Source organism: Leucoraja erinacea, unplaced genomic scaffold (assembly GCF_028641065.1).
Source record: "Leucoraja erinacea ecotype New England unplaced genomic scaffold, Leri_hhj_1 Leri_137S, whole genome shotgun sequence".
Lineage (NCBI taxonomy): Eukaryota > Metazoa > Chordata > Chondrichthyes > Rajiformes > Rajidae > Leucoraja > Leucoraja erinaceus.
This window is the reverse complement of record NW_026575649.1, coordinates 180,816-252,904: the sequence shown is the minus strand read 5'-3', so window position 1 is coordinate 252,904 and position 72,089 is coordinate 180,816. Positions and strand designations below refer to the sequence as shown.

The following is a 72,089-nucleotide window of genomic DNA, read 5'->3' as shown; positions in this document are numbered from 1 at the left end:
TACTAGAATGTTGCCTGGGTTTCAACAACTAAGTTACAGAGATAGGTTGAATAAGTTAGGTCTTTATTCTCTGGAGCGCAGAAGGTTAAGGGGGGACCTGATAGAGGTCTTTAAAATGACGAGAGGGATAGACAGAGTTGATGTGGACAAGCTTTTCCCTTTGAGAATAGGGAAGATTCAAACAAGAGGACATGACTTCAGAATTAAGGGACAGAAGTTTAGGGGTAATATGAGGGGGAACTTCTTTACGCAGAGAGTGGTGGCGGTGTGGAATGAGCTCCCAGTGGAAGTGGTGGAGGCAGGTTCATTGGTATCATTTAAAAATAAATTGGATAGGCATATGGATGAGAAGGGAATGGAGGGTTATGGTACGAGTGCAGGCAGGTGGGACTAAGGGGAAAAAAAATTTGTTCGGCATGGACTTGTAGGGCCGAGATGGCCTGTTTCCGTGCTGTAATTGTTATATGGTTATATGGTTATTTTCTGTAATAACTCGAGAAAAAAGCATGACATTTTCAGAGAAGGCGTTTTTGAATCTACGGAAAAATGTCTACCGGAATATGAACATTTTTTACCGTTACCGCGTCGTTTTATCGCGAAGATGAGTCTACACACACGCACGCACGCACACACACACACATACACACGCACACACGCACACACGCACACACACACACACACACACACACACACACAGACCAAGTGCGGACCCGTTGGATCTGCTCCCCTAACGCACCCATCCCCTGCCCTTAAATCCCGCGGGAGGCGTGTTCCTCCAACTCAACCCGTTGCCGAAGGTTTGATTCGAGCACTCCGCAGAAAAGATCATAGCACGTGAGCCTCCCCCAGCACCGGAGTTGAAATAAAACCCCAATCCCCAATTGCAATACCAATTGACTGCCCTGCCAGGAGCTATGATGGGAAGGAACATTGTAGTACATCTCGGGTGCACTGGCGGTGAGACGCCATTGAGCTGAAAAGTTCAGTGCTGCCTTTCTTTCAACGTTGTATCAAAGTGTGTTGGAAGCCATGAGGGATGATTTTTAATTCAAAGTATTTTTAAACATTTTCAGTAATAAGTCAAAAATTAAAACCTAAAATTTTCAGATATGTAGATTTTGAATGCCACGGGAAATATCTCTACCGGAATATGTAAAACTTTTACCGTTACCGCATCGGTTTTTTTGCAAAGATGTGATTACACACAAACACACAAATCAATACATTTCCAAGCTCGAAGAGCCGAATGGCCTCCTCCAGCACCTATTTTATATGCTTCGCTAGGCACGGATTATTGATTTGTATTCAGCTATGATTACAATGAATGGTTGTGCTGGCTCGAAGGGCCGAATGTCCTCCTCCTGCATCTATTTCCTATCAGACTTTTAATAGGTACTAGACCAAGTGGGATCCGTTGATTCCCGTCCCCTGAACGCGTGGTTGCGGGTAGCTGGGCGTCTTGCGACGTTGTTGTGTTCCACACACACTAACCACACCTTAAATATTATATTAATAGTATTAATTCGCCCATTTTACTCCATCCCCGCCCTATCCACTCTTGCATAGCCCCCAACTCACAGGCGCGTCTAGAGAGGGAGAGGGAGGTGATGTAGAGAGAGAGGGCAGAAAACGAGGGGGCAGAGAGAGAGATGCAGAGACAGAGAGAGAGAGCGGCAGAGACAGAGTGTGAGAGAGAGGGGGGTTGAGAGGTGGGAGGGGGAGAGGAGGGTTAGAGAGGGTGGGAGGGGGAGAGAGGAGGGGGGGGGGGCAGAGGGGGAGAAAGGGGGAGGGGGGTAGACAGGGGGGGAGAGGAGGGGAGAGTGTTGGGGAGACCAGTGGGAGAGAGGGAGAGAGATGTGGGGGAGAGAATGGTGAGAGGCGAGAGTGGCGGGGGGGAGGGAGAGGAGGGGAATAAGGAGGGGAGGGGAGGGGAGAAGAGGGGGGAGAGTGGGAGGGCGAAGAGTAGCAGGGGTAAAGGAGGAGGGGCTGCGGAGAGAGAGGAGGAGGGGGGAGAAGCGGGAGAGCGGGTAGCAGCGAGGAGCAACGGGGGAAGAGCGGCAAGGGGCGGAACGCGGCAGCGAGCGGCGGGGTGCGGGGGAACGTAGAGGAGCGGAGAGGATCTGGGAGGAGCCCGGAGCGAGGGGGAGGAGGGAGGGGGGGGGGGGGGGGGGGGGGGGGGGGGGGGGGGTGGGTTGACGTCATCATCGAAAGGCAGTCGTTTTCATTTCAAAGCTTTGTCCGATATTAGTACATTTTCATTAATAACTCGAGAAATAAAGCATGACATTTTCAGATAAGGCGCTTTTTCGGACTTGATTGGAAAAATCTCTAACGGAATATGTAAAAAAATTACCGTTGGCGCGTCGTTTTTTAATTTATACTAAACCAAAGCTTTAATCTCTAACTGAACCTAAATCAAACTCTGAACTCCAAATATAAACTATAACTCTGAACTTTACCCTCCAAGCTCCAGTTTGAAACAAAAGCAGGAAAGGGGTACTGGTTTTGGAAGATCAGCCGTGATCACATTGAAGGGCCGAATGGCCTCATCCTGCACCTATTTTTCTATGTTTCCAATTTTGGATGTTTCAAGCTATAAACTCAAACTCTAAACTCTCAACTCTAAACTAACTATCAAACTCAAACTATAAACTCAAATTCCAAATTCCAAACTGGTTTACATTTACCAGTGATCTCCGGCAGTTTGGAGCCCGGGAGGAGAGGAACCGGAATGGACAGAGGAGGGTAGGGGGTCGCAGACACGGGGAGAGGAGGCCGGAGTGAAGGGGAGACTCTAACTAACATGAAATTATACTCTGTTTTAGAAATAACTGCAGATGCTGGAAAAATCGAAGAGACCAAAATGGTGGAGAGACCATGTAGCCGAGAACACAGCCAACATTGGCCTGTTTCCCATATCATCGCCACTTTTTTTGCATATATGTTACTATTTGTTCTGTGTCCCTCCACATCACCGTCTATATCTCTCGTTTCATTTTCCCACGACTCTCAGTCTGAAATGTCACCCATTCCTTCTCTCCAGAGATGCTGCCTGATCCACTGGGTTACTCCAGCATTTTGTACCGTGTCGGGGTAACCCAGCACGTCATGCAGCATAACCCTAATCCTTCTTCAGACTGATAGTCGTGGGAAAATGAAACGAGACATGTAGACGGTGATGTGGAGAGATAAAGAACAAATTAATAAAATATATGCAAAAAAGTGTCGATGATACGGGAAACAGGCCAACGGTGGCTGTGGTCGAGGTGAGAAGTCTGTGACAACCCGTAGATCAGGTGGGTCCAGGTGGGACTGAGCGAAGGTGTTCTGATAGTTTTAGCTCAAGTGTTGTGTTTAGAGTTTGAGTTTAGTTTAAATTACTTTTACTTTTGTTTGTGTTTCAGTTAAGTTTTTTCTCTGTAAACCCCTCTGCCTCTCCACTCTTCCCCTTCCCTTTACTCTCCACCTACCCTCCCTCTTCCCAACCCCCCTCGCTACCCCCTCCCTCCTTTACTTCTCCATTTCCCCGTACCTCAGCCTCGTGGTGCCCCGACCCCACACCACATGAAGACCCTTCTGCTTCTCGTCTTTCTCGGACTCGCAGGTAAGAGTAGCCACCCCCACCCCCCGGGCACTCTTCCCCGTTGTCTCTCTCCCCCTCCTCCTTCATACCTCCTCTCTCTCCCCCTCCTGTCTACCGCCCTTCCTCTCTCCCACCCTCCTTTGTTTCCCCCTCCTGTCTCCCCACCCTCCTCTCTACCTCCCCCCTCCCCCCCCTTCTCCTATCCCCTTCTTCTATCTCTCTCGCTCCTCTCTCTCCCCTTCTCCGTCTGCCTTCCTGTCTTCCACCCCTCCTCTTCCTCTCCCCTCTCCCTTCCCCCCCCCCCTCTCTTCCGATTCTCGCCCACCCCCCTCCGCTGCCCCCCCCCTCTCTCTCTCTCCCATTCTGTCCTTCCACTTTCTCTCTCCCCCTTCTTTCTCTCCTCTTTCTTACCCCACTATCTTTCCCCCCCTCTCGCTCGCTCCCCCACTATCTCCCCCCCCCCCCCCCCCCCCCCGCTCTCTCCCTTCTCCCTTCACATCATCTCTCTGCCCGTCATTCTCCCTCTCCCCTTCATTCTCTCCCCCATCTCTCTCTCGCCTTCCTCTCTCCCCTCCTTCTTTCCCCGCTCGCTCTCCTCCTCCCCGCTGGCAGTGACCGTGTTCTCTCTCTCCCACATCCGCGGTGCCCGCTGTCGATGACAAGATCGTGGACGGTTAAGAGTACAGTAAAGACGCCGCACCCTGGATCGTGGCCCTCGACGCCGGCCAGTTCGTGTGCAGCGGCGCCCTGATCAACCCCGCGCTGGGTGTTGGCCGCAGCCCTATGCTACCAGTCGTAAGTACAGGAGTCTACACCCCCTCTCCCCGTCTCTGTATCTACTTTACTATCTTTCTCCCCTCCCCTCTCTCCCTCTCCTCGACAGCTCGGAAACAGGTCCTTCGGCCCACCGAACATGTTGCTAGGACTAGAGGGTGTACGCTCGGAGACTTTGAGCAGGCTGGGGCTCTATTCCTTGGAGCGCAGGAAGATGAGCGGTGATCTGGCATTTATGTCAGTTCGTAGGAGACTGCTGGTTCGACTGGGCGAGCATGAGAGCACGGCTACGGAGGGGTTCGAACAATTCATCCAATCACAGGTGGTGATCAGACATCCCAAATACGATTACTATATCATGGACAACGACATCATGTTGATCAAACTGTCCCGGCCCGCCGCAATGAACCGCAATGTGGTCGCCGTTGCCCTGCCCACGCAGTGCGCCCAGACCGGCGACATGTGTCTCATCTCCGGCTGGCTCCGCATCAAGGACCGGGGTGAGACTCCGGGACAGAGAGACAGAGACAGAGAGAGGGAGTCGGTTGAGGGGTGGGAGAATGAGGTAGGTATAGAAACATAGGAAATAGGTGCAGGACTAGGCCATTCGGCCCTTCGAGTCTGCACCGCCATTCAATATGATCATGGCGGATCATCCAACTCAGTATCCCATCCCAGCCTTCTCTCCATACCCCCTGATCTTCTAAATTCTAGCGTGTACAAGCCGAGTCTATCCAGTCTTTCTTCATATGAAAGTCCTGCAATCCCAGGAATCAGTCTGGTGAACCTTCTCTGTATCCCCATCTATGGCAACAATGTATTTCTTCAGATTAGGAGACCAAAACTGTACGCAATATTCCAGGTGTGGTCTCACCAAGACCCTGTACAACTGCAGTAGAACCTCCCTGCTCCTATACTCAAATCCTTTTGCTATGAATGCTAACATACCATGTGCTTTCTTCACTGCCTGCTGCACCTGCATGCCTACTTTGAGTGACTGGTGTACCATGACACCCAGGTCTCGTTGCATCTCCACTTTTCCAAATCGGCCACCATTCAGATAATAGTCTACTTTCCTGTTTTCGCCACCAAAGTGAATAACCTCACATTTATCCACATTATGCTGCATCTGCCATGCATTTGCCCACTCACCCAACCCATCCAAGTCACCTTGCAACTTCCTAGCATTCTCCTCACAGCTAACACCAAAGATCTTAACCCCCCGACCCACCATTGCACCCAAAGATGATAGAGCAGAGTTATATAATATTTGATTGCACCCTTCTTCACGGCGGGCTTGTGATCTTTGCTTGTGATGTCTTGACAATTCGAGGAATATAATGGGTAACAGCCGCCCATTCTCGGACTTGAATCTGAGCTCGAAAAATCTCCTGGTCACTGGACCTGATGTGTCCGCGGGCCATATTGTGGAGACCAATCCCTTACAAGAACAAAACCAAAAACGTACAGAAGTGTTAAAATTGTCTTTATTATTATGGTAAGTAAAGATATATTAAAAATAAGTCTAATAACTTTCTAATGTACCGACAAACCTAATTTCCCAATGGCCGTTGATGGGAGAACAGAAAATAACATTTTCACGACAGAATATCGACTGAAAATAATAAAAATATTTTCTCACCTTTCTTTTTTATTGGGAAACCTAAAGAATGACAGGTCGGGTCGTTTAGATTTACGATTAGAATACTTGATAGCAGAGCGGTGAGATGAAATTTAGATAAGGACGCCATGACAGTGTGGGGGAAGCCCAATAAATGCCTCGAAAAATGGCGTCGACGATCACACACGTCATACTACGTGTTTTTCGAGGAGTGGTCTATCTTGCTCCTCTATAATCTTCGGCTAACACTGCCCCCCTGTTTCGTGTCATCCGCAAACTCGGAGATGTTGCATTCAATTCCCTCATCCAGATCATTAATATATATTGTAAATGGCTGGGGTCCCAGACTGAGCCTTGCGGGGCCCCACTAGTCACTGCCTGCCATTCTGAAAAGGACCCATTTACTCCTACTCTTTGCTTCCTGTCTGCCAGCCAGTTCTTCATCCACATCAATACTGAACCCTCAATACCGTGTTCTTTAAGGAACCGGAGAATACTAATGTGGGACCTTGTCGAAATAGTATGGAAATGGTATGGAATGAGGAGGCGGGGAGAGAGAGGGAGGGGAGGGGGTGACAGAGACGGGGAGGGCGTTTAATCTCTCACCTTTACCCCACTATTGGCTCGCGGCTACCAGCGTCGGAGCTTGGACGCCCCGGTTCTGACTGACGCGCTTTGTCCCGGTTCCTACCCTGGAATTATTAATGCCAACAGGATGTGTTTCGGCGACATGGAGAGTGGCCGCCACCGCTGCGGGGTACAGACCCCTGCCCGTTCCCTTCCCCTCCCCTCCCCTTCCATCTCCTCCGCTCACTTCCCGCCCCTACAACCCGTCACCGTCTCGCCGCTCCGCTCAGGCCTCCGGCCCCCACACCCCATCCCCCCGTCTCTGTGACCACCTCCCCATCTACTCCCCTTCCCTTCTCCCCTCTCGCTCAGCACTTGTGAGCGGAAACAGGCCATTCGGCCCACCGTGTTGCTGCCGTCGAGCGATCACTGTGTTCACACTAACACTATCACACACACACGCACACACACACACGCACACACACATGTATTGTGACTCCCCCGGCATGTACACTCGCGTCTGCAACTACTCTCCTGGATCCAAGACACCATCGCGGCAAACTGAGCCCGTGAACCCCGGCGGCGGCGCCAGGTCTCCGCCTCTCACTCTCTGCACAACTGGGAAACTATCAATAAAATGGTTGCAATGAAGAATGGTTCTGTTTGTGTCCGCTCCAGTTCCTCTTCCCCCTGGCTCCAACCTGCCAGAGATCACTGCGCGCCTAGTTACATTTAGTTCATGCTTTGAGTTTGGAGTTTATAACTTGAGTTTATAGTTTGTGTTTAGTAGTTTGATTTAGTTTTAGACTAGATTAAGTGGGACCCGTTGCACCCCAGAATCGCACGGGATGGCTGGTCTCCCAACGCAATATTCTACCTGTCCACCAATTCCAATATTGTTGGCCAGTGGGAGGGAGGGGGGGGGGGCATTTAGTTGCGCTAGTATGGGTGTTGTGGGCCGAAGGGACTGTTTTACAGAGGGCTAATATGGACATAGTGGGCTGAATGGATTATTGGGCTCGCAGCCTAGTCACTCGCGGCTGGTGGGTTGGCAGTGTAGTCACTCACGGCTGGTGGGCTGGCAGTACAGTCAGTACTTACAGCTCGTGTGCTGGCAGTTCACTTACAGCTCGTGTGCTGGCAGTTCACTTACGGCTCGTGGGCTGGCAGTGCAGTCACTGATGGCTGGTGGGATGGCTGTTGAGTCACTTACAGCTGGTGGGCTGGCAGTTCACTTACTCACGGCTGGTGGGCTGGCAGAACAGTCATTTACAGCTGGTGGGCTGGCAGTTCACTTACTTACGGCTCGTAGGCTGGCAGTTCGGTCACTGACGGTTGGTGGGCTTGCAGTGCAATCACTCATGCCTGGTGGGCTGGCAGTGCAGTTACTCACGCCTGGTACACTGCCAATTCACTCAGTCACCCCTGCTCCCTTCACCCTCTCATTCTGCCCATTGCCGTTCCCCACACCCCCACGCATTCAGCCCATTGCCCCACAACCTCCCCCCATTCACTCTTAGTGGCTCTCCCACACAGCATCCATCCCTGCCCATTAGGTTCCCATCGTGATGAAGAACACGCAGGCATGAAAAGTTTAAAAAGGATTTATAAAAGTTTAAAATATGAATTACTTAAATTATAAGAACAATCTTAAAGATGAGAATTATTAAGTTATTTCTTGTAATGTCCCTTGTTGCTGCTCATTACGGCTTTATGTTTCTTTGCTATTGATAAACAAAAGAGACAATTTAAATAAAGAAAGATTGAACGGTCAAATTTTAACAAAGAAAATCTGAGAATTTTTCTCAGAAGTCATCACTAAACGAAGCACGCTTTTATTAACAACATTCTTGGTCGATGTTCCATCCTTCAGGAAAACGTTTACATTCCCTTCATCTTTCCATGGCTAAGTCACACATCATTTTCCATGCTGAAATACCGGTTTGTCACAGGAGATCAACACCTTCTGCATTGTTTGTTCTTGTACTTTATGGATTGTCATAGGAAAAGTTGATTGAATGTGGAATTAGGTCTGCTGAAGGGGAATGTCTTCACCTTCTGTTAAACTGAGTGCATACACAGCTCTCTGCTCAGCATTCAGCAGAGGCCCATTCTCCTAAAAAAATGCTGTTTTTCAGTTCTATCGTATAGCAATTCCTGCAGCAATTCTGGATTGTCCTCATCCTTCCATTTCTTGGTTGTTCAAAATTAAAGAATCCCATTGCTTTGTTGTAATTCTCAATCCTCTGGACTCACTGAAGAATTCGTGCAAAACATTGTTTTGAGGCGTAGGCTGTCGGGGTGGGGTGGTGGTGGCAAGTCCTGCAGCCGGGGGAGGGGGACGGCTTCAGGCAAGGGATCTCGTGAGCTGATTAGGGAGGGGGTGTCCTGCAGTGGGGGATGGGGGCAGCTTCAGGACAGGGAGCATCCTATAGGGAGGCGGAGGGCAGTGTCTTGAGGTGGGAGATGTCAGTGGGGGGGGGGGGGGGGGGGGGGGGGGTGGGTGGGGTGGGGGTGGGGGCGGTCAGTGACCTACTGATGGCCTCTGTACTCAAACACTGCCTTGGGACTAACTCACGGCCTCTGGACTGACAGACTGAATCACGGCGTGTGGACTGACTGACTGACTGACATGTAATTCTGGAGAGTCTAAAGAGCACTCGAAACAACGACCGCTCCTCTCCCCGCCCTGTAGAACGGAGCGGTTCAGGAGATCCTTCACCCCTGCAGCCATTAGATTTTATAATTCGGACCGCTAGGCTGCAGGGGGAAGCATTCTTGCAATTTTTAATTGTTAATTGTTAATTATTGGTCTTTTTAAGTATTTATTGCTCTCAGGTAGTGTCCACAGTGTAGTCTATGTATTTTCTGTCTGCGTTCGTTTTGAATCTGTGGGTTTGTCGGTTGGGGGCTTCTGGACATCTGAATTTCCCTGAGGGGATCAATAAAGTATTTATTATTATTATTATTATTATTATTATTATTATTATTATTATTATTATTATTATTATGCTCGACTTCTGGAGTCACGTCCGACTTTTTTAACTGAAAACTGTAACATCCACATTGAGGAACAGCTTCTCCCTGGCAGCCATCAGGCTATTAAACAACAGATAAGCTCTCATCTACGAAAGACTATTATTTGTACTAGTTGTTATTTGTTAATCACACACACAACCTCCACCACACACACTCACACACACACACATACTCAGACACACACAGACTCTCAAACATACACACATTCACATACACTGACTCTCTAACACACACACACGTACATACTCACTCACAGTGTGTGTGTGTGTGTCCGTGCGTCTGTGTGTGTGTGCGTGTGTGTGTGTCTGTGTGTGTGTGTGTCTGTGTGTGTGTGTGTGTGTGTGCGTGTGTGTGTGTGTGTGTGTGTCTGCGTCTGTGTGTGTGCGTGAGTGTGTGTGTGTGTGCGTGTGTGTGTGTGTGTGCATGCGTGTGTGTGTGCGTGTGTGTGTGCGTCTGTGTGTGTGTGTGTGTGTGTGTGTGTCTGTGTGTGTGTGTGTGTGTGTGTGTGTGTGTGTGTGTGTGTGTCTGTGCGTGTGTGTGTGTGTGTGTGTGTGTGTGTGTGTGTGTGTGTGTCTGTGCGTGTGTGTGCGTGTGTGGGTGTGTGTGTGTGTGTGCGTGCGTGCGTGTGTGTGTGTCTCTGTGTGCTTCTGGTTTCCCTTGACCACAGTAGTGCCGCGAGTTCTGTGCAGGAATTTAACATTGCGAGACTAGTCATAGATTCGAACGACACCACTGCCAAGGTTTAACTTAGTGATACAGGATGGAAATGGGCTCTTCAGCCGACAAACAATAGTGACCATAGATCACCCATTCTATAGTTCTATGCTATCCCACTTTCCCATTCACACCCTGCACACTGGGGCTATCTCTAGAGGCCGATTAACCTGCAAACCCATACGTGTTTGGAATTTGGAAGGATACCAGAGGAAGCCAGATTGTGTTAGTTTTAGTTTTAGTCTTCAGTCCACTGAATCTGCACCGACCATTGTTCACCTGTTCAGTAGGTTCACGTTTTCCCACTTTTTGCATCCTACACACTAGAGGCCAATTAACCTACAAAACCCCACGTCTTTAGAATGCAGAAGGAAACTGGAGCACCTGGACTAAACATGCGCGGTCACAGAGTGAACGTGCAAACTCCACACAAACAGCGCCAGAGGCCAGGATCAAATCCTCACCTCTGGCTTTGTGAGGTAGCTACTTTACCAGCTGCACCACTGTGCCACCCTAAAAGTTTTGATCAAAGTTCCAAGATGCAATTATTGCTAATATGCAACACGGTGTTTGATTGCAACTGTGATCCTGCCCTCTTTTAAGTTATGGTATCTTTGTTTGTGTATGAGCTACCAGGCTCTAGATTTGTAATGCATCCCACACTAGATTGAAGACGCCCAACTTTAGCAGGATTGAAACGTACATTCCTTAATGGTGTATTTTTGATGTAAGTGTGACGTTAGGTAGACACAAAATGCTGGAGTAACTCAGCGGGACAGGCAGCATTCCTGGAGAGAAGGAATGGGTGACATTTGTGTTGTCCATCCATCTTACTAACAGTAAAATGGCCATGTTGTTCTCTGACCCATATTAAGGTGTTGTTGTGAAGTTATATAAGTATATATGCACATTTGCGGTATCATACAGTTGTACAGTATGGGAACAGGCCCTTCAGCCCAACTTGCCCACACCAACCAACATGCCTCATCTACATTCGTCTCACCTGCCTGCGTTTGGCCCATAGCCCTCTAAACCTGTCCTATCCATGTACCTGTCTAACCATTTCTTAAACGTTGTGATAGTCCCCACCTCAACCACCCTTTGTGTGAAAAATGAAAGTCGCCTGAAGAAGTGTCTCAACCTGAAATGTCACCTATTACTTTTTTTCCAGAGATCCTGGAGATGGGATTCGACTGGCAAGACCGACGTCGGGCAGAGCCCTGGTGGTGGGTGACTCCATTGTCTGAGGAGCAGACAGGAGATTCTGTGGCGGCAGACGAGATGCGAGGATGGGCTGTTGCCTCCCTGGTGCCAGGGTTCAGGATGTCACGAGCCGAATTCTGAACATCTTCGAGAGAGAAGGTGAACAGCCGGCAGTAGTTGTGCACGTCGGCACAAACGACATCGGGAAGAAGAGGAAGGAGGTTCTCCAACATTACTTCAGAGTGTTGGGAAGAAGACTGAAATGCCAGACTTCTAGTGTGGTTATCTCTGGATGGTGGCAGATTGGGAAAGGGGGAGATGCAGCGAGACCTGGGTCTCATGGTACACCAGTCATTGAAGGTAGGCATGCAGGTGCAGCAGGCAGTAAAGAAAGCGAATGGTATGTTAGCTTTCATTGCAAAAGGATTTGAGTATAGGAGCAGGGAGGTTCTACTGCAGTTGTACAGGGGCTTGGTGAGACCACACCTGGAGTATTGCGTACAGTTTTGGTCTCCAAATCTGAGGAAGGACATTATTGCCATAGAGGGAGTGCAGAGAAGGTTCACCAGACTGATTCCTGGGATGTCAGGACTGTCTTATGAAGAAAGACTGGATAGACTTGGTTTATACTCTCTAGAATTTAGGAGATTGAGAGGGGATCTTATAGAAACTTACAAAATTCTTAAGGGGTTGGACAGGCTAGATGCAGGAAGATTGTTCCCGATGTTGGGGAAGTCCAGGACAAGGGGTCACAGCTTAAGGATAAGGGGGAAATCCTTTAAAACCGAGATGAGAAGAACTTTTTTCACACAGAGAGTGGTGAATCTCTGGAACTCTCTGCCACAGAGGGTAGTTGAGGCCAGTTCATTGGCTATATTTAAGAGGGAGTTAGATGTGGCCCTTGTGGCTAAGGGGATCAGGGGGTATGGAGAGAAGGCAGGTACGGGATACTGAGTTGGATGATCAGCCATGATCATATTGAATGGCGGTGCAGGCTCGAAGGGTCGAATGGCCTACTCCTGCACCTAATTTCTATGTTTCTATGTTTCTATTGCGTCCAGTACCACGTGCTAGTGAGGACAGGAAAAGGGAGATAGGGGATCTGAATGGGTTGCTGAGGGGCTGAATCAGGGAGCAAGGATTTAGATTTATAGACCACTGGGATCTCTTCTGGGGTAGGGGTGACCTGTACAAAAGGGACGGATTGCACCTTAACTGGAGGGGGACCGACATTCTGGCAGGCAGGTTTGCTGGGACTACACGTGTGGGTTTAAACTAAATAGAGGGGGGAAGGGATTGACAAATTGGGAAAATAAAGATGGAGTTGAAGGGGAAGTGGCTGCAGGAAAAATTACAAAAGATTCTCGAATTAATGGGAAGGAAAGCTTGAGAATGGACAACAGAGTAAGGTCAGGGCCAATTGTGGGGGGGGGGACGTGAATACAGAGGTCAAAGTACTATATATGAATGCGCGAAGTATAAGGAATAAAGCGGATGAACTTGAAGCTCAGTTTGAAACTGGCAAGTATGATGTTGTGGGAATTACTGAGACATGGCTGCAAGAGGGCCAGGGCTGGGAACTGAATATTCAAGGGTATACCTCCTATCGAAAGACAGACATGTGGCAGAGGAGGTGGCATTGTCCTGTTGGTGAGGAATGAAATTCAGTCCCTTGCAAGGGGTGACATTGAAACAGGAAATGTGGAGTCAGTATGGATAGAACTAAGGAATTGTAAGGGTAAAAATACCCTAATGGGACTAATCTACAGGCCCCCAAACAGTAGCCTGGACATAGGGCGCATGTTGAATGGAGTTAAAATTGGCATGTAGCAAACATAATGCTGTGGTTGTTATGGGAGATTTCAACATGCAGGTAGACTGGGAAAATCAGGTTGGTACTGGACCTCAAGAAAGGGACTTTGTACAGTGCCTTTGTGATGGATTCTTTGAACAGCTTGTATTGGAGCCTACCTGGGAGGAGGCAATTCTGGATTTAGTATTATGTAATGAACCGGATTTAATAAAGGAACTCGAGGTTAATGAACCATTGGTAGGCAGTGACAATAACATGGTCAGGTTGAATGTACAATTGGAGAGGGAGAAGAGTAGATCGGAGGTGTCATTGTTGCAGTTGAATAAAGGGGACTATGGAGCCATGAGGGTGGAGCTGGCCAAAGTTGACTGGAAAGATACACTAGCAGGGATGACAGTGGAACAAAATTGGCAGGTGTTTCTAGGAATAATACAGAAGGTGTCGTGGCCATTTGCCCTGTTTTGCATGTCATTGAGGATGGCATGTGCCTTTCAATTTTAGACTGCCCGTTATATTGTGGGTAGGATTTATGACGTGTTTTTGGGCATGTTTGGAGCTTAGATGCTTGTGCAGAAGTTTAGTTTTTAGATTAGTTTTGGAGAGACGATGGGAAGGTTTAACCCTTCTACCATGCGGACGGACCATGCAGGGTCCACGGGAGATCTAAAAGAGATCATGCGGGATCATGCAAATCTTGCCAGTGTTATGGAGTTATCCTCCTCATAGGTTATCAGTTATCATATAACAGAGTTATCCTCCTCATAGGCTCCAAAGCCACACTCAGCAAAATCAATAACCCCACTCTCACCATCGACGGCACCACTGTCTCCCCATCTCCCCAGGCCCGCAACCTTGGCGTGATCTTTGATTCCACCCTCTCCCTTGAGCCTCACATCCGCCATGTCATTAAAACATCCTTCTTTCATCTCCGCAACATCGCCAAACTCAGACCCTCTCTCACACCTCCCGCTGCTGAAAGACTCATCCATGCCTTCATCTCCTCCCGACTGGACTATTGCAACTCACTTCTCCTTGGCATCAGCTCCACCTACATCAACCGACTCCAACTGGTCTAGAACGCAGCCGCCCGAGTCATCACCCACACCAAATCCTGGCATCACATCACTCCAGTCCTCAAACAACTTCACTGTCTTCCCATCTCCCACCGGATCACCTACAAAATCCTGATCCTCACCTACAAAGCCCTCCACCATCTGGCCCCCCCATATCTCACTGACCTCCTATCCGCCTACCAACCCTCACGGTCCCTCAGATCCACATCAGCCGGTCTCCTCTCCATCCACAAGTCCAACCTCCGCAGTTTTGAGGACAGAGCCTTCTCCAGGACAGCTCCCAGGCTCTGGAACTCCCTCCCCCAACTGATCCGCAATTCCGTGTCCCTCACCATCTTCCAGTCCCGCCTCAAGACCCATCTCTTCACATCTGCCTATCCTTAGCCCCACGTCCCCCTCCCTTTTTATCGGTGCATTAATGGCCTCATATTGTGTTTTGAATTGAATTCTGTCTTTACTTTGTGTACTAGTCATGTCTGTACTATTTATTTCATTCCCCTTACATGTTTTTCCTCTATCTGCAAAATTTTTGTAAGGTGTCCTTGAGACTCTTGAAAGGCGCCCATAAATAAAATGTATTACTATTATTATTATGGAGACACGAGGAGTTTTCTAATGTCTAAAGTAATAAGCTGGAGTTCGAAGAAGATTGCAGTAACGAGTCAGAAGAAACTTGTATATATTTCACTGTTTTCCATCAACAATAAAGCATTTATTCATCAAAAGTGTGTTCTGAAGTCATATCTGAGAATAAGCTTTGAAGGACTCTGTGAGTGAGCTTGCATGCGTTTAGAAGACACCTCCTTCAACCATGCTCATCCAAATAGCGGCTAGGGTGCTAATTACCTGAAAGATATGAAAATCTGCCGCTGCAGAAGGTGCAGAATCATTTAATTCCTCGGAGGAAGAAAGATTCCAAGGGGAGAAAGGGACGACCATGGCTGACAAGGGACGTCAGGGACAGTAAAAAAATTAAAGCAAAGTAGTCCAACATAGCAAAGATGAGTGGGAAGCAAGAGGATTAGGTAATGTTTAAAGAACAACAGAAGATAACCAAAAAAGACAATACGGGGAGAAAAGATGAGGTACGAAGGTAAGCTATCCAAGAATATAAAGCAGGATAGTGAAAGCTTCTTTCGGTATGCGAAGAGGAAAAAAATTAGTTAAGACCAAAGTTGGACCCTTGAAGAATGAAAAAGGTGAATTTATTATGGGGAACAAGGAAATGGCAGATGAGTTGAACATGTACTTTGGATCTGTCTTTTCAGGATGTGACAAGTACAATGGGTGAAGGGGTTCCAGTGGATGCAGTGTATCTTGAGTTTCAGAAAGCCTTTGATAAGGTTCTGCACGGGAGACTGGTGACTAAAATTAAAGCACATGGTATTGTGGGTAGGGTGTTGACACGGATAGAAAATTGGTTGGCAGACCGGAAGCAAAGAGTAGGAGTGAACGGGTCCTTTCCAGAATGGCAGGCAGTGGCGAGTGGAGTGCCGCAAGGCTCGGTGTTGGGGCCGCAACTGTTTACCATATATATTAATGATTTGGAAGAGGGAATTAGGAGCAACACTAGCAAGTTTGCAGATGACACAAAGCAGGGTGGCAGTGTGAACTGTGAAGAGGATGTTAGGAGGTTGCAGGGTGACCTGGACAGGTTGAATGAGTGAGCAGATGCGTGGCAGATACTGTATAATATAGATAAATGAGAGGTTATCCACTTTGGTGCAAAAACAAGGGGGGCAGATTATTATCTCAATGGGGTTAGGTTAGGTAAGGGGGAGGTGCAGCGAGACCTGGGCGTCCTTGTACATCTGTCACTGAAAGTTGGCTTACAGGTACAGCTGGCAGTGAAGAAAGCTAATGGAATGTCGGCCTTCATAACAAGAGGATTTCAGTATAGGAGTAAAAAGTTTCTTCTGCAGTTGTATAGGGCTCTGGTGAGACCACATTGGGAATATTGTATACAGTTTTGGACTCCTAATTAGAGGAAAGACATCCTTGTGATTGAGGTTCACGAGATTGATCCCTGGGATGGTGGGACTGTCATATGAAGAAAGATTTAAAACACTAGGCTTGTATTTACTGGAGGTTAGAAGGATGAGGGGAGATCTTATAGAAACATATAAAATTATAAAAGGACTGGACAAGCTAGATGCAGGAAAAATGTTCCCAATGTTGGGCGAGTCCAGAACCAGGGGCCACAGTCTTAGAATAAAGGGGAGGTCATTTAAGACTGAGGCGAGAAAAAAAATTTTCACCCATGAGTTGTGAATTTATGGAATTCCCTGCCACAGAAGGCAGTGGAGGCCAAGTCACTGGATGGATTTAAGAGAGTGTTAGATAGAGCTCTAGAGGGTAATGGAGTCAATTGTTATGGGGAGAAGGCAGGCACAGGATATGGATAGGGGACGATCAGCCATGAGTACAATGAATGGTGGTGCTGGCTCGAAGGGCTGAATGGCCTCCTCCTGCACCTATTTTCTATGTTTCTATGTCTTCACTAAGGAGGACCCAAACACTCTTCCTGATATAGTAGTGGCCAGAGGATCTGGGGTGACAGAGGAACTGAATGAAATCCACATTAGGCAGGAAATGGTGTTGGGTAGAACATCAGAACAACCCTCTGCCACTGCCACTAATTTCTCAGGGAGCACAAAAGGAAAATGCACTCCAGTAATCCCTCTGTGTGCTTTGTGTATGTCTGTTACGGTGTTCAGATTTGTCAAATATTAAATTGCATTTCAACAGTGGAGTCTTTAGGTTTATAGAGTTTAGTGTGAAACTGTTAAAGCAGAGGTGTTCTCGTGCCAGGAACAAACTACACCCGCTTTAACTATAGACAACTCTCATTTGGTAAATGTCAAAAATATTCTGCTGCTTTTTAAGTATTTTTCCCCAAGCAATGGTGGAGTTGCTGCCTCACAGCGCTGGAGACCCGGGTTCAATCCTGACTACGGGTACTGTCTCTACGGAGTTTGTACGTTCTCCCCGTGACCCTCGTGCGTTTTCTCTGGGTGCTCTGATTTCCTCCCACACTCCAAAAACATAGAGGTTTGTAGGTTAATTGGCTTTGGTAAAAAGTCCTCAGTGTGTAGGATAGTGCGGATGTACAGGTGAATGCTGGTCGGTGTGGATCGGTGGACCAAAGGGCCCGTTGCCACACTGTATCTCAAACAAAAACAATTGAGATTTAATATTGTTTGCCTTTTATTTCTTGACAGATCTAAGTATGATTAAGACAGCCCCTTGTACCCTGTGTTGATTAAATGAGGGGGTGTAATTGTCTAAGACCCTCTCCCACCTGCCCTTCACTTCTGGAGTAATCGAATCAAGGTCATAACTTTTGGAAACATCTTCCTTTAGTTTAGTTTCTACAAGTGGGGTTTAATTCAATGCAGATTTAACTTTATCCTGTGAAGCATTATCTTGTCCATCACTCGGGATTCACCAATGTATTTCAGTTCTCAAACTGTCAACACTTTCATGTTGACAGCAAAGTTGGAGCTTGTGTGCATTGGCAATGTAGCTCTTTCATATGAGCAAGACACCAGCCAGACCATGAAGGAACAGTGCTGGAGTAATTCAGCGGGACCCGTCTTCAGGACCAGACATCAACGAGTGCTGGACTCACCATGATGTAGAAACATAGAAAATCGGTGTAGGAGAAGGCCATTCGGCCCTTCAAGCCGGCACCTTTCAATATGATCATGGCTGATCATCCAAAATCAAATACCCCGTTCCTGCTATCTCCCCATATCCCTTGATTCGACTAGCCATAAGAGCCACATTCAACTCTCTCTTGAAAGCATCCAGTGAATTTTCCTCCACTACATTCTGTGGCAGAGAATTCCACAGATGTTCTGCATGAAAACGTTTTCCCTCATCTCAGTCCTAAATGGCCTAACCCTTATTCTAAAACTGTGACCCCTGGTTCTGGACTCCCCCAACATTGGGAACATTGTTCCTGCATCTAGACTGTTCAATCCTTTAAGAATTGTATATGTTTCCATAAGATCCCCTCTCATCCTTCTCAATTCCAGCGAATACATGCCCAGTTGACACATTCTTTCATCGTATGTAAGTCCCGCCATCCCGCGTATTAATCTGGTGAACCTACGCTGCACTCCCTCAATAGCAAGAATGTCCTTCCTCAAATTAGGAAAGGTACAGAAGTGTGAAAAAGCATACGTCCAGATTCAGGGACAGTTTCATCCCAGCTGTTATCAGACAACTGAATCATCCTACCACAACCAGAGAGCAGTGCTGAACTACCATCTACTTCATTGGTGACCCTTGGACTATCTTTCCTGGCTTTACCTTGCACTAAACATTATTCCTATATCATGCATCTATACATAGTAAATAGCTCAATTGTAATCATGCATTGTCTTTCTGCTGACTGTTTTTAACACGCGACAAAAAGTATTTCTCTGTACACGTGACAATAAACTCAACTGAACTGAGTTCCTTGTATCTAACACGTGAGTCGAGTTGGTTATAACCACTGTGACGGTCATATGGTGAAATGGTTTATTCCCTTCTGGGTCTGTCTTCCATTCGTAAGATCGCAAGTTTGAAAACCATCATAATCAGAGGTGACCTCATAATGTGCCTGGCCGGTGACCTCACAGTGAACTTCTTCCGTAACCATGAGAGATGGGCTCCATTTCATCTGTCAACTTGGCAAACTGGCTCCATTCCATCTGTTAACTTGAAGTGGGTACACCATACCCATTCACCCAGGCATTGAAACAGCTGGTGTGGATCAATTATCCAAGCAAGGAGTTTCTAGAATGCCGGTGAAAAAGGAGAACGTCAAGCAGACTTACAAGAGGAGATCTAAGGTAGATCTGAATCTGTTAATAGACCAAGATAAAAGGTGGTGACAGCGGGTCTTATTCTTAAACTGTGACCCCTGGTTCTGGACTCCCCCTACATTGGCAACATAGGGACGTAGGGGCTCTTCTGAGCTTGGATGAATCCTATCCATCCAGTGACAATCCTGTCTCCAGTCTCAAATATCCCCCCCCCCCCCCCGCACCTTTCCTGCCCCCCTACCCAGCCTGCTACCCTCTCTGGACCTTTCTATATCCACTGGTGGTGCAACAACTGTCTTGGCTTCTCCACTCCACTGGCCCACTCAAACCAGAAGGGTCCCAATGTGAAACAACAGGCAGCATCTGTGGAGAACATGGTTAGGTGACGTTTCACAGGACAGTGCAGGCTAGTTGGAGAACTAGAGTTGGGGAGGGATGGAGAGAGAGGGAACGCAAGGGTTATTTGAAGTTGGAGAAATTAATATTCATATCGCTGAGTTTTAATCTGCCTGTCCCGCTTAGTTTCTCCAGCATTTTGTGTCTATCTTCAGTGTAAACCAGCATCTGCTTGCTGTTCCTGCACATTCTGTCTTGCCCACATTGACCAAGATGCTCCATCTACACTAGTCCCATCTGCCTGAATTTGCTCCATTCTCTCCATACCCATCCAATCCATGTATCTGTCAAGAGTGCTTTATTGTCATATGTCCCAAAATGAACAATTAAACACATGCGATAGAACTTTATCTATCCCAGGAGGGAAATTGATCTGGCAACAGTACTAAAGCACAAGATAAAGGTGGTCATGGTGGCACAGTAGTAGAATTGTTACCTTACAGCAAAAGCAGTGCCGGAGACCCAGGTTCGATCGCGATTACGGGTGCTGTCTATACGGAGTTTGTACGTTCTCCCCATGACCTGCGTGGGTTTTCTCCAAGATCTATGATATCCTACAACACTCCAAAGCCTTGCAGGTTAATTGGCTATGGTAACACTGTAATTATCCCTAGTGTGTGGAGTCGTGCTAGTGTATGGGATGATCGTGGGTTAGTGTTAATGTGCGGGGATCGGTGGACGGCGCGGACCCGGTGGGCCAAAGAGCCTGTTTCTGCGCTGTATCTCTAAACTAAACTAAAATAAACTAAACATGAAACAGGAAATTAAAGTGACAAGGGGGAGAGCGGGAGGGGGGGTCAGTCTACCCCACGACAGAAGGGGGTGGAGTTGTACAGATTGATAGCCACGGGGAAACAGGATCTCCTGTGGCGGTCTTGGTGGAACTAGTCTGTTGCTGAAGGTGCTCCTCAGTGTGTGTAGCAGCACAATAATCTTCTGAATTCTAGCGAGTACAAGCTGAATCTATCCAGTCTTCATATGAAAGTCCAATCAGTCTGGTGAACCTTCTCTGTGCTCCCTCTATGGCAAGAATGTCTTTCCTCAGATTAGGAGACCAAAACTGTACGCAATACTCTAGGTGTGGTCTCACCAAGACCCTGTACAACTGCACTAGAACCTCCCTGCTCCTATACTCAAATCCTTTTGCTATGAATGCTAACATACCATTCGCTTTCTTCACTGCCTGCTGCACCTGCATGCCTACTTTCAATGACTGGTGTACCATGACACCCAGGTCTTGCTCCATCTCCCCTTTTCCTAATCGGCCACCATTCAGATAATAGTCTACTTTCCTGTTTTTGCCACCAAAGTGGATAACCTCACATTTATTCACATTATACTGCAACTGCCATGCATTTGCCCACTCACCCAGCCTATCCAAGTCACCTTGCAGCCTCCTAGCATCCTCCTCACATCTAACACTGCCCCCCAGCTTTGTGTCATCCGCAAACTTGGAGATGTTGCATTCAATTCCCTCGTCCAAATCATTAATATATATTGTAAATAGCTAGGGTACCAGCACTGAGCCTTGCCGTACCCCACTAGTCACTGCCTGCCATTGTGAAAAGGACCAGTTTACTCCTACTCTTTGCTTCCTGTCTGCCAGCCAGTTCTCTATCCACATCAATAGAACCCCCAATACCGTGTGCTTTAAGTTTCTATTCTAATCTCTTTTGTGGGACCTTGTCGAAAGCCTTCTGAATGTCCAGATATAACCCATCCACTGGTTCTCCCTTATCCACTCTGCTAGTTACATCGTCGAAAAATTCTATAAGATTCGTCAAACATGATTTACCTTTCATAAATCTATGCTGACTTTGTCCAATGATTTCACCACTTTCCAAATGTGCTGCTATCCCATCTTTAATAACTGACTAGCAGTTTAACCACTACCAATGTTAGACTAACTGGTCTGTAATTCCTCGTTTTTTCTCTCCCATCCTTTTTAAAAAGTTGGGTTACATTATCTTCTACCCTCCAGTCCTCAGGAACTACTCCAGAATCTAAAGAGTTTTGAAAAATTATCACTAATACATCCACTATTTCTGGGGCTACTTCCTTAAGTACTCTGGGATGCAGCCTATCTGGCCCTTGGGATTTATCGGCCTTTAATCCATTCAATTTACCTAACACCACTTCCCGGCTAACCTGGAAGATTCAAAGAGGACATGACTTTAGGGGTCACATGAGGGGGAACCTCTTTCCTCAGAGAGTGGTAGCTGTGTGGAATGAGCTTCCAGTGGAAGTGGACATGAGGAACCTTGTCAAAGTCCTTACTAAAGTCCATATAGACAACATCCACTGCTTTACCCTCATCAATTTACCTAGTAACCTCTTCAAAAAATTCAAGAAGATTAGTCAAACATGATCTCCCAGGCACAAATCCATGTGTTCAAGAAGGAACTGCAGATGCGGGAAAATCGAAGGTACACATAAAAGCTGGAGAAACTCAACGGGTGCAGCAGCATCTATGAAGCGAAGGAAATAGGCAACGTTTTGGGCCGAAACTCTTCTTCAGACTGGTAGGGGGTGGCGGGGAGAAGGAAGGAAAAAGGAGGAGGAGGAGCCAGAGGGCTGGGGGATGGGAGGAGACTACCCGAGGGCTGAGGAAGGGAGGAGACAGCATGGGCTAACAAAATTGGGAGAATTCAATGTTCATGCCCACAGGATGCAGACTCCCCAAGCGGAATATGAGGTGCTGTTCCTCCAATTTCCGGTGTTGCTCACTCTGGCAATGGAGGAGACCCAGGACAGAGATGTCGGACGGGGAATGGGAGAGGGTGTTGAAGTGCTGAGCCACCGGGAGGTCAGGTAGGTTCTTGCGGACCGAGCAGAGGTGTTCGGCGAAACGATCGCCCAACCTCCGCTTGGTCTCACCAATGTAGATCAGCTGACATCTAGAGCAGCGGATGCAGTAGATGAGGTTGGAGGAGATACAGGTGAATCTCTGTCGCACCTGGAACGATTGCTTGGGTCCTTGAATGTAGTCGAGGGGGGAGGTAAAGGGACAGGTGTTGCATTTCTTGCGGTTGCAACACTGCTCTTTCGCCCCATCCCCCGCACTCTCAACAAGGGCAGAATCCCCCTAGTCCTCACCTTTCACTGCACCAGCCGTCACATACAACAAATAATCCTCCCTCATTTTCGCCACCTCCAACGTGACTCTACCACTCGCCACATCTTCCCATCTCCCCCCATGTCTGCCTTCCGCAAAGACTGCACCCTCCGCAACTCCCTTGTCAATTCTTCCCTTCCCTCTTGTACCACCCCCTCCCCGGGCACTTTCTGTTGCAACCGCAAGAAATGCTACATCTGTCCCTTTACCTCCCCCCTCGACTCCATTCAAGGACCGTCCATCTAATATTCTATTGGATGGACGGGCCCTGCAGTGAGGAGGATCTGCATCTAAATGTAGAGCAGACAAAATGTATATGAAGGAACTGCAGATGCTGATTTATACCAAAGGCACAAAAATGCTGGAGTAACTTCGGGGGACTGGCAGGATCAAAGGTTTCAAAGGCCTTTTATTGTCACCTGTACCAATTAATGTACAGTGATATGCGAATTACTAATCAGCCGTACTAAAAAAGCAACAAGATACACAACTACATAAAAGTTAACATAAACATCCACCACAGTGGATTCCCCACATTCCTCACTATGATGGAAGGCAATAAATTCTAACCTTCTTCCCTCATTTCTCTCCTACAGTCGGGGCAGTTGAACCATGTGTCGGGCCAATCGGAGCTCCCGCAGCTGCCGGTAGAAGCCCCCGTGTCAGGGCAATCAAATCTCCCGCGTCGGGGCGATCGAAGCTCCTGTGTCGGTGCGATCGAAGTTCCTGTGGCATGTAGTTCCGGATGTCTGTCTCTGACCAGAGACCGCGGGCTCCGCGATGTTAAACCCCGTAGGCTGAGGTGGTGGAGCTCTCGAAATCGGTCTCCAGCAAGAGGCAGCCAACTCGACGTTAGGCCGCAGTGTGGACAGCAAAACGATACAGAAAAATGTCACATCTCTGTCGAGGTAAGAGATTAGGGAAAAGTTCCCCAACCCCCACATAAAACAAAGTAATGAACACTAAATACATACATTTAACACATCCCCATAAAAAACAAAGGAAGGGACAGACAGACTGTTGGCGAGGCAGCCATTGCTGGCGCCACCCAGTGGTTGGATTTTGCATGCTATACAAACAGATCAGATAATCCGATACATAAATACAATCATGTCAAACTGAAGTAAAATAGGTAGAGCAAAGGGGAAGGTACAGAGTGCAGAATAAATTGAATCAATTTTATTCGCCAAGTATGTATACATACAAGGAATTTGCATTGGTGCTTTGCTCGCAAGTAACAACACAATATATAGTAGATAATTAAAATTGCAGGAGGAGGCCATTCAGCCCTTCGAGCCAGCACAGCCATTCATTGTGAATATGGCTGATCGTCCTCTATCAATAACATGTGCCTGCCTTCTCCCCGTATCCCTTGACTCCACTAGCCCCCCTAGAGCTCTAACTCTCAATTAAACCCATCCAATGATTTGGCCTCCACTGCACTCTGTGGCAGGGAATTCCATAAATTCACAACTCTCTGGGAGAAAACATTTTTTTCTCACCTCAGTCTTAAATGACTCGCCCTGGACTCGCCCAACATTGGGACCATTATTCCTGCATCTAGCTTGTCTAGTCCTTTTATAATTTTATATGTTTCTATGAGAAAACCCCTCATCATTCTAAACTCCAGTGAATACAAGCCTAATCTTTTCAATCTTTCCTCATAAACAGTCCTGCCATCCCAGGGATCATTCTCGTGAACCTACGCTGCACTACCTCAATCACAAGGATGTCCTTCCTCAAATTAGGAGACAAAAACTGTACATAACAGTCCAGATGTGGTCTCACCAGAGCCCTATACAACTGCAGAAGAACCTCTTTACTCCTATACTGAAATCCTCTTATTATGAAGGCCAACATTCCATTAGCTTTCTTCACTGCCTGCTGTACCTGCATGCCAACTTTCAGTGACCGGTGTACAAGGACACCCAGGTCTCGCTGTACCTCCCCCTTACCTAACCTAACCCCGTTGAGATAATAATCTGCCCCCTTGTTTTTGCTGCCAAAGTGGATAATTTATCTATATTATTTATTTTATCACATTTATCTATATTATCCTGCATCTGCCACACGCATTTTACAGATGTATTTAGCATTAACCGGACGGTCCTACGGTCAGCATGAGATTTACAAAGGGGAATGCTTTATTAATCTGGAATTCTCTGTGAGGATGTAATTATGGGAAGCCACAAGTTGATAGTCTATCTTTTTAGATGACAAGACCCCCCACTCAACCTGTCCAAGTCACCCTGCAACCTCCTAACATCCTCTTCACAGTTCACATTGCCACCCTGCTTTGTGTCATCCGCAAACTTGCTAGTGTTGCTTCTAATTCCCTCTTCCAAATCATTAATATACATGATAAACAGTTGTGACCCCAACACCGAGCTTTCGGCACTCCACTCGCCACTGCCTGACATTCTGAAAAGGACCCGTTCACTCCTACTCTTTGCTGCCAACCAATTTTCTATCCATGTCAAAACCCCACCCCCAATACAATATGCTCTAATTTTAGTATTTTAGTCACCAGTCTCCCGTGTGGGACCTTATCAAAGGCTTTCTGAAAGTCTAGATACACTAAATCCATTTTACTGAAAAAAAATCCAGAAGATTAGTCAAGCATGATTTACCTTTCATAAGTCAAAGATGACTTGGACTAATCCTTTTACTGCTATCCAATGCCCCATTATTACCTCTTTCCCACCACCGTTCAAGCTAACTGGTCTGTAATTCTGCGTTTTCTCTCTCGCTTCTTTCTTGAAAATTGGGGTAACATTAGCTATCCTACAATCCACAGGGACTGATCCTGCATCTATTGAACATTGGAAAATGATCACCAATGCATCCACTATTTCTAGAGCCACCTACCTGAGGACACTGGGATGCAGACCATCAGGCCCAGGGGATTTATCATCCTTCAGTCCCAATACTATTTCTCGTATAATGAAAATTTATTTCAGTTCCGCTACCCCCTTAGATCCTCTGTCCTCCAGTACATCTGGGAGATTGTTTGTGTCTTCCTTAGTGATGACAGATCCGAAGTACCAATTCAACTCCTCTGCCATTTCCTTGTTGCCCATAGTAATTTCACCCGCGTCTGCCTTCAAGGGACCCACATTTGACTTTGCTATTCTTTTTCCCTTAACATATCTAAAGATGCTTTTACTGTCCTTCTTTCTATTTCTGGCCAGCTTCCATTCACACTTCATCTTTTCAGCCCGTATTGCCCGTTTTGTTTCCTTCTGTTGTCCCATGAAAGTTTTCCAATCCTCTGGCTTCCGGCTACTCTTTGCTGTGTTATACTTCTTTTCTTTTCATTTTATCTATCCCTAACTTCTCTTATCAGCCACGGTTGCCTCCTACTCCCCCTAGAATCTTTCTTCATGTTTGGAAGGAAATGATCCTGCGTCTTCCGGCTTATGCCCTGAAATTCCTGCCATTGCTGCTCCACCGTCATTCCTGCTAGGATCCCTTTCCAGTCTACCTTGGCCAGCTCCCCTCTAATGCCTTCATAGTCCCCTTTGTTCAACTGGCAGGATCAAAGGTTTCAAAGGCTTTTTATTGTCACCTATACCAATTAATGTACAGTGATATGCGAATTACTAATCAGCCGTACTAAAAAAGCAACAAGATACACAACTACATAAAAGTTAACATAAACATCCACCACAGTGGATTCCCCACATTCCTCACTATGATGGAAGGCAATAAATTCTAACCTTCTTCCCTCATTTCTCTCCTACAGTCGGGGCAGTTGAACCATGCGTCGGGGCAATCGGAGCTCCCGCAGCTGCCGGTCGAAGCCCCCATGTCAGGGCAATCAAATCTCCCGCGTCGGGGCGATCGAAGCTCCTGTGTCGGTGCGATCGGAGTTCCTGTGGCTTATAGTTCCGGATGTCTGTCTCTGACCAGAGACCGCGGGCTCCGCGATGTTAAGCCCCGTAGGCTGAGGTGGTGGAGCTCTCGAAATCGGTCTCCAGCAAGAGGCAGCCAACTCGATGTTAGGCTGCAGTGTGGACAGCAAAACGATACAGAAAAATGTCACATCTCTGTCGAGGTAAGAGATTAGGGAAAAGTTCCCCAACCCCCACATAAAACAAACTAATGAACACTAAAAACATACCCCGTGGGATGACAGATGGCGCAATGGGCTAAGTGTTCGGCTGGCGACCGGAAGGTAGCCGGTTCGAATCCCGCTTGGAGTGCATACTGTCGTTGTGTCCTTGGTGCAAGACACTTCCACCCACCTTTGCCTGTGTGTAAGTGTAATGTAATTATGTGAAGCACTTTGGGGTCAATGCAAGTTGACTAAAAATGTGCTATATAAATAAGATGATTATTATTATTATACATTTAACACATCCCCCATAAAAACAAAGGAAGGGACAGACAGACTTTTGGCGAGGCAGCCATTGCTGGCGCCACCCAGTGGTTGATCAGATAATCAGATAAATAAATACAATCAAGTCAAACTGAAGTAAAATAAGTAGAACAAAAGGGAAGATACAGAAAGAGTGCAGAATATATTGATTCAATTTTATTCGCCAAGTATGTATACATACAAGGAATTTACATTGGTGCTTTGCTCGCAAGTAACAACACAATATATAGTAGACAATTAAAAATAAAACATTATAATTTAAACATGTGATGAATGATTTTGGGAAAATGCTGTTTTTATGTCTGGCTGTGGCGGCTTTGTTCTCAGCATTGTAGCGCACCAGTTCCATAGACAAAGTCCAATTTCCGCAATGGGGTAGAGGTGAATCGGACAGTAACCTTGCTTATGGAAGGACTGTTCAGAGGCCGGTTAACAGAGGGGAAGAAGCTGTTCCTGAGTCCGGCAGTGCGTGCTTTCAAGCTTCTGTATCTTCTGCCAAATGTGAGCAGGGAGAAGGAGGAATGTAGGACTTCTTTGATTGTCGGCTATTTTTCGGAGGCAATGTGAAATGTAGATAGAGTCAATGGTGGAAAGAGCTGTCTATGTGACAGACTGGGCTACGTACATTTCTCTGCAACTTCTCCCTGTCTTGGGCAGAGCTGTTTCCAAACCAAGCTGTGATGCAACCTTAATCTGAACAAGGGTCTCGACCCAAAACATCACCTATACCTTTTCTCCAGAGGTGCTGCTTGACCTGCATTTCCTTCCTATGCAGTATGCTTCCTCTGAACTTTCTGTGGACTTATGATCCTTTTGCTTTTGTCGGCTGTATTTAGGGGAGAGAGAAAATGGCTGATAGTGGTGTTCCTTTCACTGCAGTCAGCCAGTAGGACTAAGATATTCCATGTCTTGTTTCTCTTCTTCCTCTATCACATTTTACTGAAAATGCAAGTCCTACCAAGGTCATCTGACCTAGCAAATGCCGTCTCCTTTCCCTTGCCTTGAAATGTAGGGTGGGATTGTTCTTGTTTCGCACAAGTTACTTGTGAGTTATTATGATAATCAGATGATTCATAACTGGAAGGTCAGGAACTTTTAAATCTGGAGCTTAGTGCTTCCTCTCAAATTTGCCAGGATTTTATTGGGAAGTTCTTATGCTTCAGCCAACTACCCATATGTTCAATTTATTATGAGTTGCGTGATTTCTCATAAGTCTATGCATTGCCATCAATTAAATAATATTGAATGCCAATGGCAGGGAAATCAGATTGTTTAGTTCAGAGATACTAAACTAATCTTTGACCTATTAAGTCAATGTCGACCAGTGATCCCGTACACTAGCACTATCCTACACACGAGGGACAATTTACAATTTTACCAAAGCCAATTAACCTACAATCCTGCATGTCTTTGAAGTGTGGGAGGAAATCGGAGCACCTGGGGAAAACCCATGCTGTCACAGGGAAAACGTACAAACTCCTTGCAGGTGACACCCGCAATCAGGATCAAACCCGGATCTCTGACGTTGTAAGGCAGCAACGCTGAGCCACCAGTTGAATAGAGCTGTAGAGCATAGATGCAGCAGTAGAGTTGCTGCCTTACAGTGCCAGAGATCCAGGTTCGATCCTGACTACGGGTGCTGTCTTTATGGAGTTTGCATGTTCTCCCTGTGACCACGTGGGTTTTCTCCCGGGTACTCAGATTTCAGATTTCGTCCCACTCTACAAAGGCGTACAAGTTTGGAGGACAATTGGCGAGTAAAAAAATGTAAATTGTTGTGTGTTGGAACGCGCTTGTGTGCGGGGATTACTGGTCGACACGGACTTGGTGGGCAGAAGAGCCTGTTTCCGCGCTGTATCCCAAAACTAAAACTAAACTAAAGTTGTACAGCACGGAAACAGACCTTTCAGCCCAATGACCCTTGTCTTGGAGCTTTGCCTGCATATGACCTTGGCCCTCTAAACCCTTCCTTATCTGCAAATAACCATAACCATATAACAATTACAGCATGGAAACAGGCCATCTCGGCCCTACAAGTCCGTGCCGAACAAATTTTTTTTTTTCCCCTTAGTCCCACCTGCCTGCACTCATACCATAACCCTCCATTCCCTTCTCATCCATATGCCTATCCAATTTATTTTTAAATGATACCAATGAACCTGCCTCCACCACTTCCACTGGAAGCTCATTCCACACCGCTACCACTCTCTGAGTAAAGAAGTTCCCCGTCATATTACCCCTAAACTTCTGTTCCTTAATTCTGAAGTCATGTCCTCTTGTTTGAAACTTCCCTATTCTCAAAGGGAAAAGCTTGTCCACATCAACTCTGTCTATCCCTCTCATCATTTTAAAGACCTCTATCAAGTCCCCCCTTAACCTTCTGCGCTCCAGAGAATAAAGACCTAACTTATTCAACCTATCTCTGTAACTTAGTTGTTGAAACCCAGGCAACATTCTAGTAAATCTCCTCTGTACTCTCTCTATTTTGTTGACTTTCAATCCGTCAAACTGTCTTATAAAAGTCATAATTGCATCTTAGCATCCTCTTCTGCAGTTTTCTCTGGAAGATTTATGTTGATTGTTCAAAATAGATGTCCTTAAATGAACACTGGAAGAACATGGTGAATTTTGGAACCAAATGTGTCTCATGTCAAGTCTTAACACATCCGTGTCAGAATGCTGAATCTTCAGCTGTTGATTTCAAGCTATTCATTACAAATTAGTGTAGGATTTGACTAATTCTCCAAGGATCAATATTTTGGTCAGATTTAAATTATTAACACTACAGACATGACATATATGAATTGGTGGCAATGTTTAGTTAGGATATGTGAAAGTGTGAATGCTCATTATCCAGTTAGTACAAGTTAACTGAGTTGCATCTTGTTAGTTAAGTGAAATCAGCTCCAACGTGGACTCACAGTCACTTAGCCACCCTCTATAACAGTGGGGTAAATAGGATTAAGTCTCAAGAGTCCTGATCCAACGTCACTCGCTGGAGTTTAGGAGGATGAGGGGGAAGACCTCATTGAAACTCACTGAATAGTGAAAGGCCTGGATAGTGTGGATGTGGAGAGGATGTTTCGACCAGTGGGAGAGTCTAGGATCGGAAGCCATAGCCACAGAATAAAAAGACATACCTTTAGAAACATGAAGAGGAATTTCAAGATCAAGATTCAAGAGAGTTTATTGTCAAGTGTCCCTGCCTCAGCACAACATATAGTTGGAGGCGAACTACAGTATGTATACCTAAATATATCCGTTGCCGATAACCAGTTCAGGTCGAGGTTTAAAGCCTGATGGCTTCTTTCCTGAACCTGGACTTTGCAGTATTTAGGCTCCTGTATCTTCTACCTGAAGATAGCTAAACTGGTGAACGCCACCTTGGTGACTGCCAATCACACCCCCCCTGTTAGGGTGTTATGGGGAGAAGGCAGGAGAATGGGGCTGAGGAGGAATGATAGATCAGCCATGATTGAATGGCGGAGTAGACCTGATGGGCCGATTGGGCAGTGAGTATACCCCCCCCCCCGGCAAGCACCAACTGGTCAGCCCTCTCCCCCGGATCTGGGGAATTAATTGATATATGTATATTTTTAAGGCGATGATTGATAGGTTCTTTTTTTTTTTAATTCAAATCGTTTGCTATGTCGCTCTTCAAGGGAGATGCTAAAATGCGTTCTTTTTCGTTGTCTCTGTACTGTACACTGGTGTCCAGACTTCAATGACAATTAAAATTGACACCTCAATCTGAATCTTTATTGAATCTTTGTTGATGAATATACAACTGGATCAGATTAATATAGGTTACAATGAAAAAATTCTTGCTTTTGCTTCAGTCACAACAGAATTTATAGTTGGCATGAATAAGCACCAAATACTAGAGGACCAAGATCACTCCTATGTCCGTGTGTGATCGACGCCATTTTTCGAGGCATTTATCCCCCAACTGTCATGGCGTCCTTATCTAAATTTACACACTAATCGTAAAATAAACGACCCGAATTCTTTAGATAAAGTGCAAATAAACAGATGAAAATGGGCAATGAATGTTCATAGTTTTGGATGAGTTGAGTTTAATAGCCTGATGGCTGTGGAGAAGTAGCTATTCCTGAACCTGGACTTTGCAGTCTTTAGGCTCCTGTATCTTCTACCTGAAGATAGCAAGGAGATGAGTGTGTGGCCAGGATGGTGTGGGTCCTTGATGATGCTGCCAGCCTTTTTGAGTCAGCTACTGCGATAGATCCCCTCGATGGTAGGGAGGTCAGAGCCGACGATGGATTGGGCAGTGTTTACTACTTTTTGTAGTCTTTTCCGCTCCTTCGGCAAGCCACAATGCAACTGGTCAGCATGCTCTCTATTGTGCACCTGTAGAAGTTAGAGAGAGTCCTTTAGTTATTGACTAATCTGGGGAATTAATTGATATTTGTATATTTTTAAGGCAATGATTGATAGGTTCTTGATTTATACAGCTGTTGGGTGTTATGGGGAGAAGGCAGGAGAATGGGGCTGAGGAGGAATGATAGATCAGCCATGATTGAATGGCGGAGTAGACCTTATGGGCCGATGGCCAAATTCTGCTCCTATCGCCTATCCATGTTCTGCAGAGATGCTGCCTGAGCCGCTAAGTTACTCCAGTACTCTGTCTTGTTTTTTAACCAGTATCTACCGTTCTTTATAACCTCCAGTATTTTGTTCAGCTCTTTCTATAGTTGATGCTTGACCTGACTAAAATGTGCACTGGTGAAGTCCAGACTTCAGGCTACTCACTAATTGATTCCATTGTTTTCTTTAATCCTTTTTTGGGGAATTTTGACACCTCAATCTTTTTCTGATTAACATCCTTTATTGCAGCAAACTTGATTGCATGGGTATATAAAAAATCATGTTTTTGTATGTTGTAATATACAACTGGAGTGTGACCAGGATTAATATCAGGATGTAGTTATTAAAATGAAAACATATATGTGCTGGTGTTATGTATATCATCTTACAAGACAAATAAATTAATGTGATCATTTAAATCGTGCCCTCTAAACTTAATTATCTCTGATTACAGAGTAGTAGCAGTAAATAATAAAATATGGGACGTTAAAGGGCGGTCCGGTATCAAGGGACAAACCAAAAGGGGGCTTTCCCCTACAAGATACGCGGATGCTTTCCTGGTATAGCGGAGCTCTATAATCTTTGCTTTGGATCACAGCGGGTGGCATACCGGAAGTCGCGTGTCGCATTGAAAAATGGCGGCCGTGACATTCCGTCACGTACTACACGCCAGTCCATTGGATTTCGGAGGAGTGGTCTATCTTGGTCCTCTAGGATCTTTGCTAAGCACCACCTTACACACAGTAGGGACAATTTGTTTCCCACTTTACACCAAGCCAACTGACCAACAAACCTGCATGTCTTTGAAGTGTGGGAGGAAACAGGAGAACCCGGAGAAAACCCACATGAGTCATAGGGAGAACGTACAAACTCCATAGAGACAGCACCCGTGGTCAGGATCAAACCTGCGTCTCTGGCGCTGCGAGGCAGCAACTCTATCGCTGCGCCAGTACCCACTGTACTGGGACATAGTCCTAGTATGTAGGATGATGCTAGTGTACGGGGGATGTACGCGCTGGTGCGGGCTCGGTGGGCTGAAGGGCCTGTTCCACGATGTATCCCTAAACTAAACTAAATGGAAGTCCACGTTTTATCCACCAGCGATATCTGTCCTTGGGCGGCGTGGGCAATGCTTTATGACTGTGACTCCTTTACTTATGGTGAGAAATAGCTAAAGCATGAGGGCCTTGTAAAATAAATCTCACATTTATGTTCCTGCTCTGGTTTGCTGATGCTGGGAGAACTAGATGGGAAAATGTGGTGGGTACGAGACATGGGTGAAATAGTCCAGGTACATGGTTGGTGGGTCACCGTCATCTATCCAATTCCCACAGCACCTGGACTGAAACCCAACCAGGCTTAATCCCCAATTAATTGTTAGGCAAATAAAACAAGCCTGATTTAGCAAGGAGACTGAAAGGATGATGTTATAGATGCAGCATGGAGACAGGCCGTTCAGCCCAAAGACGCCATGCTGACGATCGATCACCTATTCTCACTAGTTCTATGTTATCCCACTTTCTCATCCACTCCCGACACACTGGGGCCAATTAACCTACAAACCCACACGTCTCAGGGATGAGGGTGGAAATTGGAGCACTTGGGCACAGGGAGAACATGCAAACTCCACACAGAGAGCAGCTGAGGTCAGAATCCAACCCGGGGTCTCTGGCACTGCAAGGTAGCGGCTCTAGCGGCTGCGCCACTGTGCTGCCACAAGTTGCCAGTGTCTCCACGCCTATGTGAGTTGTCGCATTTGTGGCTGCTCCTGTATTGTGCAAACCTGCTCATCTGTGTCTTTTTAATAACCCGTAGGTGGGTGGAAAAGGTGACGTTTCGTGTCGAGACCCTTCTTCAGACAATGGCAACATCACTTTCAGCCCGGGAGAGGAAGGGGATAAGCAGAGAGATGGAATAGAAGAAAAACAGGATTTCCTCTCCTTCCCGTCAGATAAAGTGGCACAACAGCTGACGTACATGGATGCTGTAAGTAAACAAGGATTTCAAGAGTCAAGAGTGCTCTAATTGTCAAGTGTGTTGAAACGGAACAATGACATTCCTTCTTGCAGCAGAACAACAGCTCTGTAAACACAATACTCAACAGATAGCATAAGCAAGCAAACAAAAAAAGGAGTGGTAGCGGTGTGGAATGAGCTTCCAGTGGAAGTGGTGGAGGCAGGTTCATTGGTATCATTTAAAAATAAATTGGATAGGCATATGGATGAGAAGGGAATGGAGGGTTATGGTATGAGTGCAGGCAGGTGGGACTAAGGGGAAAAAAATTTGTTCGGCACGGACTTGTAGGGCCGAGATGGCCTGTTACCGTGCTGTAATTGTTATATGGTTATATGGTTGATAAAGTGTACAAAATCACATGAGATATAGATCGGGTACACACACAGAGCCTCTTGCCCAGAGCATGGGAATCGAGAACCAGAGGTCATAGGTTTAGAAACATAGAAATTAGGTGCAGGAGTAGGCCATTCGGCCCTTCGAGCCTGCACCGCCATTCAATATGATCATGGCTGATCATCCAACTCAGTATCCCGTACCTGCCTTCTCTCCATACCCTCTGATCCCCTTAGCCACAAGGGCCACATCCTCACCCCACCCCACTCACTCATTTTGTCGCCTCCTGCTGGCCAGCGACCATAACGGCTGCTGGCGCCCGCATTTCAACCTCAAGAGACGCCATTTAATTCGGCCTTTCAAGAACGGCTTCAGTTCGAGGGGCCACGTCTCCCGTGGGGGCTGCGGGTAGGGAACGGCTGGGGGGTTATTCTTTTCAAACTGTGTGTGTGTTTGTGGTTGGTGTGTGTGTGATCCCCCCCAATCGCGCGTTGGCGAAACGGACCCGACTTCGCCTACTGCAAGAGACGCTATTTTAAAACGGCCGGGACCCGACTTCGACGACCACGTCTCCCGTGGGGGCTAGAGGTAGGGAACGGCTGTGTTGGAGGGTTCTCCTTTTAAAACTGTGTGTGTGTGTGGGGGTGCTTGGTGTGTGTGATGCCGCCCCCGCCCCCCCCCGCAATTGCACGTTGGGGTCGAGGCCCACGTCTCCCGTGGGGGCTCCGGGTAGGGGACGGCTCCGTTGGGGGAGTCTGCCATTGGTCTAGTAACATTTAAAAATACATTTGGACAAGTACATGGATAGGAAAGGTTTAGTGGAATATGGGCCAAATTTGGGCAGATGAGGCTCACGTTGATGGGGCATCTGGGTCGGCAAGTTGCGCCAAAGGGTCTGTTTCAGTGCTGAATGACTCCAGTGCAAAGCAAAAGCCTTGAGTCCTAGTGCACCAACTGTTTGAAGTTTGCTGTGTGTTGTGCTTAGTAGCCGGATGGTTGTAGTGAAGGAGCTGTTCCTGAAGCTGGAGGTCACGGTTTTCAGGCTCCTGTACCGTCTTCCCCATGGTAGGATTGAACTGGGAGCGTGGCCAGGTGGTGTGTGTCTCTGATGACCATTTTGTTTGGATCCGTGAGATGAATTTGGGTCCATTTGTTCAGTTTAGTTTATTGTCACGTGTACCGAGGTGCAGTGAAAAGCTTTTGTTGCGTGCTATCCAGTCAGCGGAAAGACAATACATGATCACAACCAAACCATTTACAGTGTATAGGTAGTTTAAGAAGATCATAGTTCAAGTAAGAAATGTTGCTGCGGGAGTGGAGATTTAAGAGTGTGGAGCGATTGTAAGATGAGTTTGTAGATCTGCTTCTGTGGTTAGCACGCAAATAGTCGCCTGAGTGGGACACCATCTTGGAAGAAGTGCCTGATTACTCCAAATGCCACGTATTAGTATTGAGTGAGCACTCCTGTCTTTTCCTCGCATTATTAGTACTATGTTAGTTCACTACTCACAGCAGCATTTGAAAGTTTCAAGACATGTTGTTTTAAACACGTGATTCCGATATCAAGATTGGAATCCTTGTGCCAGGGAATATTTCAACAACCTTTTTGTTTTTTTCTGAGCTGGATGTCATGTTATTAAAGATGGGATAGCAGCACATTTGGAAAGTGATGAAATCATTGGACAAAGACAGCATGGATTTATGAAAGGTAAATCATGTCTGACGAATTTTATAGAATTTTTCGAGGATGTAACTAGTAGAGTGGATAAGGGAGAACCAGTGGATGTGTTATATCTGGACTTGAAATATCAAGGTTGCTTGGCCAGAGGAAGGGTGTCATCAATTTTGGAAAGGGTGAAGAAGAGGTTCACCAAGACGTTACCTGGACTTGCAGGCCTAGATTATAGCGAGAGGCTGAATAGGCAATGATGCCTCCTTTGGAGTGCAGGAGACTGAGGGGGACATAAATGAAGTGGACATAATCATGAGAGGCGTAGGTAAAGTGACCATTAATTCTTTCATTCTTGACCCTTTGAGCGCATTATTTGAAGTGTAATGTTTAATTGCACCATCACAAGTCTAGTTTAGTTTAGAGATACAGCGTGGAAACAGGCCCTTCAGCCCACAAAGCCTACGCAGACCAGCAACCCCCATCCACTAGTTCTATTGTACACGCAAGGGACAGTTTACAGAAGCCAATTGACAGTTATCTATCATCTTGCACTTCTGCCAATAAGAATTTCATTGTTTCATTGTCAGTACAGGTACCAATAACACGTATTGGGGGAGGTAGATTAGTTTAGTTTAGACATACAGCACGGAAACAGGCGCCTTCGGTCCAGCGCATCTGCACCAACCAGTGACCCCCACATACTAGGGACAATTTACATCTAGCCAATTAACCTACAAACCCGTACATGTTTGTAACATGGGAAGAAACCGGAGCACCCGGAGAAAACCCACACAGTCACGGGGAGAAGGTACACACTCCGTTCAGACAGGACCCGTAGTCAGGATGGAATCTGGGTCTCTGGCGCTGTGAGGCAGCATCTCTTCCATTGTACCGCCCCTTACTTACTTAGTTGTTGTGTTTAATTCCAGGAGCTGTTCAAGATGGTTGTCCCAGATGACTGCCTGGGCGGCGTCTGGTCGAAACGGGACAAGAAGGGGAACGAACACCTCGCACCCACCGTCCGGGCCACCATCACTCAGTTCAACACCGTCACCAATTGCGTCGTCGGCACCATACTGAGGGACCTGCAGCTGAAGCCCCAGCAACGAGGCAAAATCATGGAGAAGTGGATCGACATTGCCGAGGTAACCACATGGCTTCTCCATTCTGCCTCTGTCAGCAGTCGAGTCGCTGCCTCACAGCGCCAGAGACCCGGGTTCGATCCTGACCACGGGTGCTGTCTGTTTATATGTTCTCACCGTGACCTGCGTAGGTTTTCTCTCGGTGCTCCGGTTTCCTCCCACACTCCAAAGACGTGCAGGTTTGTAGGCTAATTGGTTTCGGTAAAATTTCAAATTGTCCCTAATGTGTCGGAATGGAATAATCTCCACCAAACTATAGTTACCCAACCAGATGCAACTAAATTTAAATTAGCATTTACTGGCTTAATCACTCCCTTCACCACCTCCAGTTTAAATTCCAGTTGGAATATTTTGGAGGACCAAGAACCAAGGCCAATTAACCTACAAACTAGTTTAGTTTACGTTAGAGATACAGGCCCTTCGGCCCACTGAATTTGTTCCGACCAGTGATCCCCGCACATTAACACTATCCTACATCAGTGACAATGTTTACATTTATACCAAGCCAACAAGCCTACAAACCTGAATGTCTTGGGAGTGTGGGAGGAAACAGAAGCTCTCGGAGAAAACCCCACGCAGGTCACGGGGAGAACATACAAACTCCGCACAGACAAGCACCCGTAGTCAGGATCGAACCGGGGTCTCTGACGTTGTAAGATGACAGTAGCTCTACCACTGTTCCACCCTTGACCTGCTCTGGCTACAAGCTAGATCTTAACCTTTGCCTCATATAATCAAGCCAAGCCTTTCGTTATTCCATTCCCTGAAGTAAAGCAGCAAGACTGCTGAAGGGAAATAGACTGCGGTTACATACGTAACAATCCATGCTTCAGGATGTGTTTGTATGTGAATATTAACAAAGCAAAAACAATTTTGCCATTTTTACAATGCACAAAAGCAATCCATCTTCAGATTTTTAAGTCTGATATAAGTCTGAAAAAGGGTCTCGACCCAAAACGTCACCTATTCCTTTACTCCAGCACTTTGAGTCTATCTTCACATTTTTAAATTACATTTTTAAAATGTGTAGACAGGCTCTTTAACCTATGCTACACTAATACTGTCCTATACACACTAGGGGCAATTTGCAATTTTACCAAAACCTACAAACCTGCACATATTTGGAGTGTGGGAGGAAACTGAAGATCTCAGAGAAAATCCACGCAGGTCACAGGGAGAACATACAAACTCCGTACAAACAGCAGCCGCAGTCGGCATTGACACGTAGTCTCTGGTGCTGTAAGCGCTGTGAGGCAGCAACTCCACCGCTGCACCACCGATGCCCTTGTAAAATTATATTGGCTATTAGATGTAAAGCAGTTTCCCTCCCTCCCAGAGCAGTAAATTGGATAAACATTTAGTTTTTATTTTCTGTGGACCCTCCTTTGTTTTGACCCTTCTTCAATCATTATCATATGCAGTGGGTCATGGACATGAGGTGTTAAGGGCCTGTCCCATTTACGTGTCCTTGGCATGCAAATTACACGACCTCATGGTCGCGTTGAGGCGCTCGGGCATCATATGGCCATGCGGGGCCGGTCCCACTGAGAAACGCGGAGAGGTATGGAGTTGTGCGCGACATTGCGTGGGACTCTGAAATATTTGTAGCGAATTAAATCTTCGCGCAACAACGGCTTGTCGCGGAACTAAAGGCCAAAGTGGGACAGGCCCAAGACCCTGGCGTGACGCAACGTCTCACCTCCAACAGCAGCAAAAGCGGGCAAACGATCGCCGAACTCGGCCTGAGGCTCACGGCCGTTGAGGTCCAGATCCGTCCCCACTCCTACTCCCAGATCGAGGCCAAGAAAATTGAAGGTAGACACAAAATGCAGGAGTAACTCAGCAGGACCGGCAGCATCTCTGGCGAGAAGCAATGGGTGACGTTTCGGGTCAAGACCCTTCTTTCAGACTGAAGAAGAGTCTCGACATGAAACATCATCCATTGCTTCTCTCCAGGGATGCTGCCGCTCCTGCTCAGTTACTCCAGCATTTGTGTCCATCTTCAAATGACGTCAAGCGCTCCAGACAGATGTGCGGTCGAATAAAGTCGCGCGCGACCTTCGTGGAAACGTCGCGGCTCAACGCAACCACAAAGTCGCGTAATTTGCGTGCCAAGGACACGCAAGTGGGACAGGCCCTTTAATGTCGCCGTTGCTACCTCCTTTCAATCAATCAATCAATCAATCAACCTTTATTGTCATCTTGCAAAGCAACACTTGTACAGTGCAAAATGAGAAGACGTTTCCCAGGGAATTCCGGAGCAATGCACATGAAACTTAAAACATTTCACACATAATAACAGTAAAAAAAAAAATCCAGTCCCTGATGAAACAGTATAAATAGTTAAAAGCAGGTAAAACAGCAACATTAAAATACAGTAAAAAACAGTCATTAAAATGTCCAGAGCAGCTGATTTGAGTGGCCAGTGCCAGAGTTATTAAATTGTCAGTGCAAAGTCGCAGAATCAGGTGGAGTGACTGTTTAGCAGCCTCACAGCCTGGGGCAGGAAGCTGTTTAACAGTCTGGTAGTCCGGGCTTTGATGCTACGGTATCTCTTGCCTGATGGCAGGAGGTCCAGGTGTGTGTGGACGGGGTGCAGTTTGTCCTTGGCTATTATCAGAGCCTTTTTCAGACAGCGGCTCTGGAACAGTTCTTGTACCGAGGGTAGGGTAATCAAACAATGGGATGAAAGAAAGACTTCCTTTCCCCCCTCCCCACCCACCCACAACTGAAAATAGTCCAGAAGTGATGTTTTATAAGTCTCTTTTGATGTCCTTGACCCCAGCCACCACTGGCCACTGCTGATGGAAGGTGGTCGGCATTGAAGTGTAGAGCTGAGGTGAATAACAAGCCTCGGGTTACCCAGTCTAAATGTTTTCCACATAACCGTACCGCTGTAGTATTGTCACAGCTGACTCTCCTCCTCAGAGCCAAGTTCATAAACCCTGAGCCATCAGGAAGCCAGCAAACACTGATGGACGTCTCTTGTTTTCCATTCAGGAATGCAGGATGATGAGGAATTTCTCCTCGCTCCAGGCTATTGTATCAGCCTTGCAGTCAATCTCCATCTACAGGCTGAAGAGGACCTGGGACACTGTTTCAAAGTAAGTTCATTTCTCTTTGGCCTGTTTTTTTCTTAAAGAGCATAAGTTATGTGGTGGATGGATTGCAAGTTCCTTCCTGCTCCCTTTGGACCAGTTTATTTTAGAGCCGTGGTTCCCAACCTTTTTTTGGCCATGCCCCACCTAATCACCTCTAAAATCCTGATGCCCCCCCCCCCCATTGCTTTCCCTTGAGAGAAAACGGAGGAAATAGATATTATAAGGGTAACTTAGCAAAAGCTCTTTGAATCGCATTTCTAAATCCAATTCAATAAATACTGTTCTCCCATGACCTCGCACGCTTCGTGCGACTTGCATGAAGAGCGATGGCGCGGTGATTATGTAATAACTACACAATAAAGACCTTTTTTACCCCAAAAAATTATTTACTCAAAATAACATCTGAAACATAAACTACATATGTTTACCTGATGGAAAATCCAAAAAAATTAAAATCGAAAATTTGGACCCAGACCTCCTCAGTCCCGCTCAATTGCCCCCCTTAAAAATCAAATTTCCCCCCTGTGGGGCGTACGCCCCACGTTGGGAACGACTGTTTTAGAGATATAGCGCGGAAACTGGCCCATCGGCCCACTGAGTCCACACCGACCTGCGATCCCCGCACATTACATTATCCTACATCCACTAGGGACAATTTTACATTTATACCAAGCCAATTAACCTACAAACCTGCACGTCTTTGGAGTGTGGGGGGAAACTGAAGATCTTGGAGAAAACCCACGCAGGTCATGGGGAGAACGCACAAACTCCATACAGACAGCACCCGTAGTCGGGTTCGAACCCTGGTGTCTGGCGCTGTGAGGCAGCACCTCTACCGCTGCACCATCGTGCCACCCGTGGACAAGGACAGATCTCAAATATTTAGTAGTAGCCATCAAATCAACTCGTAGATACAGAATGCAGAATATAGTTCTCCGCATTGTAGCGCATCAGTTCCAGAGACAAAGTCCAATGTTTGCAATGGGGTAGAGGTGAATGGGGCAGTACCCTAGCTTATGGAAGGACCATTCAGATAACAGAGGGGGAAGAAGCTGTTCCTGAGTCTGGTGGTGCGCTCCTTCAAGCTTCTATACCTTCTGCCTGACGGGAGCAGGGAGAAAGAGGATTGACTGGGGTCGGGGAATCTGATTATGTTGGCTTCATTATATAAGCATGGTTGCCAACAATGCAGAGAATTTGCAAACCTCTGCTGGCTAATGGAATGTGTTAAATATTTATATTTATATTAAAGCATGCGCCTGGAATTGGAACTCCAAGCCACAGACACCTTGATCCTCCCCTGATGTGTGGGCAGCAATGAAATTTGGCTAGCTGCCATAATTAGTTTTACTTTGGAGATACTGCATGAAAATAATTAAATGTACATTTATTTATTTATTGTCCCATATGCAATTAACCACTACATAATGGAATTCATTTTGCATATAATGCTGGTGGTGCCATGTTTGACACCATTTCTTCGTTCACAGTCTAGGCCTGGCCAAGCATAGCTGCTGTGTCCTCCGCTGCAGCTCCACCGCTGCAGGCCGCAAGCGGTCAACGTGCTCGGCCTCTTGAAGCGGTGCCCGGTCCAGGCTGTTGCAGGGCTTCCAGTGGCTACACCCCCGTTGAGACGGCGCACTCCCTCTCGCAACTGGTCTGCGCACCGGCCCCCCGGCCCACTCCCTCCACTCTGGGTGGGTGATCCGAGCCATCTGCGGCGGGCGAGTCCCTGGTCTCCAGCAGGCAAGTTGGGCCTACTGGGTAGGCCCATGGTCTTCGAGCGTGTAGCTCCATGGGGGCCCATTCGCCCACCAAGTCCGCACCAACTAATAATCACCCATACACTAGTTCTATCCTACACATTGGGGACCATTTACAGAAGCCAATTAACCTCCAAACCTGTACGTCTTTGGAGTGTGGGAGGAAACCTTAGCACCTGGAGAAAACCCACACAGTCACGGGGAGAATGTACAAACACCACCCAGACAGCACCCATAGCCTGGATTGAACTCGGGTGCTGTGAGGCAAAAACTCTAGCACTGCCAATCCACTGTTGAGTAACATTCAGGTTCTGTAAAGACCACAATCTCTGTAACGCTATTATTTATTTCATCTCGGACGCCCTGCTAGCAGATGATTAATCTGCCTGGTATAACCAACCTCCTTGTATTGTTCTTTTTATTAGGGATTGTATGTTGATGTTTGAAGAACTTTCACAAATCTTCTCCTATGAGAACAACAAAGTGAGGAGTCGGGAGTTGCTAAAGAAGGTACGTCACACCCAGCATGGTGGGACCTTAAATGGTCGTCAAAAATACTCACAATGGATTAAAGCAGTGGCTGGCAGTTAATCAATATTGTAGACATAGAAACATAGAAACATAGAAATTAGGTGCAGGAGTAGGCCATTCGGCCCTTCGAGCCTGCACCGCCATTCAATATGATCATGGCTGATCATCCAACTCAGTATCCCGTACCTGCCTTCTCTCCATACCCCCTGATTCCCTTAGCCACAAGGGCCACATCTAACTCCCTCTTAAATATAGTCAATGAACTGGCCTCAACTACCCTCTGTGGCAGAGAGTTCCAGAGATTCACCACTCTCTGTGTGAAAAAAGTTCTTCTCATCTCGGTTTTAAAGGATTTCCCCCTTATCCTTAAGCTGTGACCCCTTGTCCTGGACTTCCCTAACATCGGGAACAATCTTCCTGCATCTAGCCTGTCCAACCCCTTAAGAATTTTGTAAGTTTCTATAAGATCCCCTCTCAATCTCCTAAATTCTAGAGAGTATAAACCAAGTCTATCCAGTCTTTCTTCATTAGACAGTCCTGCCATCCCAGGAATCAGTCTGGTGAACCGTCTCTGCACTCCCTCTATGGCAATAATGTCCTTCCTCAGATTTGGAGACCAAAACTGTACGCAATACTCCAGGTGTGGTCTCACCAAGACCCTGTACAACTGCAGTAGAACCTCCCTGATCCTATACTCAAATCCTTTTGCAATGAAAGCTAACATACCATTTGCTTTCTTTACTGCCTGCTGCACCTGCATGCCTACCTTCAATGACTGGTGTACCATGACACCCAGGTCTCGCTGCATCTCCCCCTTTCCCAATCGGCCACCATTTAGATAATAGTCTGCTTTCCTGTTTTTGCCACCAAAATGGATAACCTCACATTTATCCACATTATACTGCATCTGCCAAACATTTGCCCACTCACCCAGCCTATCCAAGTCACCTTGCAGTCTCCTAGCATCCTCCTCACAGCTAACACTGCCCCCCAGTTTAGTGTCATCCGCAAACTTGGAGATATTGCCTACAATTCCCTCATCCAGATCATTAATATATATTGTAAATAGCTGGGGTCCCAGCACTGAGCCTTGCGGTACCCCACTAGTCACTGCCTGCCATTGTGAAAAGGACCCGTTTACTCCTACTCTTTGCTTCCTGTTTGCCAGCCAGTTCTCTATCCACATCAATACTGAACCCCCAATGCCTTGTGCTTTAAGTTTGTATACTAATCTCTTATGTGGGACCTTGTCGAAAGCCATCTGGAAGTCCAGATACACCACATCCACTGGTTCTCCCCTATCCACGCTACTAGTTACATCCTCGAAAAATTCTATAAGATTCGTCAGACATGATTTACCTTTCGTAAATCCATGCTGACTTTGTCCAATGATTTCACCACTTTCCAAATGTGCTGCTATCCCATCTTTAATAACTGACTCTAGCAGTTTCCCCACTACCGATGTTAGACTAACTGGTCTGTAATTCCCCATTTTCTCTCTCCCTCCCTTCTTAAAAAGTGGGGTTACGTTTGCTACCCGCCAATCTTCAGGAACTACTCCAGAATCTAAAGAGTTTTGAAAGATTATTACTAATGCATCCACTATTTCTGGAGCTACTTCCTTAAGTACTCTGGGATGCAGCCTATCTGGCCCTGGGGATTTATCGGCCTTTAATCCATTCAATTTACCCAACACCACTTCCCGGCTAACCTGGATTTCACTCAATTCCTCCAACTCCTTTGACCCGCGGTCCCCTGCTATTTCTGGCAAATTATTTATGTCTTCCTTAGTGAAGACGGAACCAAAGTAGTTATTTAATTGGTCCGCCATATCCTTGTTCCCCATGATCAACTCACCTGTTTCTGACTGCAAGGGACCTACATTTGTTTTAACTAATCTCTTTCTTTTCACATATCTATAAAAACTTTTGCAGTCAGTTTTTATGTTCCCTGCCAGTTTTCTTTCATAATCTATTTTCCCTTTCCTAATTAAGCCCTTTGTCCTCCTCTGCTGGTCTTTGAATTTCTCCCAGTCCTCCGGTATGCTGCTTTTTCTGGCTAATTTGTATGCATCATCCTTCGCTTTGATACTATCCCTGATTTCCCTTGTTATCCATGGATGTACTACCTTCCCTGATTTATTCTTTTGCCAAACTGGTATGAACAATTTTTGTAGTTCATCCATGCAGCCTTTAAATGTCTTCCATTGCATATCCACCCTCAACCCTTTTAGAATTAATTGCCAGTCAATCTTGGCCAATTCACGTCTCATACCCTCAAAGTTACCTTTCTTTAAGTTCAGAACCATTGTTTCTGAATTAACAATGTCACTCTCCATCCTAATGAAGAACTCAACCATATTATGGTCACTCTTGCCCAAGGGGGCACGTACAACAAGATTGCTAACTAACCCTTCCTCATTACTCAATACCCAGTCTAAAATAGCCTGCTCTCTCGTTGGTTCCTCTACATGTTGATTTAGATAACTATCCCGCATACATTCCAAGAAATCCTCTTCCTCAGCACCCCTGCCAATTTGATTCACCCAATCTATATGTAGATTGAAGTCACCCATTATAACTGTTTTGCCTTTGTCGCACGCATTTCTAATTTCCTGTTTGATACCATCTCCAACTTCACTACTACTGTTAGGTGGCCTGTACACAACACCCACCAGCGTTTTCTGCCCCTTAGTGTTTCGCAGCTCTACCCATACCGATTCCACATCCTCCAAACTAATGTCCTTCGTTTCCATTGCATTAATCCCCTCTCTAATCAGTAACGCTACCCCACCTCCTTTTCCTTTCTGTCTATCCCTCCTGAATATTGAATATCCCTGGATGTTCAGCTCCCAGCCTTGGTCACCCTGGAGCCATGTCTCCGTGATCCCAACTATATCATAGACCAATCAATATTGTTGACCAATCAAACAGTAAATGTACACACGAGGAACAGCAGATGTGTCCTGTGGAGTGAGTGTTGGAGTAACTCAACGGTAATTCGACGACCTGCTATGACTGTGACAGTCGCTGGCAGTCGCCGAAAATATCGCCGAAGTGGGACAGGCCCTTTAGATAAGTACATGGATAGGACAGGTTTGCAGGGATATGGACCAAATGCAGGCAGGTGGGACTAGTGTAGCTGGGACATGTTGGCCGGTGTTTGCAAGTTGGGCCGAATAGCCAGTTTCCACACTGTATCACTCTATGACTCTATGACAGGACCTCTGTGTAAATATTCACTCAACTACCACCTGTTGCTATGCTTTTTTATTCTGAATGATAATGTTTATGAGTTGTGTGGGATTCAGGCTGCAATTATAATCCACCTGCACCTACTTTGTTTGCATTATCTTTTGGACAGCAGCTGCTTAATGTCATAAATCATACGTTATAGGTTCATAAATCATAGGTGCAGAATTAGGCCATTTGACCGATCATGTCTACTCACCCATTCAATCATTACCCATCTATCCCTCTCAACCCCATTCTCCTGCCTTCTTCCCATAACCCCGTACCAATCATGAATCTGTCTCTCTGCACCTTAAAAATATCCATTGACTTGGTTTCCACAGCCGTCAGTGGCAATGAATTCCACAGATTCACCACCCTCTGACAAAATAAATTCCTCGTCATCTCCTTTTTAAAGGTACATCGTTTTATTTGAAGCTCTATCCTTTGGTCCTGGACTCTCCCACTAGTGGAAACATCCTCTCCACATCCACAAAATGTTGGAGTAGCTCAGTGGATCAGATAGCACCTCTGGAGAAAAGGAATAGGCGACATTTTGGGTTGAGACCCTTCTTCTTTCCTATTTCTATTCCTTCTCTCCAGAGATGTCCCGCTTAGTTACTCCAGTATTTTTGTCTATCTTCGGTTTAAACCAGCATCTGCCGTTTCTTCCTGCACACTCTGCACATCCGCTCAATCCGGACCTTTCACTATTTGGCAAGTTTCAATGAGTTACCCCCCCCCCCCCCCCTCATCCATCTAAACTCATAAATGAACTAAAAATTAAATCATGCCTTAACTCATCTGCCATTTTATTGAATGGGTTGTATCAGTCATTAAGAAGCCCTGAGCTCTTAAGAAGGTAATTTACCAATCTTGTTACGTGTGAGTAACACTTTCAGTCATTGAAATATTTTAAACGTTTTCCAGAGCTGAAGCGTTTGGTCAGGGAAAAATAGCAAGATAGACACAAAATGCTGGAGTGACTCAGCGGGACAGGCAGCATCTCTGGAGAGAAGTCTGAATGAGACTGAAGGGTCTCAACCCGAAACGTCACCTATTCCTTCTCTCCAGAGATGCTGCTTGTTCCGCTGAGTGACTCCAGGATTTTCTATCTTCGGTTTAAACTAGCATCTGCAGTTCCTTTCGGCACAAAAAAAACGGGATAGACAATCGACTTGGGCTTGGTGCAGCAATGCATTGTAAGGGGGAAAACAATGCTAATCACATTTAGTTGGGCAATTTGATTTGTGTGTGCGTGTGCGTGTGTGCGTGCGTGTGCGTGTGTGTGCGTGTGTGTGTGTGTGTGTGCGTGTGTGTGTGTGTGCGTGTGTGTTTTCTTTCTCCGGGCGCTCCAGATTCCTCCCACATTCCACATTTTGTAGTTAATTGGTTTCGGTCAAATTGTCCATTCTTCCTAGTGTGTAGTATAGTGTTAGTGTGCAGGATCGCCGGTTGGTATGGACTCGGTGGGCCGAAGGGCCTCCCTCCATGCTGTATCTCTGAACTAAACTAAAGATAGAGCATGGAAACAGGCCCTTGAGCCACCGAGTACACGCCAACCATCGATCACCCATTCTATGGTATCCCATTTTCTCATCCACCCCTACGCACAATTTCACCACCTAGGATCCTGCATGTCATTGGGATGTGGGATTGAAACCGGAGCACCCGGAGGAAACGCACGCCATCACAGGGAGCACGTGCAAACTCCGCATAGACTGCGGCCAAGGTCAGGATGGAACCTGGGTCTCAGGCGCTATGAGACAGCAGGTCTACCCGCTACACCACTGTGCCGGCCTCTACATTTAATTCCTCTTCTAGGTCAAAGGGAGCTGGATTTTTGGTGTGTATATGCGTGTGTGTTTGTGGAGGAATAAATTGGAGACACAGAAGAAAAAAGCTTTACTGAAACTCCACCCATCTGCCAAAGACCCCCTCCCTCATTAGTCTCCACTGATGGCTTGTCCAGGCTTTGTCCTGCCCCCACCACTTTTCCAGTTCCCCCCCCCCCCCCCATCTCTACTTACTGAACCTTTACTGAAATCACAGTACAACACCAACACTGGTGGGTGTATGGAACAAGCTGCCAGAGGAGGTAGTTGAGGCTGGGACTATCCCAACGTTTAAGAGACAGTTAGATAGGTACATGGATATGTGACTGACTGGGTTTCCCCTGGTTCCACCCACATCCTTAATTATCCGACGCTAACACTCTGGACAATTTAACCAAATCAAATTAACCTCTAATCCTGTTGTCTTTGGAGTGTGGGAGGAAACCGGAGCACCCGGAGACAACCACGCTGTCACAGGGAGAACATAGAAACTCCATACTGACTGCACCCATAGTCAGGATTGAACCCGGGTCTCTGACGCTGCAAGGCAGCAACTCTACCAGACATCTAAGGAGATTATCGAAGGATATTATATTGTTTTAATGATAAATTCCAAACCAATTTGGTTTAATACAAAACATGAGGCAGCGAGCAGTCGGGATGTTCAGAATGTTCACTGACTAATTTTACCTGAATTCCCTAGGGAGTGATGCAAGGCACCGTGCCATTTCTGGGAACATTCCTGACTGACTTGATGATGCTGGACACCGCATTCCCTGATTATGTCGATGTAAGTATGACTACGGGTCTGGATTCCTTGCTGCGGTTTTCTCGCTGTTCCTTGCTATAGTTACAGTATCAGTGATCAAAGCAACCAAGGCAGATCAAAGATTACATCAAAGACAGGCACAACATGCTGGGGTAACTCAGTGGGACAGGCAGCATTTTTGGAGGGAAGGAATGGTTGACGTTTCGGGTTGAAATCCTTCTTCTGAAGAAGACTAAGTCTGAAGAAGAATCTTGACCCGAAACATCACCCATTCCTTTTCTCCAGAGATGCTGCCTTCTCCACTGAGTTGCTCCAGTACTTTGTGCCTATCTTCGGTCTAAACTAGCATCTGCAGTTCCCTCCTGCACAAAGAGTGCACTGCATTGCTTCAGTAATTTAATGGAGCCAGGTTGCATGAAAATTACTAAACAGACTCTCTTGCGAGCCTATCACTTTTTAAATTGCATTCTGAATGTTGTTTAGTTTAGAGATACAGAGCAGAAACAGGCCCTTCAGCCCATCTAGACCATGCCGATCAGTGATCCACTAGCACTATAGAGACAATGTACAATCTTTATGAAAGCCAATTAACCTACCAACCTGCACAACTTTGGAGTGTGGGTGGAAACCAGAGCACCCGGAGAAAACCCACGGCGTCACAGGGAGAACGAACAAACTCCGTACAGACAGCACCCGCATTCGGAATCGAAACCGTGCCTTTGGCGCTGTGAGGCAGCAACTCTACCGCTGCGCCATGATGCCGCCCATTGCAGAGTTTAGATAATTTTGTTAATTGGCCCATTTGCTTATGCGGTATAAACGAGATTGCACAAAGACTGCACATTAGATTATGAGACATAGAAGCAGAATTAGGCCAGTTGGCCCATCGAGTCCGCTCCTGCATTCAATCATGGCTGATCTATTTTTTCCCCCTCAACCCCATTCTCCTGCCTTCTCCCTGTAACCTTTGACGCATTATGTAAAAATATAGCGGCTACTTTATATATAAAATCCTGCTGCTATTCAATTTTGAACTCTTAGTTTGAAAGCAAAGTAATTGTAATCCACTTCAGCCCTTCTGTAATCCTAGAGTATTGTCCAATCTCACAATGACAAAAATCAACCTCCCTTCCATTGACTCCATTCATACCTCACATTGCCTCGGCAAGGCAAGCAGCATAATCAAGAACGAGTCGTACCCTGGCCACTCCCTCTTCTCCCCTCTCCCATCAGGCAAAAGGTATAGAAGTGATGGAAATGTGAAAACGCACACCTCCAGATTCAGGGACAGTTTACTTTCAGCTGTTATCAGGTGTTTCCAACTGAATCCTCCTACCACAACCAGAGAGCAGTCCTGAACTACTATCTACCTCTTTGTGTACCCTCAGACTATTCTTGATAGGACTTTGCTGGCTTTACCTTGCACTAAACGCTATTCCCTTATCATGTATCTGTACACTGTGGATGGCTCGATTCTAATCATGTATAGTCTTTCCATTAACTGGATAGCACGTAACTAAGGCTTTTCACTGTACCTCGATGACAATAAACCAAACGGAATCTTTCAACAGGTTAATGTTTTTTTTCTTCTTGAATTTATAGGGCTTGACCAACTTAGTGAAAAGACAACGGGTTAGTATAAATTATATATTGCACAATTTTCTAAAATATGCCTGGCAAAATGTTCTTTATGACTCTATGAAGATTCCTGAAAAATAATTCATGTAGAAATTTCGTTAGCTTCCAAATTTTGAAAAGTATTACCGAGGATGCAATTTTAACCCTTTTAACCCTATCTGGTTTCACCATCTGCTTTACCAGTGGAGATGGAATATATGTCATTGAGGAGTAAATGTTGGGGTCATTCTATGGTATATGGGAGACTAAGCTTGTGAGAGGATGCTGTACAAAGTGTTCTTGAATGGATTCCTGAGTATAGGCTTCATTGAGTTCAGCATTGTAACAGGCCCTCCTACCCAACTCATCCATGCCGACCAGGATGCCCCATCCACACTAGTCCCATTTGGCATATATTCCTCTCAACCTTTCCTATCCAAGTACTGTCCAGGTGTCTTTAAAATGTTGTTGTACCAGCCTCAACTATTTCCCCAGGCAGCTCATTCCATATACCCACCCCCCTCTGTTACCCCTCAGGTTCCTGCTAAACCTTTTAATTCTCACCTTAAACCTATGCCCTTTAGTTCTTTATTCCCCTGCTTATCTTATGGCTTTAACCTGGCCCTTTGGCCCAACTCACCCATGCTGACCAAGGTGTCCCGTCTACACTAGTCTCACCTGCCCAGGTTTGGCCCATACCCCCCCTTAATCTACCCTATCCATGTAGCTGTCCAAGCTAACTGCCTTAATGACCTCCTTTGACAGCTCATTCATTGTATCCACCACCCTCTGAATGGAAAAAGTTACGCCTGGGGGTCGTCTTCAATATTGTCCCTCTCACCTTAACACTAGTTGTTGATTTCCCCTATCATGGTTAAAGGACTCTGTGCATTCACCCTATCTATTCCCCTCTCGAGTTATATACCTCGATAAGATCACCTTTCGTCCTCCTGAACTCCACAGAATAAAGTGAGTCGCTCTAAAGCTCAACGCCTCAAGTCCCGGCAACATCCCCGTAAATCTCCTCTGTATCCTGTCCAGCATAATGACATGTTCCCGATGTTGGGAGATTCCACAACCAGGAGCAACAGATTATGAATAAGGGGTAGGCCATTTAGAATGGAGTTGAAGACAAACTTCTTCACCTAGAATATTGTGAATCTGAAATTCTCTGCCCAGAAGGCAGTGAAGGCCAATTCTCTGGGTGCTTTCAAGAGAGAGTTAGATAGAACTCTTAAAGATAGCGGAGTCAAGGGATATGGGGAGAAGGCAGGAATGGGGTACTGATTGTGGATGATCAGCCATGAACACAGTGAATGACGGTGCTGGCTCGAAGGGCCCAATTGCCTACTCCTGCACCTATTGTCTATTAACATCCTTGCTATAGCAGAGTGACTAAAACTGAACACTGTGCTGCAAAACACTTAGTCTGAAGAAGGGATTCAATCTGAAACGTCACCCATTCCTTCTCTCCAGTGATGCTGCCTGTCCCGCTGAGTTACTCCAGCATTGTGCGCCTTATTCTCCAGCATCCGCAGTTGCTCCCAACATATAGGTTATTGCGGACTGAGCGGAGGTGTTCGGCGAAACGATCGCCCAACCTCCGCCTAGTCTCCCCGATGTAAATCAGCTGACATCTAGAGCAGCGGATGCAGTAGACCTCCGCTCAGTCCGCAATAACCTACCTGAACTCCCGGTGGCTCAGCACTTCAACTGCCCCTCCCATTCCCAATCCGACCTCCTTGTCCTGGGTCTCCTCCATTGCCAGAGTGAGCAACACCGGAAATTGGAGGAACAGCACCTCATATTCCGCCTGGGTTGCTTGCGTCCGGATGGCATGAACGTTGAATTCTCCCAGTTTTGCTAGCCTTTGCTGTCTCCTCCCCTTCCTTAACCCTCGAGCTGTCTTCTCCCATCCCCATGCCCTCGGGCTCCTCCTCCTCCCTTTTTCCTTCATTCTCCCCCCCACCCCCCATCAGTCTGAAGAAGGGTTTTGGCCCAAAACGTTGCCTATTTCCTTCGCTCCATAGATGCTGCTGCACCCGCTGAGTTTCTCCAGCATTTTTGTGTACCTTCGATCTTCCAGTATCTGCAGTACCTTCTTGAACAAGATTTAATCTTTGTTGTCTTTTGGCAGGAGTTTGAGGTTTTATCCCAAATTAAGCTGTTGCAGTCTTCCTGTAACATATACTGCATCAGCCCCGTTGAAAGTTTTCTCCAGTGGTTCCGAGGTCAACAGCATTTAACGGAGGATGAAAGGTAAGAAGCTTTGGAAGAACATTTTTTGTTCTTGTCTAAACGTGGATGTAATCTTAGATGTAATCTTTGGCACTTAGGCCAAAGTGCCTGTTTCCGCTCTGTATCTCTAAACTGGCATTATAAATCTGCACTAGAGTTGAGAGTGACCATATGTACCAAAAATGGAACAATAACATTATTTCTAGCAGCAGCACAATGGGTCGTAAACGCTGCACCATAGGTTGCATAATAAATGAAATATGTTTAGTTCAGAGATACAGCATGGAAACAGGCACTTTGGCCCACTGCGTCCACACCGACCAGCGATTCCCGCACATTAACACAACCCAACATACACGTGGGACAATTTTTACATTCATACCAAGCCAATTAACCTACAAACCTGTACATCTTTGGAGTGTGGGAGAGAACCAAAGATGTCAGAGAAAATTCACGCAGGTCACAGGGACAACACGCAGACTCTGTACAGACAGCACCCATAGTCAGGATCGAATCCGGGTCCCTGGTGCTATGAGGCAGCAACTCTATCGCTGCCCCACCGAGCCACCCTGTAATGAGCCATGATCTCTTGCCAGAGAAATAAATACCTCCCGACCAAATGATCTTTGGTGCAAGCATTGAATTTGGCAGAATAACTGCATTAATTTGTCCAACTTGTGTTTATTTGCCATTCTGTAGCTACAACATATCGCTTGAAATGGAACCACGCATCGATAAAAGTCTGACATCAGCAAAGCCCAGGAAGAGCACGGTGAAGCATCACAGTCTGTGAGTAGAATAAAATAACACTGCATCTGGTTAACCCAGAGAGCATGGTCCCTCATTGATGTGTAGGAAGGAGCAGAACTGCAGATGCTGGTTTGAACAGAAGGTAGACACACAAAGCTGGAGTAACTCAGTGGGTCAGGCAGAATCTCTAGAGAAAAGGAATGGGTAACGTTTTGGGTTGAGACCCTTCTCCAAACTGAGAGTCAGGGGTGAGGGAAATGAGAGATATGGAAGACATTTGAAAGCAGATGATGATCAAGGAAATGTAGATTGGTTCATTCGAAGGTAAACACAAAATGCTGGAGTAACTCAACGGGGCATAGACATAGACAAAGAAAATAGGTGCAGGAGGAGGCCATTTGGCCCTTCCAGCCAGCACCGCCATTTATTGTGACCATGGCTGATCAATAACCCGTGCCTGCATTCTCCCCATATCCCTTGATTCCACCAGCCCCTAGAGCTCTATCTAACTCACTCTTAAATCCATCCAGTGATTTGGTCTCCACTGCCCTCTGTGGCAGGGAATTCCACAAAATTCACAACTCTCTGGGTGAAAAAGTTTTTTCTCACCTCAGTCTTAAACGGTCGCCCCTTTATTCTAAGACTGTGGCCCCTGGTTCTGGACTCGCCCAACATTGGAACATTTTTCCTGCATCTAGCTTGTGTAGTCCTTTTATAATTTTATATGTTTCTATAAGATCCCCCCTCATCCTTCTAAACTCCAGTGAATACAAGCCTAGTCTTTTCAATATTCCTCATATGACAGCCACCATCCCAGGGATCAATCTCGTGAACCTACGCTGCACTGCCTCAATCACAAGGATGTCCTTCCTCAAATTAGAAGACCAAAACAGTACACAATACTCTAGAAGTGGTCTTACCAAAGCCCTATACAACTGCAGAAGAACCTCTTTACTCCTATACTGAAATCTTCTTGTTATGAAGGCCAACATTCCATTAGCTTTCATAGAAACATAGAAATTAGGTGCAGGAGTAGGCCATTCGGCCCTTCGAGCCTGCACCGCCATTCAATATGATCATGGCTGATCATCCAACTCAGTATCCCGTACCTGCCTTCTCTCCATACGCCCTGATCCCCTTAGCCACAAGGGCCACATCTAACTCCCTCTTAAATATAGCCAATGAACTGACCTCAACTACCCTCTGTGGCAGAGAGTTCCAGAGATTCACCACTCTCTGTGTGAAAAAAGTTCTTCTCATCTCGGTTTTAAAGGATTCTTCACTGCCTGCTGTGCCTGCACGCCAACTTTCAGTGACCGGTGTACAAGGACACCCAGGTCACGCTGCACCTCCCCATTACCTAACCTAACCTCATTGAGATAATAATCTGTCCCCTTATTTTCGCCGCCAAAGTGGATAACCTCACATTTATCTATATTCTACTGCATCTGTCACGCATCTGCCCACACATTCAACCTGTCCAGGTCACCATGCAATCCCCTAACATCCTCTTCACAGTTCACACTGCCACCCAGCATTGTGTCATCCGAAAACTTGCTAGTGTTGCTCTTGATTCCCTCTTCTAAATCATTAATATATATGGTAGACAGTTGCGGCCCCAACACCGAGCCTTGCGGCACTCCACTCGCCATTGACTGCCATTCTGAAAAGGACCCGTTCACTCCAACTCTTTGCTTCCTGTCTGCCAACCATTTTTCTATCCATGTCAACACCCTACCACCAGGGACAGGCAGCATCTCTGGAGAGAAGGAATTGGGTGACATCTCAGGTCGAGACCCTTCTGCAGACTAGAATGGTTCATTATTGGTAGGGGAGAAGATGACCACAAGTATACAATCAGTAAAATTAATCAGGCCAGTGTTATCAAACCCGAAATGTCACCTGCCCCTTTTCTCCAAGGATGCTGTCAGTCCCACTGAGTTTCTCCAGCCTTTTGTGTTTATCTTTGTTTTTTCATTGATCTTTGACATTCACCAGTTTTCTCAGGACCTTATGATGGTGGGGAGGTCAGTACCCGTGAAGGACCGGGCAGTGTCCATCACCTTTTATATTCTCCTTCTTTCCTAGGCTTTCGAGTTGCGAACCTGGCCCTGATGCAACCAGTCAAATGTGCAGGTCAACCACCGATTTTCCGGCACCCTTGGATCCAGAGCCTTTCTGGATTATCCTTTTTGCTGGACAAAAAGAGGTCATGGTCTCCGAGGGAAGTTCAATGGTACTGGATCTGCCGGCTCCGGCCGCAGATGGGCAAAGTCATCCCGCCGATCGGCACAGAAGTTCCGATGAGGTTAAGATCAGCTGCCTCGCCCGGCCTGGGTACCACATTTTCGGGGAGAGTTCTGGGGGCTTTTGAAGAACACTCTCACAATTTTGTCCGGACCACCAGTTGCCGCACAATCGGTGGTGGACCTGCACATTGTGTTTGTTTGCGTATGCACACTGCTTAATGTTAGTGTTTGAGGTACTTTTCCTGGTGTTGGGAGGAATAGCCACTCACAGATTCATTCAACACTGGATAACTATCTCTCCTGCCTAGAGTCACACAACTTGCAAGCAAGTCATTCGGCTCAACATACTCAAACCGACCAACATGTCCCATCTACACTAGTCCCACCTGCCTGTGTTTGACCCATAACCTTCCTAAACCATTCCTACCCATGTACCTGTCCGTTATGCTTCACTTATGAACCCTGTTAGAGGAAAGATGTTGTCAATCTGGAGGAGAGGGTGCAGAGAAGATTTACGAGATGGTGCCAGGACTCGAGGGCCTGAGCTATAGGGAGAGGTTGGACAGGCTATGACTTTATTCCATGGATGCAGGAGGCTGATCTTATAGAAGTGTATGAGCATGAGAGGAATAGATTGGGTAAATGCACAGTCTTTTATCCAGAGTTGTGGAAATCGAGAACCAGAAGACATAGGCTTAAAGTGTGGGGGGAAAGATTTAATAGGAACCTGAGGGGCCACTTTTTTTCGCCTAGGATAGAAGGTGTGTGGAGCGAGCTGACAGAGGAGGTAGTTGAGGCAGGCACTAAAACAATATTTAAAACACATTTGGATGGTTTAGAGGGATATGTACCAAATACAGACAGGTGGAACTAGTGCAACTGGGACATGTTGGTCAGTGTGGGCAAGCTGAGTAGAGGGGCCTGTTTCCACGCTGTATCTCTCTTTGAGCAGGTGCTTTGAGTTATAAATTCACCGCTACTATCGAACTATCCATCTGAAACCACTGGCTTACTATTTTGAGCTATTTCCATACATCACTCAGCGGGGAAATAATGCAGAGTTCAGGCAACCGATGAAGTAATCAATTATTCCTACTCTGCAGCGTGTAATAATTGATTAATAGACGCCCTGTTTCATTATGCGGCCATTTAGAATGCACGGCATTTTTGGTTGCAATCTTTCATAGGTAATGACTGCGCCACATTCTTGACAAAGGATTTTGTGCAGCAGCATTAAATATATCCTGCCACCACCTTCCACGTGGCCAATTAAACTTTACGGCCTTGTCAATTTATGCGCTTTTGCTTTGTATCGAGATTTACTTTGGATGTTTGAAGAAGGGTCTTGACCCAAAACGTCACCCATTCCTTCTCTCCAGAGATGCTGCCTGTCCCGCTGAGTTACTCCAGCTTTTTGTGGCTATTTATGATGGATGGTGCCTGAACTTGAGGGACTGAGCCACAGGGAGAGGTTGAGCAGGCTTGGGGTGCAGGAGGGTGAGGGGGTGATCTTAGAGAGGCGAACAAGATCATGAGGGGAATAGATAAAGTGAATGCAGTCTGTTACACATTGTTTGGGAATCAAGAACCAGAGCACATAGGTGAGATGGGAAAGATTTACTAGGAAGCTGAGGTGCATCTTTTTGACCCACAGAGAGTGGTGGATACAAGGAACGAGCTTACAGAGGTGGTAGTTGAGGCGGGTATTATAACAATATTTCAAAGTCATCAGCTCAGTCTGTCTAAACCTACTGGAACTCCCAGTTGCTCAACACTTAATTCCCCTCTCATTCCCACAATGACCTTTCAGTCCTGGGCCTCCTCCATTATCAGAGTGAGGCCCAGCACAAATTGGAGGAACAGCACTTTGTATTTCACTTGGGTAGCTTACACCCCAGTGGTGTGAACATTAACTTCTCTAACTTCAAGTAAACCTTATTTTCCCTCTCTTCCCAGTACTCCCACCTGTCTCCGAACTGTACCGACTGCAGATTGCTCTGGGCCCACATCTACAAAGCCCAGGAAGAGCATGATGAAGCGTCTCAGTCTGTGAGTAGAATAAAATAACACTGTATCTGTTAACCCAGAGAGCACGGCCCCTCATTGATGTGTAGGAAGGAGCAGAACTGCAGATGCTGGTTTGAATCGAAGATAGACATAAAAACCTGGAGTAACACAGAGGGTCAGGCAGCATCTCTGGAGAGAAGGAATTGGGTGACATTTTGGTTCGAGACCCTTCTGCCGACTAGAATGTTTCATTGTTGGCAGGGGAGAAGATGACAAGGCATACATTCAGTAAAATTAATCAGGACAGTGTAATCAGACCCAAAATGTCACCTGCCCGTTTTCTCCAGAGATGCTGTCAGTTCCGCTGAGTTCCAACCTTTTGTGTCTATCTTCGGTTTTTCATTGATCTTTGACATTTCCCTCATGGTGGGTAGAGCCTTTTGGTATACAGGCCTTGTTTTCTCAGGACCGTTTGATGGTGGGGAGATCAGTACCTGTGATGGACCGGGTAGTATCCACAGCCTTTTATAATCTCCTTCTTTCCTGGGCTTTCGAGTTGCTGAACCTGGCCATGATGCAACCAGTCAAAGATGTTGCCATGTACAGGTCCACCACCGATTTTCTGGCACCCTTGGTTCCAGAGCTATCTGGATTACCCGTTTTGCCAGACCAATAGAGGTCCCAGCCTCCGAGACTTTCCTGGAGAACCTACCTGATCTCCCGGTTGCTCAACACTTAATTTCCCTCCTATTCCCACATTGACCTTTCTGGCCTGGGCCTCCTCCATTGTCAAAGTGAGGCCCAGCGCAAATTGGAGGAAGGGTTTGGGCGATCAAATTGAAATTAGCTTCCTTGAAGTTGTTGCCAGGAGATCTGTTTAAAGAAGAATAAATCATTTAGTAGGTTTAGCATGGGCATTGCCTGCAGCTCACTGCATTGGTCATAATTAGCAATATTGGGTACATGTAAACATGTATGATTCCAGAGGCCTGACATTACAGTGGTAGGAGGTATCCAGTTGTCTGAGACAGGTTTCACGGTACCCGGACATGGCGCCGACGGATGAGAAGCCGAAGCAAAGAAGTGGAAGCTAAATAACCGAATGGGAACAAAGCTGAAATGCCAATTAACCTAAAGGGTGTGACTCCTAAAAGCTAACTAACCGAAAGGCTGCGTCACATAAAAGCAAACTCACCAAATGGCCACTCTGCCGAAACGCCACCTCCCCGAAAGGCGGCGTAGACTACAAGCCAAGAAACCGACTGCCGCTCAACAGTAAAGTCAAATAACGGACATGACGTTGCCGGGGGGCGGGACTTGTCAGCGATTGGTCCAGACCCCCGTGTCCATCACATCACTGTGGAGGGATGAACATTGTCCCACGCTCCGACCCACAGCCCGTGGAGGGTGGCCGTGGGAGAGTGGGGGCTGTCCCGAGCGATGCGCACATTCGGCCACTTACAACTTGGTGCTTGGGTTCAGATTGCCCAGTCACCTATGGCTTGTGTGGGAAAATGAACCCCACGCTCCCGTCTCCCCTTCTCTCTCCCCCCTTTCTCTCTCCCTCTCCTTCTCTCCCTCTTCTCTTTCTCCCCCTCGCCTCGCTCTCCCTCTCTCTCTCTCTCTTCTTTTTCTCTCCCCTCATTCTCTCTCCCCTCCTCTCTCCCCCCCCTTTTCTCTCTCTCTCTCTCTGTCTCCTCTCTCTCCCTTCTCTCTCTGTCCCCCCCCTTCTCTCCCTACCCCACTTATTCAGAGCGGCTATAGAAGTTGAGAAAACTCACTGACAGCGAAGATATACACAAAATGCTGGAGTGACTCAGTGGGACAGGCAACATCTCTGGAGAGAAGGAATGGGTGGCGTTTCGAGTCGAGACTCTTCAGATTTAGTCTTTAGATCTGAAGAAGGATCTCGACATGAAACGTCACTCATTCCTTCTCTCCAGAGATGCTGCCTGTTCCGTTGAGTTACTCCAGCTTTTTATGTCCATCTTCGGTTTACTGTTTCAGGTGTGACGTCTCATGTCGAGACCCTTCTTCAGACCTGAAGACTGAATCTGAAGAATCTCGACACGAAACGCCACCCATTCCTTCTCTCCGGAGATGCTGCCTGTCCCACTATGTCACTCCAGCATTTTGTGCCTATCTTCGCTTTCAGTGCCAGTTTTCTCAACTTCCATAACCGCAGTGGGGGTTATTCAGAGCGGCTATAGAGAAGTTGAGAAAACTCACTGACAGCGAAGATATACACAAAATGCTGGAGTGACTCAGTGGGACAGGCAACATCTCTGGAGAGAAGGAATGGGTGGCGTTTCGAGTCGAGACTCTTCAGATTTAGTCTTTAGATCTGAAGAAGGATCTCGACATGAAACGCAACATCATATCTATTATTTGACTTTTCTGTTGAGCGGCATTTGGTCCATTGGCCTGTAGGCGACGCCGCCTTTCGGGTAGGTGGCTTTTAGGCATCCCGCCCTTTCGGTTAATTTGCATTTCGGCGTCCCACCCTTTCGGTTATTTGGCGTTTCAGCTTCGTTTCCATTCTGTTATTTGGCTTAATTCCCCTTCTTTGCTTCGGTTTCTCGTCTTTCGGTGCCATGTCTGCACACGTGGTTTCACAATTGCTGCTAGTCAGAGGGTTGATTGGTGGAATTCTTTGACTGTTTCATGTCAGAGAGATAGATTTTTGTTTAAACAAAGAACTTCTTCAATTGTAGACAAAAAGGCCTCCGGAAAGACTATAAGTTTCGGGTGACTTCCTCAGACTGACAGAGGTAAATAGATTTTTGATTAGTACGGGTGTCAGGGGTTATTGTGAGAAGGCAGGCGAACGGGGTTAGGAGGGAAATATCAGCCATGATGGAATGGCAGAGTAGATTTGATGGGCTGAATGGCCTAATTCTGCTCCTATCACTTATGAACGTGAACAGCACCTCAAATCTTGCTTGGGCAGCTTACACTCCAGTGGTATGAACATTGACTTCCCCAACTTCCCCTTGCTTTCCCTCTCTCACCATCCCTCCCCCTTCCCAGTTTCCTCACTAGGCTCACTGTCTCTGACTATATTTTATCTCTGTGCTGCCCACTCCCATGTCATCACTCTGAAGAAGGGTCTTGACACAAAATGTCACCCATTCCTTCTCTGCAGAGATGCTGCCCATCCGGCTGGGTTGCCAGCATTTTTTTCATCCCATTTACCGCTCTAAAAATAACATTAATCAAATGCACATCACAATTTGTATGTATTTATCTTATTTATGAACATCTAATGATGAACAGATACCGACTGGTATACCAGAACCAAACACAGGCAGTCAATGAGAAAAATTATGTACAAATCCAGAATCAATAAATTTGCCCCTGGGTAGGCGAAATTTACCCTCTGGGGGTAAATTTACCCCAGGCTGGAATGAGAACCCTTGTACGAGACTCTCCCATGAGTGGAAGCATCCTATCCATTTGGGACCATACTGTCCAAAACCTTTCACTATCCTTGGCGCATGTTTCAATGAACTGCATTCAAAGCGAGTACAACCCCACTGCCATCATAACCCCGCTCATCATAGGTTATCTATCTATTTCCACCATTCAATAATTCCTCCACAGGGATCATTCACCACCCTCGCTAAAGACATTCCTCCTCCTCCTCTCCTTTAATTCTGAGGCTTTGGACCAGGGGTTGCCAACTTTTCTCATCCCATTTACCGCTGGCAACATTAATCTCACATCACAATATTATTTCACTTCATCTCAGATATGGTGCCCAATGAGAGAAAAAAAATCCAGAATCAATAAATTTGCCCCACAATTACCCTCCAAATGGAATGGAACCCTGACCAGCTCCCACTGATAGACTGCCTCACAGCATTTCAATGAACTGCAGCGAGTACATATCCCTGGGATCATTCTCGTTTTGACCCTTCTAGCCCTCAGATATGGTTGAAACTCCAAATGCCTAGCTGATAGAGCCTCAGCATTATATCCCTGTTTTTGTATTCTAGCCCTCTTGAAATAAATGCTAGCATTGTGTTTGCCTTCTTTATCACCGATTTGTCTTGCAGATTACCTTTTTGGGAATCCTGCACCAGAACTCCCAACCTCCTTTGCACCTCTGATTTCTGGATTCTCACCCCATTTAGAAAATAGTCTACCCCTTTTTTCCCCATTCATCTTTCTATCAAACTCTGTTTTATACCATCCTTTGAACTCCAGTATTTAAACATCTGTTCATTATTCACTTTGCCATAATTTGTTTCTGGCATCCTTATCCATCTCAATTAGCTCCCATCCCCCACATATGCTGTTTAAGAAGGAACTGCAGATGCTGGAAAATCGAAAGTAGACAAAATTGCTGTAGACAAAGACCGCTCCCTCCGTAACTTTGACATGTAGACAAAGACCACTCCCTCCGTAACTCTCTGGTCAATTCTTCCCTTCCCTACCTCACCACCCCCTCCCCGGGCACTTTCCCTTGCAATCGCAAGAGATTCTACACTTGTTGCTTTACCTCCCCCTCGACTCCATTCCAGGACCCCAGCAGTCATTCCAGGTGCGACAGAGGTTCACCTGCATCCCCTCCATCCTCATCTATTGCATCTGCTGTTCTAGATGTCAGCTGATCTACATCGGTGAGACCAAGCGTAGGCTTGGCAATCGTTTCGCCGAACACCTCAGCTCGGTCCGCATTAACCAACCTGAACTCCCTGTGGTTCAGCACTTCAACTCCCATCTTTCAACCCCCTCCCATTCCAAATCCGACCTTTCTGTCCTAGGCCTCCTCCATGGCCAGAGTGAGCACCACCGGTAATTGGAGGAGCAGCACCTCATATGGACAGTTTACACCCTAGCGGCATAAGCATTGACTTCTCCAATTTCCGGTAGCCCTTGCTGTCTCCTCTTCTTCTCCTCCATTTCTCAGCTCTCCCTCAGCCCTCTGGCTCCTCCTTTTCTTTCTTCTACCCCGCCCCCCCCTCCACCCTACATCAGTCTGACGAAGGGTTTCGGCCCGAAACGTTGCCTATTTTCTCCGCTCCATAGATGCTGCTGCATCCCACTGAGTTTCTCGAGCACTTTTGTCTAGCTCACACGTGCTGAATCCTCCTTAGTTTAGTTTTAGAGATACAGCGTGGAAACAGGCCCTTCGGCCCACCGAGTCCATGCTGACCAACGATCACCCTCATGCTAGTTGTATGTTATTCTATATACTGAGGGAAAATTCGAAGAAGCCAATTAACATTAGAGCTGCTGCCTCACAGCGCCAGAGGTCTGGGTCAGTTTATTGTCACATGTACTGCGATACAGTGAAAAGCTTTTTGTTGCATGCTATCCAGTCAGCCAAAAGACAATATATGATTACAATCGAGTCATTTACTGTGTACAGATGCATGACAAGGGAATAATGTTTAGTGCAAGATAAACCCAGTAAAATCCGATCAAGGATAGATCAAGGGCCATCAATGAGGTAGATAGTAGTTCAGCACTGCTCTCTGGTTGGGGTAGGATTGTTCAGTTGCCTGATAACAGCTAGGAAGAAACTGTCCCTGAATCTGTGCTTTTTCACACTTCTACACCTTTTGCCTGATGGGAGAGGGTAAAGAGGGAGTGGCCAGGATTTGACTCATCCATGATTATGCTGCTGGCCTTGCCGAGTCTAGGAATGTGTTTGATGCTGACCTTGAGTGCTGCCTGTGTGTGTGTAGTTTGCACATTCTCCCTGTGACCGTGTACCTTCTCCTCCGGCTGTGTGTGTGTGTGTGTGTGGAGTTGGCATGTTCTCTCTGTGACCGCATGGCTTCTGCAGATATGTGTGCTGATGGATTGTGCTTCCTACTTGCAGGCTCTTTCTAGGGTCGGAGGTTAACAGGAGCAGCACTCCCAAGAACAGCGACCAGCCCAAGTCCCCGCCCAGCAACAGCTCTGGGGAGAACATGAACTCCATCAGCTTTTGTTCATCCAACCACAACATCAAAGCCACCTGCACAACGACAACCGACACGGCCACCAACATGCCCGCTGACATGCCCGCCGACACGGCCACCAACATGCCCGCCGACACGGCCACCAACATGCCCGCCGACATGCCGGCCGCGCCGACACGGCCGATGTCATGGCCGACGACATGGCCGACGACACAGCTGATGACACATCCGCCGACACAGCCGACGACACGGCCACCAACATGGCTGATGACACATCCGCCGACACAGCCGATGACACGGCCACTAACATGGCCACCAACACAGCCGACGACAAAGCCACTAACATGGCCGACAACACGGCCACCAACATGGCCGACGACACAGCCACCAACATGGCCGACGATACAGCCACCAACATGGCCGACGAAACAGCCACCAACATGGCCGACAACACGGCCACCAACATGGCCGACGACACAGCCACCAACATGGCCGACGATACAGCCACCAACATGGCCGACGACACAGCCACCAACATGGCCGACAACACGGCCACCAACATGGCCGACGACACAGCCACCAACATGGCCGACGACACAGCCACCAACATGGCCGACGACACAGCCACCAACATGGCCGACGATACAGCCACCAACATGGCCGACAACACGGCCACCAACATGGCCGACAACACACCCACCAACATGGCCAATGACACAGCCACCAACATGGCCAACGACACACCCACCGACATGGCCGACGACATGGCCCATAACACACCCTCCGAGACGGCCGCAAATACGGTCAACGACACGGCCAACGACACATCCACCGACAAGGACGCCGGCATGGCTGACGACACGGCCAACAACACCGCCGCTGACATGGCCACCACCATGGCCAACGATATGCTCGCCAACATGGCCCACGACACGCCGCCAACACGCCTGCCATGATGGCATCCAACACGCCTGCAAACATGGCCACCGACACGCCCGAAGAGCCACAAAGAAAGAACCGCACTCACTCACACTTCACTCACCCATTCACACTCACTCTCCCTCACTCACTTACCTACTCACACTCACTCCTCTCTCTCACACACTCTCTTCACTCACACTCACTCACCCACTCACTCACCCACTCACTCTCACTCACTTACACACACACACACACTCACTCACACTCGCCCACACTCTCAACTCACACTCACACTCACTCTCATTCACTCTCACTCACTCTCACTGCGTAAAGCCAAATAACCAAAAGAGCGCAAGGCCAAAAAGTAAAAAAAAACGAACGGACGCGAGGCCGAAAAGCCAAATAACCGAAAGGGTGAGACGCCTAAGAGCCGACTAACGGAACATAAACGACGACCAAAAGCCAACTCACTGAAAGAGCGGATCGCCGAAAAGCCAAATAACCGAAATGGCGGGACATCTAAAAGCCAACTCACCAAACGGCTGCATCGCCAAAAAAACAAATAACAAACATGACGTCATCGGGGAGGGGGTGTGGAACTTGTCAGCAATTGGTCCAGACTCCCGAGTCCATCACATCACTGGCCGGGGGAGATGGGAGGGTGGGGATCATTTTTAATTTTCCTTCGCCGCTTATGGACTTTCTTAAATATAAAATAAAACCTCGTGTGATTGGAACTTTCGTTTGATTATACAAAATAATAATCTAATTTGGTTCCATAGATATTGACACCAACTGTAACAATCATATTTTAACTCTCACAATACATTTACATACACTGCCGTGTATCTTGAAAGACACTGGTCTTTTGGGTGTGAATCGCGAAACCAGACGAAAAAAATATGACTTTTTTTCAAGAATACCTTAGCTTGCTGAGTCGGTTCAGAGATATGAGTAAGTGTGAATCGGCATGAGTTAGTATCAGTGTGCACGCCCGAGAGATGGGAAGTGTCCGCGCTACGCTGCCTTGGGCCTTTATTCCCAGTAAGCAGAATTCTTCGAACTTCCGTGGACCTCCAGCTCAGGTGGAGCTCTTCTCGTGGCCAGACAGCGCTGACTCTGGGAAGAGAGTGCGGGCTGTCACGAAGGATGCGCTCCTTCGGCCACTTACACCTTGGTGCTCGGGTACAGAGTACCCAGTGTCCCCCTCAAGCCCCTAGACACAAAATGCTGGAGAGTAACTCAGTGGGACAGACATCATCTCTGGATAGAAGGAATGGGTGACTTTTCGGGTAGAGACCCTTCTTCAGACAATCACAAGTACTCTCACTGACGAGACTTCAGTTAACTTTGATGGGTCTTGACCTGAAACGTCACCCATTTCTTCTCTCCAGAGATACTGCCTGTCCCGTTGTGTAAGCAACCTTTGGGACAGCCCGCACTCTCTTCTCCGGGTCAGTGCTGTCCGGCCACAGCCGCCCACCGCCTCAGCTGGGGGTCAACGGAGGTTCGAAGAATTCTGCTTACTGGAAATAAAGACACGAGGCAGCGCAGCGTGGACACTTCCCATCTCTCGGGCGTGCACGCTGACACTAACTCACGCCGATTCACACTTACTCGTGTCAGTGAGCTGACTCAGCGAGCTAAGATATTCTTAAAAAATCTGTCATAATTTTCGTCTCGATTCACACCCAAAAGAACCAGTGGCCTTCAAGATGCAAGGTAGTGTACGTAAATGTATTGTGGTAGTCAAAATATAATTGTTACAGTTGGTGCAAATATCAATGGAACCAATTTGGATTATTATTTTGTTAAAGAAACTGAAAGTTCCAATCACATGGGGTTTGAGTTTATATTTAACAAAGACCAAAGGCAGCGACAGAAAATTAAAAATGATCCCCACCCTTTCGTCTCCCCCGGCCAGTGGTGTGATGGACGCGGGGTTCTGAACCAATCGCTGATAAGTTCCAGCCGCCGGTGACATCATGTCCGTTATTTGGCTTTTCGTCGTCGTTTCCGTTCGGTTAGTTGGCTTTTAGGCGTCTCGCCCTTTTCGGTTATTTGGCTTTTCATTCATGTGTCCATTCGGTTATTTGGCTTTTCGGCCTTGCGCCCTTTCCGTTATTTGGCATTTCGGCATTGTTTCCATTCGGTTATTTGGCTTCCACTTCTTTGCTTCGGCATCTCGTCAATTCGACACCGGGTACCTCTCACTCACCCACTTCTCACTCACTCACAGTCTCTCACTCACCCTCACTCTTCACTCACCCTCACTCTTCACTCACCCACGCACCCACTCACTCTCACTCACTCTTGCACTCACTCTCACTCGCCCACTCATTCACACTGACACTCACTGTCACTCCCACTGTCTCATTCACTCGCACCCAATCATTGTTTCTCTCACTCGCACGCACACTCACTCATTTTCACTTACACTCTTGCTCAACCACTCACCCTCACTCCCTCTCACTTGCTCGCTCTAATTCACTCACTCACGCACCATCTTCACTCACTCTCTCTCACTCCCTCACACTTATTCACTCACTCACTCACTCACTCACTTCACTCACTCACTCTCACACTTACTCACTCACCCTCACTCGCACTCTTAACTCACTCTGTCACACCCACTCACACTTGCACTCACTCACCCAATCACTCACTCTTCACTCACTATATTACTCACTCTCACGAAGTCACTCACACTCACTTCACGCAGCCTACTCACTTTAACTCACTCTTCACTCACTCATTCAAAGTCACTCACTCACCCACACACACTCTCTAACCCAATCACACTCATTCAACCTCACACCCACTCTCACACACCCACTTGCTCTCACTCTCACTAACTCATACCCACTCTTACCCAATCTCACTCACCCACGCTCTCACCCACTGACTTGCTCTTCACTCACTCTCTAACTCACCCACATAGTCACTCACTCTCACTCACTTCACTCATTCACTCTCACTGACCCATGCTCTCATGCACTCTCACTCACCCACTTACACTCACTCACCCATACCCACTCACTCACTCTTATCCACTCACTCACTATCTCATTCACTCTCACTCAATCTCACCCATTCACTGACTCACTCTCACCCACTCTCACTCACCCACACACTCATTTTCACCCACTCAGTCACTCACTCATTCTCTCACTCGTCCACTCTTACTCACTGTCACACTATCATACACTCACTCTTCACTCAGTCTCATTCACCTACTCGCAATCAATACTCATCCACACACTGACTCACTCACTCACTCTCACTCACTCACCCAGTCACACTCACTCACATTCATTCACTTACACTTTACTCACTCACACCCACTCCCTCATTCTCACTCACACACACCCACATTCACTGTCATTCACCCACTCTCTCACTCACCTTCACACTCTCTCACACACTCTTCACTCACTCGCTCCCTCACTCACACTCTCTCACTACCACTCACTTGCTCTTCACTCACTCTCACTATCACCCACCCACTCATAGTCACTCAATCTCACTCACTCACACTCTTCGCTCACTCTCACTCACCCACACTCTCACTCAATCTCCCTCACCCACTCAATCTTATTCACACACTCACTATCTCATTGACTCTCACTCAAATCTCACCCATTCACTTACTCTCACCCACTATCACCAATTCACTCTCACTCACTCTCCCACACTCTCACTCACTCACACACTCTCACACTCACTCTCAATCATTCACCCACACTCTCACTCACTCACCCACTCACTCAATCTCTCACACCCACTCGTACTCACTGTCTCACTCTCACACTCACCCTCGCTCACCCACTCTCACTCTTCACTCACCCACACACTAACCGACTCACTCACACGCTCACTCACTCACTCACTCACTCTCATTCACTCACTCACTCTCACTCACCCACTCACTCTGTCACTCACCCACTCGCTCTCAGTCACACACCCACTCACTCACTCTCATTCATTCACTCACTCTTTACTCACTAACACTCACCCACACACACACACTCACTCCCACTCTCTTATTGACTCACTCTCTCACTAACACTCTCACTGCCACTTACTCGCTCTTCACTCACTCATTCTCACACGCACTCTCACACTCACTCGCCCACACTCTCACTCACTCCCACTCAATCTTATTGACACTCACTATCTCATTCACTCTCAATCTCACCCATTCACTGACACTCATTCACTTACTCACCCACACTCACCCACTCAGTCATTATCTCACTCACTGTCTCACCATCATTCACACTCTCTCACTCACCCACCCACTCTCACCCACTCTCACTCACCCACCCACTCTCACTCTTCACTCACCCACCCACTCACTCTTCACTCACCCACACACTAACCCACTCACACTCACTCACTCACTCTTCACACCCACTAACTCTCAGTCACTCACCCACTGCTCACTCACTCACTCACCCACTCTTCACACCCACTCACTCTCAGTCACCCACTCACACTCTCTCATTATCACTCACTCGCTCTTCACTCACTTACTATCACTCACTCACACACCATCTCACTCTTACTCACCCACTAACTCTCACTCACCTACTTACAGTCACTCACTCTCACACCCACTCTCACTCACCCACTCAGTCTCACTCACCCATTCACTCATTCTCACTAACACACTCTCACTCACGCTCACACTCACTCACTCTTCACTCACTCACTCTCGCCCATTCAACCACACTCACTCACTCTCACTCACTCTCTCATTCATTCTCACTCACTCTCACACTCACCCACTCTCACTCACTCTCACCCACTCTTCACTCACCCACACACTCACTCTCACTCGTACTCACATGTTCACACTCCACTCACACTCACCCACTCACACTCACCCACACTGTCACTCTTAACTCACCCACTCACTCACTCCTCACTCACCACTCACACTCACCCACACGTTCACTCATTCTCACTTACTCTCACCCACTCACACTCACTCACACTTGCTGTCAATCACCCTTCTCACTCACTTTTCACTCACCCTCACTCACCTACTTACACTAACACACTCACTCACTCTCGTTCACCGACTCACTCTCACTGTCATTCACACTCACTCATCCACACACTCACTCTCACACTCACCCACTCACTCACTCACACTCTCTAACTCACACTCTCTCTCACTCTTACCCATTCACTCTTCACTGACCCACTCACAACCACTCTTCACTCACTGTCGCATTCACACTCACCCCCACTCTCACTTACCGACTTACTCACTTTTCACTTATTCACAATCTTCTACACACTCACTCCCACTCACTAACTCACTCTTCACTCTCTCACTCTCCCTCTCACACACACTCATTCACTCTCACTTGCACTCTTACTCACCCACACGCACTCACTCTCTTCACTCACCCTCTCACTCAGTTTCAATCACTCACACACTTACACTCACTCACAATCACTTCTCGCACTCACGGTTACACTAACCCACTCACACTCACATACACTTACCCAGTCATTCACCTACTCACTTTCACACCCACTCTCACACTCACTCACCTACTTAACCACTATTCACTTACTCAAACTGTCTCTCCCATTCGCTAGCTCTCACTCACCCACAATCACTCACTCTCACCCACTATCACTCATTCTCACTCACTCGCACTCATCAACTCACTCACAATCTCAGTCACTCCCACTCACTCACTGTCTCTCACTCTCATCACAACCACTCATTCTCACACTCTCACTCACCCACTCATTCAATCTCACTCACTCACTCAATCTTCACTCTTTCACTCACCCACTCACCCACTCTCCCTCTTCACTCACCCACTCACTGTCACACCCACTCACACTCATCACCCACACTGTCACTCACTTCTACTCACTCACTCCCACTCACTCTCACATACTTCACTCATTCACACTTTCTCACTACTACTCATCTGCTCTTCACTCACTCATTCTCACTCATCCACTCACACTCACTCACCCACACTCACTTATTCTCACTCCCACTCACAATGTTATTCACTCACACTATCTCATTCACTCTCAATCTAACCCAGTCACTCTCACTCACTCACCCACTCCCACTCACTCTCATTCATTCACTCACCCACCCACTCTCACTAACTCATCCACTCTCATTATCTCACTCACCCACTCTCACTCACAGTCTCACTATCATTCACTCACCCTGTCACTCACCCACTGACTTCACTCACCCACTCTCACTTCACTCACCCACACACTAACCCACCCACACCCTCACTCTCTCACTCACACTCTCTTCACTCACCCACTCACTCTTAGTCACTCACCCACTTACACTCACTCACTCTCATTCACTCACTCTTTACTCACTAACACCCACTCGCACTCACCCACTCACTTGCTCACTCACTGCCACTCACTTACTCTTATTCACTTACTCACTATCTCATTCACTCTCACTCAATCTCAGTCATTCACTGATTCTCCCTCTCACACCCACTCTCACTCACTCACTCAGCCACTCCACTCACTCTCACCCTCTCACCCACTCACTCATTGTCTCACTCTCATACACACTCTCTTACTCTCACACTCACTCTTCACTCACTCTCACTACTATTCACTCGCTCTTCACTGATTCTCACTCACTCAACCACCCACTCTCTCACTCACTCATCTACTCTCATCTCACTCACCCACTCTCACTCTGTCACTCACCCACTCACTCTTCACTCACCCACTCTCACTTCACTCACCCACCCACTTACCCACCCACCCACACTCACTCACTCTCACTCACTCGCCCAATCACTCTCAGTCACTCACCCACTTGCACTCTCTCTCACTCTCATCATTCATTCACTCACTCTTTACTCACTAACACCCACTCGCACTCACCCACTCATGCTCACTCACTGCCACTCACTCACTCTTATTCACTTACTCACTATCTCATTCACTCTCACTCAATCTCAGCCATTCACTCATTCGCCCTCTCACACCCACACTCACTCACTCACTCACACACTCTCACTCACTCTCACTCACTCACTCATTGTCTCACTCATACACACTCTTACACTCTCATTCACCCACTCTCACACTCACTCTTCACTCTCTCACTACCATTCACTCGCTTCACTCACTCACTCACTCTCACCCACCCACTCACTCACTCACTCACCCACACTCTCACTCACTTAGTCACTATTTTATTCACTCTCACGCAATCTCACCCATTCACTGACTCCCACTCTCTCTTGCCCACTATCACTCACTCTCACTCATTCACTCAGCCACACTCTCACTCACCCTCACTCACTTCACTCACTCACTACCATTCACTCGCTCTTCACTCACTCATTCTCACTCACTCACCCACTCACCTCACTCCCCTCCCACACCCCACTCACTCACCCTCACACTCACCACCCCACCCCCCACTCTCTCTCACTCCCTCTCACATTCCTTCTCACTCATTCACACACTCACTACTACTCACCTGCTCTCACTCACTCTCTCACTCACACACACACACTCACCCACCACACTCTCACCACACACCCCACACTCTCACTCCCCACACTCACCCCCACATTCACTCCACACTATCTCATCCACTCACCTCCTCCCACCACCACTCTCTCACTCACTCACACACACCTCTCCACCTCACTCACTCCCTACTCTCACTCACTCACCCACTCACCCACCCACTCTCACCCACTCACCCACTCTCACTCTCTCACTCTCACTCAGTCTCACTATCACTCACCCACCCTATCTCACTCACCCACCCTATCACTCCCCCACCCTATCACTCCCCACTCCCACACTCACTCACAACCACACTCACTCACACACACCCACACTCGCACTTCACTCACCCACTCACACTCACTCACCCACACCCACACACACACACCCACTCACCCACTCTCCCTCCTCTCTCTCTTCACTCTCCCCACTCACTCTTAAGTCACACTCACCACTCCACTTACACTCTCTCTCATTCATTCATTCACTCACTCACTCTTTACTCACCCACCCCCCCTCCCACACCCCCCACTCACTCACACTCACTCACTGCCACTACACTTACTCTTACTTACTCACTCACCTCATTCACTCTCACTCAATCTGTCATTCACTGATTCTCCCTCTCACACCCACTCTCACTCAGCCACACTCACTCTCATTCACTCTTACTCTCAACCTTTCACTCCACCTCACTCACTCACCCATTCACTCACTCTCACTCACACACTCACTCACTCACTCACTCATC

The 72,089-nt window shown here is 47.0% G+C and overlaps 1 protein-coding gene and 1 pseudogene across 1 annotated transcript; both read left to right on the top strand.

Moving 5' to 3' along the window:
• Positions 1-3,564: 3,564 nt before the first annotated feature.
• LOC129715756 (trypsin-like) lies at positions 3,565-7,110 on the top strand (annotated as a pseudogene).
• Positions 7,111-34,813: 27,703 nt separating this feature from the next.
• On the top strand, positions 34,814-63,164 carry LOC129715755 (ral guanine nucleotide dissociation stimulator-like 1). Its single transcript, XM_055665611.1, has 10 exons — positions 34,814-36,867; positions 39,865-39,968; positions 42,154-42,238; positions 48,028-48,114; positions 49,696-49,725; positions 51,848-51,969; positions 52,648-52,737; positions 56,904-56,996; positions 62,788-63,054; positions 63,158-63,164. The coding sequence occupies exons 1-10, from the start codon at positions 36,664-36,666 to the stop codon at positions 63,162-63,164; spliced, it is 1,089 nt and encodes a 362-aa protein (XP_055521586.1). The 5' UTR covers positions 34,814-36,663.
• Positions 63,165-72,089: the final 8,925 nt, after the last annotated feature.

Excerpts from the sequence above, each read along its gene's own strand:
- LOC129715755 (XM_055665611.1), top strand. The coding sequence starts at position 36,664 with ATGGTTGTCCCAGATGACTGCCTGGGCGGCGTCTGGTCGAAACGGGAC. Across the intron at positions 52,738-56,903 it reads ACGGTGAAGCATCACAGTCT|TACTCCCACCTGTCTCCGAA; the intron begins GTGAGTAGAATA and ends CTCTCTTCCCAG. Across the intron at positions 56,997-62,787 it reads ATGATGAAGCGTCTCAGTCT|GCTCTTTCTAGGGTCGGAGG; the intron begins GTGAGTAGAATA and ends TCCTACTTGCAG.